Raw genomic sequence first — 71,148 nt, forward strand, 5'->3', positions numbered from 1 at the left:
GGTCATTCCCTTCAGGACAGTCTTCTGATTGGGTCAAGGATTGTCTCTGTTCTCTGCAGTTGCCAGCAGGAGGCCAGATGATATTGGTGTCTGCCTGGTGCCAGGATTCAGGAACCGATAAGAAGAGGGAGAGAGAATGGATGGTGCTGACTCTACCTGGGAAATGGCTTATTTTTAACATTAAGAATAGCTAAAATGATATATTCAGAAACATTATTAAAGCATGATCAATTTCATAAAAAAGCTGCAGACATCTTTTGAAACTCGCATTGAAATATGTGCAGCTAGGCCACAGTTGAGGACGGGCTGTAATGGGTGAATGGCCTATTCCTAGTCTTGTGAAATTGGCTCTGACTACGTCGAAAAAGAATCGGAGTTGTAGAGCACAGAAGGAAGGCCTTTGGTCTGGGCTGACCAGATGTCCTAAATTCATGTCGTCTCATTTGCTAGCACATTGCCCATATCCCTGTAAACCTTCCTGTTCATGTCCCCATCCATATAAATGTCGTAATTGTACCATTTCCTCTGGCAGCTCATTCAATACACGCACCACTCTCAGCATGAAACAAGTTGCCCCATAGGACACTTTTACGTTTTCCCCTCTCACCCTAAAACTAATGTCTTCTACTTCTGGACCTTGCCACCCCAGGGGAAATACCTTGTCTATTTACATTATCTATGCACCTCATGATTTTATAAACCTCTATAAGGTTACCCGCTCAGCCTCCAATACTCCAGGGAAAACAGGCCCAGCCTATTCAGCCTCTCCCTGGAGCTCCACCCCTAACAACATCCTTATAAGTCGTTTCTCAACCCTTTCAAGTTTCACAACAGTCTTCCCACTGAGTGATCAATAGGCTGTGAACAATCTATTTTTGTTGGGGTGTAAGAGAGGGCATTTCTTGAGGCCAATGAACTTTCACACTGTTTTTATTTCTAATCCGAGGTCCCTCCAAATCTTTCCCCATTTACCCTAAACCTTTGCCTTAAGCCTTAGGACCCCGACCCTGGGGAAAAGATATACAAAATTTGAGCAGCCAGACAAAATGCAGTAGGACTAAAAAGTCGAGCCACAGATGGGGAAAAGAAAGTGGCTCCAGCCTTTTTTTCTCCTCCTGGCATTTGGACACTTCAAACCTGTCAGTAATACCAGCTCCCAGGATCTCCAGCCTCTCTGTCAGCAAGCACTGCGCATGCTCCTCGGAGTCAGCAAAAAACTGCATCAGCTGCTCGGTGTCCGCGCACACGGCTCGCGTCCTTCTTTCGATGGACCAATAGGAAGCACTGGAGGACCGGAAAGAGACTGGTCCTCCTGCCAATCAGAGCGCCCTGTTGTCTGAATGCGGAAGTTGGAACATGAGCTTCGGAAGTTGCTGTTGTTGCTCCTCTCTCTGAATAAAGATTGAACTTCACTCTAGATTGCAACCTCCTTCCTCTGTCCAACATCTGTGAGTACGGCACTCTCTTTTCTCACCATATTTTTCGTTTCTTTTCTAAATTCTGAGCTTCAATTGTTGACTTGCAGCAACTGAAAGGAAATGGGGTGATTCGGGGGTTGGGGGAACAGACTCTGCAAACATTGGTCCAGGTCTGTCTCCATTGGCAAACGCATGAACACAATGTGATGATTTTGCCTTTGCTGTGGAAGAAAATGCCGAAAAAAGGTCATTGTTTAAATGGTTATATACTGGGATATGGAGAAAGTGAGGGCTGCACATGCTGGAGATTAGAGTCGAAAAGTGTGGTGCTGGAAAAGCACAGCAGGTCAGGCAGTATCCGAGGAGCAGGAATGTTGGTGATTTAGTCACGAGCCCTTCATCAGGAATGATGTGTGGATGTACAATGGGGTCTCAGCGTCCTTCCACACCAGTCACTGCCTGTTGTCAGACAGGGTGTAGCAAGCAATCAGCAAGGCAAGTGGTATATTAGCAAGAGTTCAGAAGTTGGGATGGCTTTCTGTGATCAGGCAGTCATTGAATATATTCAAGCCTGTGTTCATCTGATTTCTGAACAACAAAGAAGTGGATGGTGATGAGGGAAGGTAAAAATAATGGTTTTAAGACCAGTATAGAACAGTTACAGTCATACAGCACAGAAACAGACACTTCAGTCCAGCTAGTCCATGCTGCTATATTCATAAACTAAACTAGTCCTATGTAGTTTGGCTCATATCCCTTTGAACCTTTCCTACTCATGTACTGATCCAAATGTCTTTTAAATGTTATTACTGTACCTATATCCATCACTTCCTCAGGACATTGATTCCACACACAAACCACTGTCTTTCGAAAAAAAGGTGTTCCTCGTGTGTTTTTTAAAATCTTTCTCCTCTCCTTGAAAGTTTGCTCCCTAATCTTGAAATCCCCACCTGTAGGAAACAGCACCAGCCACTCACCTCATTGACACCCCTCTTGGTTTTATAAACTTTATAGGTAACCTCTCAACTTCCTGTGCTTCAGTGAAAAATGTCCCAGCCTATCCACCTAGATGTAGGTATATTCATATCCAGTTATGATCTGTTCGGTGCTGGTGCATGCTCAAAAGACCAAATGGCCTACTCCTGCTCCCAATTCTCTCTCACTCTGTGTCCAAGACAGCAAGAGACCATAAGACAGAGGATCAGAAAGTAGGCCATTCAGCCCATCAGGTCTGCTCATATCACACAATCGTGGTTGATGTGTTTCTCAACCCCATTCTCCCACTTCCTCCCCATAACCCTTGATACTCAAGAACTTATCTATCTCAGTCTTAAATATCCTCCGTGACCTGGCCTCCACAGCCTCATGTGGCAATGAATTCCATGGATTCACTACTCTCAGGCTGAAAAGTTTTCCCTGATCTCCCTTCTAAAAGGTCTTCCCTTTTCTAGTCTCTTTCAGGTCCTGGTCTCTCCCACTAATGGAAACATCTTCCCAACGCCCACTTTGTTTAGGTCTTTCAATGTTCTGTATATTTCCATTAAATCTCCCCTGAGTGAGAGTGTGGCCTGTGTCATGGTCTAAGCCAGACCACTCAAAACATTCTTAAGCAGGCAGCCCCAGACCATAACTTTGTAATTTGATTTGGTAAGTGTACAGTGAAAATTATCTGGAGTAAGTGAGCTCAGTTGACTAATGGATTTTAAAACAGACAAAAATTATTCTCAAAATTACACAATGCAACACAAAGATCAGAATAAAGAACGCCTACAGAACTCAGCCTATCCAACTAGACTTAGTTATGCTGTTCTGAATATACACAACAGTCCCAATAAGCCAACTCCCTTTGAAAACCATTATTAATGGAACACATGCTTATAGGTTGAAGTTGAGAGACAGAAAAGAACGAGAGAGAGAGTTTCCACACAGCTCCCTGTTGAACTTGCAACCAGTTCAAGACTGAACTAAAACTGCTTCGGTCACTCCCTTTTCTTGATACAGGTCACTTCTAAAACATGACCAATTTGGCCTGAAGTTGCATCTGTTTACATATAAACAAAAGGCCTCTCAAAATTCTTTTCATCTCTGTTCAAACCAGACTGATCAGAACCTGGCCGGTTTATTACCTCTCTGAAAAAAGTCACGGACAGTGTCTCCTTGAGCCAGGGAAAAGCTTTTAGTCCAAAAAAGGAACTAGCTTTGTGACACCTGTTAATCAGCATGAACCAGACCCTTCAGGATGAGATGCAGCAGAAATTAGGTTCAACAAAGTGAGAATGGAGGGAATGTGTGTGGGATGGAGATTTTCAGCTTCCAGGGAATAAGAGAGGAAAAAGAGTTTGCTGTAAATTAGAATTGATCGGATGGGCCAATGGGCTGAGGAGTGGCAAATGGAGTTTAATTTAGAGAAATGTGAAGTGTTGCATTTTGTTCAAGCAATCCAGGCAGGACTGACACAGTGAAGGGGAGTGTCACAGAACAGAGAGACCTTGGAGTGCAGGTTCATGGTTCCTTGAAAGTGAGTCTTAGGAGGTCATGGAGTGGCTGTACAGGACATTGGTTAGGCCACTTTTAGAATACTGTGTTCAGTTCTGGTCTCCCTACGCCAGGAAAGATGTTGTGAAACTTTGAAAGGGTTCAGAAAGGATTTTCAAGGCTGTTGCCAGAGTTGGAGTGTTTGAGACACAGGAAGAGACTAAATAGGCCAGGGATATTTTCCGTGGAGCATTGGAGGTTGAGGGGTGACCTTATAGATGTTTATAAGGGGCAGGATAGGGTGAGTACCCAGGTTAGGGGAGTCCAAAACTAGATGGCATATGTTTGCGGTGAGAGGGAATGATTTAAAAGGAACCTGAGGAGCAACTTTTTCACGGAAGGTGGTAGAGGCTGATACAATTACGACAAAATTTAAAAGGCATCTGGATGGGAATATGAAGAGGAAGGGTTTAGGGGGATATGGGCAAAATGCTGGCAAATGATTTAGATTAATTTAGGATTTCTTGTTGGCACAGATGAGTTGGGTTGAAGGGTCTGTTTCCGTGCTGTATGACTGTAATCGTCTTTGGTGAAAGCAGAAGTGTGGTTGTGAAGACTGGACTTTCAGAGCAGCTTTCAAAGATGTTTTGCCTTGACTGGGAACAGAAGAAGTTGCAATGAAATCTTTCATTTGTGAGACAGCAACTGAGTGAGTGAATACATCCTGGAAAGTGGAAATTCATTGAATTGTGGGGATGAAGCCCGACCCTATCCAGTCATTTCTGCTGGTAGATGAGACCAGGCTTCAAGATGAGGGGGAGTAGATTTAGGAGAGAGATGAGGAGGAACTGCTTTTCCTGGAGAGTAGTGAATCTATGGGCAATTTAGCCTGGCCAATCCAAATCAAGGCCAGTGAGCAATGTCGTGATCTGGAGAATTAACATCAGAGAATGATAGAAAGGGACAAGGAGAGTAAATATACCAGCAATCAAAACTGGATTCTAAAGATCACAAAAACTGAAACTAAAAACGGTGTGTCTGAATGTGCGCTGCATTGTAACAAAAGCGAATGAATTGACTGTACACATTGAAGAGAATAATTATGATCTGAGACTCCTGACAGAAACTTGGCTTCAGAATGACAAGGATTGGATTCTGAATATTGAGGGAAGAGTCAAATGGAAAGCAGGATAATGGGAGAGGTGCTAATGAAAGCACAGATCACAGGGGAATCTGGTGTCAGCTCGGATTTCAGGTCCTGGTTTCTCTGTCCTCTGTTGATTTTCCTGTTCCAACAGAGTAAGATGTGGATCTGCTCTCAGCCCTGCTGGATTTCTGCTGAAGATTTGACCCCATCCCCCCCACCCCCACCCCTTTATACCGTCTGGAACAATAAAACATTCAGTCAATTGAGACCCAACCCTAATCTTCCAATCTCTCAAACCAATCAGACACAAGAGTTAGTCATATCATGGAATCAAACAAGAAAAATGAAACAAAGTTAAAAATATATAGGTGCTTGTGCTTAATTAGATTAGATTCCTATTGTATAGATTCCACCCAAAACGTCCACACTGATCCTCCGAAGAGTAACCAACCCAGACCCATTCCTCTCCATTTACCCCTACCTAATGCACCTAACATTATGGGCATTGTGGGTGGCATGGTGGTTAGCAGTGCTGCCTGACAGCGCCAGAGACCCGGGTTCAATTCCCGCCTCAGGGAGTTTGCACATTCTCCTCGTGTCTGCGTGGGATTCCTCCGGGTGATCCGGTTTCCTCCCACAGTCACAAAAATGTGCAGGTCAGGTGAATTGGCCATGCTAAATTGCCCATAGTGTTAGGTGAAGGGGTAAATGTAGGGGAATGGGTCTGGGTGGGTTGCGCTTCGGCTGAAGGGCCTGTTTCTACACTGTAAGTTATCTCATCTAAATTTAGCATGACCAATTCACCTGACCTGTGCAACTTTGGACTGTGGGAGGAAACGGGAGTACCCAGTGGAAACCCACTCAGACCCGGGGAGAATGTGCAAACTCCACAGAGAATCAAACCCAGGTCCTTAGTGCTGAGAGTTAGCAGTACTAACCACTGAGCCACCATGCTGCCCCCAAATGTTTGTTCATTGGGAAGTAAACCAGAAATAGAGCTTTCCCAGGATTCTTATAGTACACTACTTGAGGAATACTCTCTCCCTTACATCTAACTATTAGTACCCAGCTATGATTTATAACAATATTTACACCAACGTAAATAAAACATCTGTATAGACATAGAGATATTCAGCATCTCCCTCATGCATGCATGCATGCACACACGTAATTGACAGGAAGTTTTACATATTTACATATGTAAGATTTACATATTATTGATATCTGCAACCCATTCTAAACGATGAAAGACTTAATCCCGGTCTGTTCAATATGTAATTTCAATGGCAGGACGCTGTAATGTTTTTCCATGTATTCTGTGCCTTGTGATCTTATTCTTCACTATCACCTGATGAAGGAGCAGCGCTGTTAACACCAGTCCTTCCAAATAAACCTGTTGGGTGTTTGATTTTTAACTTTGTCCAGGTTAGGTTGGATTGACCAAGCTAAATTACCCGTAGTGCCCAGGGATGTGCACGTTAGATGCATTATTCAGGGTGGTAGGGGGATGGGTGTAAGTGGGTTACCCGTCGGAGGGTCGGTATGGACTCCTTGGGCCGAGTGGCCTGCTTCCGCACTCTGGGAATTCTCTGAAAGGAAGGGATTACCCTGTTGCAAACTGCAGGGCTGCGCAGGCGCAGTGCGCGGAGCTGTTGTCGGCCTTTCCCCACCCCCTCGCTTCATCCATGACGTCACAACGCGGAAGTGGCCCTGTCAGTTTCAGAGTGAAACTCCCTCCCTCTGGGCAACTCTTCATCCCGGGAGGGAGTGGGGGTCAAGTCTGTTCACTTGAAGCAACTGGAGTGATTCCAGGGAGGGGGCAGACTCTGCAAACTCAGGTATGTGTCTGAATTACCCGGGTGAGGAGGGATGGGATGGGGCTGTTTTCCCCATCGCGCCAGAGTCTGAAGGGTAACATTACTGACTGTTTTAAATAAAAGCATGAGGGGCCTGGATAGGGTCAAATAGACAAGGTCTTTTCCTGGGGTGGGGAAGTACAGGACTAGGGGGTGATAGATTAAAGGCAGGGTTGGGGGGAAGACTTAAAAGGGACCAAAGGGGCAACTTTTTCATGCAGAGTATGATGCGTGTAAGGAATGAGCTGCCAGAGGAAATGGTGGATGCTGGTACAATTACGGCATTTAAAAGGCATCTGGATGGGTGTTTGAATAGGAAGGGTTCAGAGGGATATGGACCAAGTGCTGGCAAATGGGACTAGATTGATTTTGAGTATCTGGTTGGCGTGGAAGAGATTGACCGAAGGGTCTGTTTCTGTGCTGTTTATCTCTATGACTCTGGCTTTCTACTAACATTTGCCACGTCTGTATGTTCAGTTTCTCTCTGGTGTCGGTGTTAATGCTTTCCTCCCACTTCCCCGGGACGTTAATGTGAGAACAGAGGGGGAGAGGGAGGGAGGGAGGGAGAGAGTGCTTTCAATTTTGCGGAATAACGAAGGAAACGAATGTTCACCCAAAAGTAGAGTAGCTTGTTCTGAATTTCTACCCTGGACTGACGCTGATGACTTTTGTAATCTCTTTTTACAGAGTATTTGACGATCTGAGGACAAAAGTTTCAAAATTAACAGATGAAGGGCTTGTGCCTGAAACGTCAACTTTCCTGCTCTTCGGATGCTGCCTGACCAGCTGTGCTTTTCCAGCACCGCACGTTTCAGCACCGACAGTCCAGTAACTACAATCCTCACTTTGTCATCAATGTCTGACAGTCATTCAATCCATCGAGACTGTAATAATTTTTTACTGTGATTCTGTGAGAAGAAGCAAAGTTTTTTGGTTCCTGTTTAAGTACGTTTTCAGCATCAGTGGGACTGGATGAGAGACCCTACTGTTGCAGTGCATTGAGTGTGAAGCCAGAAACAGCTCTACGGCCTGGAAAGAGGAATTCACGGTGAGGAGGGGCTCTACACGCATTTGTGTACAGCTGAAGCTGCAGCCATGGAGAAACCTGAGGAATCCCACCCCGAGGAGGAATCGTGGAAGTGTGGTGACTGCGGGAAAGGCTTCCGTGCTCCATCTGCCCTGGAAATTCATCGGCGCAGTCACACCGGAGAGAGGCCATTCATCTGCCCCAAGTGTGGGAAGGCCTTCAGCAATTCCTCTGCCCTTATGAGGCACCGGTGGGTCCACACAGGGGAGAGGCCCTTCGGCTGCCCCGATTGTGGGAAGGACTTCAGCTATTCTTCTGACCTGCAGACCCATCGACGGGTCCACACGGGGGAGAGGCCGTTCTCCTGCACTGTGTGTGGGAAGGCCTTCAGCACCTCCTCCACCCTCCTGACCCATTGGTGGGTCCACACTGGGGAGAGGCCATTCACTTGTTCTGAGTGCAGGAAGGGATTCACTCAGGAGGGCAAGTTGCGGATGCACCAACGGGTCCACACTGGGAAGAAGCCTTTCAGCTGCCCCGAGTGTGGGAAGGCCTTCAACGATTCCTCTTCCCTTCAGACCCACAAGTGGATCCACACACAGGAGAGGCCGTTCCCCTGCACAGAGTGCGGCAAGCTCTTCAGCAATTCCTCCACCCTGCTGAAGCACCAGCGGGTCCACACAGGGGAGAGGCCCTTCAGCTGCCGCGAGTGTGGGAAGGGCTTTACCCAGATGTCCGTCCTGCTGATCCACCAGCGGATCCACATCGGTGAGAAGCCTTTCTGCTGCCCTGAGTGTGGGAAGGGATTCACTCAGAAGGGCAACTTGCGCACGCACCAGCGGGTCCACACAGGGGAGAAGCCCTTCAGCTGTCCCGAGTACGGAAATGCCTTCAGTGATTCCTCCACCCTACTGAAGCACCAACGGGTCCACACGGGGAAGAAGCCATTCCCCTGCCCCGAGTGTGGGAAGGCCTTTAGCAATTCCTCCGACCTGCTGAAGCACCAGCGTGTCCACACGGGGGAGAAGCCCTTCAGCTGTCCCGAGTGTGGGAAGGGCTTTACCTGGGCAGCCACCCTGCGGAGGCACCAAGGAGTTCACGTGCCATCACAGGGGGATTGAAGGAGTGACTGTCAAGTGCCATTATGGACTGGGCTATCAACCCAGTTCTGGAACTCCCAGGTTTGAATCCCACTGCGGCAGAGAGTGGATTTGGAATTCGGTCAGAAATCTGGAGGTCAGAATCGAACAATGAAACCGTTGGGCGGGGTGGGGGGAAGCCCCATTCTGATTCAGTCATGTTCTTTTTAGGGAGGGAAACTGGTGTTGTGGGAAAGGATTCACTCAGTCGTCCCAGCTGCATCATTTCCCTGGTCTGGCCTACACGTGACTGCAGACCCACAGCAGTGTAGTTGACTCCACCTGCTTCCACCCACTTCTTTCCCTCCCGGCAGATGGGTGGAGACAGACTTGGATACAGGGTATGGGTTGAAATCGCTGAGTGAGGCGATACTTCCTCTGGGTTAAGGCTGTACCAAGGATCCAATTACAAAGGGACAAGTCAGTGGTGACCAACAGTAAAGAAAGTGGAGGGTGGGGAGGGGTGCTTTGACCTTGAACTGTTTAAAAAGCAGCTACTTTTTCAACTGCTTTTTGCTGAGGTGATCTGGAGCTGTAACAAAGTTGGGTCGCAATAAAGGTAACCTGAACTTACTGCTGGGCTCAGACTTTGAAAGCTTTGAGCTCCAACACATCTTTGTTTTAAAGCTGCTCATTTCTTCCAGCCTCCTGCACTAAGTTTCCAAAATTTATGTATCAGATGGAGCAGTGAATGAGGAGCTGGTATCGTTAGAAATTATAAATTTTTCAGGAGTGCAGTGCGTCGGTTCATCTGCATTGTAAAGTTTACTGGCAGTACTGGGAGGTGTGGGCTGTGTTCACGAGATATGATGTGGAGATGCCAGCATTGGACTGGGGTGGATAAAGTTAAAAATCACGCAACACCAGGTTATATCCAACTGGTTTCTTTGGAAGCACTAACTTTCAGAGCACTGCTCCTTCATCAGGTAGCTGTGCAGCAGGATCATAAGACGCATGCTTGATAGCAAAAATCACAGTGAGGTGCAACTAATAGGATATATTGAACAAACTTAGTGCTACTAAGCCATTCATTGTTTAGAATGGGTTGCAGGTTTAATTTTGTTAATACGTAAATCCCAGAACTACTTTTAAGTCATAATCTTGAGATGCTTAAGGGTTTATTTTAAAAAAAGGTAATTAAAAAGAAACCCACCCTTCAGGAGGCTGGGGGCGGGGAAAACCAACCCCCATTGTCCCCTATTGGTTGGATGGCTCCCCAACCACGCCCCCTCAGTTGGTGACGACGTTGTCTGGACCACGCCCCCTGCGTGTTCGCGCATGTGCAGTGTAGGTCCCGCGGCCGGACGAAGACAGTGTGACTGAGTGTGGGAGAGGAATGGCGCCGGCGGCTGAAGGAACAAGAACAGAAACCGCTGGAAAAGCTGAGCAGGTCCGGCAGCTCGTGTTGAGAGAAATGTGAGGACGTGTTTCGGGTCCGGGGATCCTTCTTCAGAACAGGACCAGGTTTCAGAAACATCCCGGGGAGGTCGCCAGGCCCGAGCGCCAAGACCTGGCTCCTGCCCCCGGGGAGAGGAGACAGTGAGACAGGGTAGGATTGGGAACCGCGGGAGGAGGGAGACTGGGGAGTTTATAAACTCCTAGGGGGAGGCCGCAGGCCGCGAATAAAAGCCCCACAGGCCCAGTGTTTACTTCACCGGCGAGTTGCCTGGCAACCGGGCGCCATCTTTGTGAGGGTCAGGCACATGTTGTCTTGGGGCGGGGAGCGCGGGCGACCATCTTGGTGAGGGCACCATCAACTGTCATTTCTGGGAGAGAATTCCAACCTCGTGGCAGCCCCGGCCTTGGCCGAGCTTCATTCCCCACACAGTGTAGTGATGTGCAGGTTAGGGGGGCTCAGCCATGCTAAATTACTGATTAATGCCCAAGGATGGTCTGGTTAGTGTATGTTGGCCATGCTAATTTACCCGCAGTGTCCAGAGATGTGCAGGTTAGAGTGGATTGGCCGAGGTAAGTGTATCCATAGTGTTCGGGGTTCTGCAGGTTAGGGTGAAGGTCTGGACCCCCGAGATCGGTCAAAAGAATCACTGGGAGCTGAATGAAATAAGGCAGCCCGCACAGATTTGTCCAGCAACACAGGTTAAAAACTTTATGTTCCGTGGCAAAATTACACAATTCCTTTTGAAAATTACTCATTATTTATTTTTGAGACAGCACAGCCTTAATGACAAGAAAAGACCAATAAAATGTAATAAGGTGACATGATTGACAGCAGGTTAGTCCAATGATATTTCCTGGGAAACAGATTGTTTTACGTGCAAAATCATCCCATGCTTGCTAGTTCAAGATTAGTTCGAATACCAAATTACTTATAATTCACATTATGCAAACTCCATTGTTCTCTTTTATTTCTAAATCCAACCAACTCAGCAAAGCAGCAATTCAAGTTCAATGTCAAATCATAACCTGAAGCCATTTTGTTATATTATTTAAAATTGAAATGTCATTTTGTGGTTAATAAAAACCTACATACACCTGTTGCTCCTAACAGCCTAAATTCAAATTTTAAATCCTGATCTCAATAAAGCAGCAGTTGTCTCATTACCCAAAAGGGTGAGACCACAAATAATATCAATACGGTTTTGATGGCTAATAACTCCTGAAAATCCTTCTACAAAAAAAAGTCACTGAGAGCTGCATATCCCAAAGTGTGATATTCCTGTTTTGTAGAGCTTTTGGATGCTTCCATTCTGTGCAAAATTCAGGGGAGACTATGTTCCTACAGTTACAGCACGAGGAGTACTTAATTTATTCAAAATAATAACCAAGTTTAGTGTAGGTAAGGGAGGGACCTTGCAAATAAGAGGCCTGCCTATCTTTGTGACTTCCTTGAGGCTGTTCAATAGATGGGTCTTTCAGTAAGAGATGCGGTTATTGTCCCAGAACAGTTCCACCCATCCCATAATTGGGAAGACATTGGTGCCATTAGGGGTCAAAAAGTCTTTTGCTGAAGTCAGCACATAACAGACCACTTCATCCCTGCCAAATATTCTATTGTGACTTTGAAGAAACAAATTGTAACCGAAAGATAACATTTCCCTATCTTCTCTTTTGCAGTGTGACCTATTTGGATAGGGCAAGGCTTACCAGGGTAGCACACAGCACAACTGGTATCAAACTGGCACACAACACCTTTACAGGGTAAAGACCGTTTAGACTTGTTCTGTAAATGAACTGTTCAAGCTCTGACCACTGCAATAGTCATTCTTGGTAATGTTCAATCCCCCAGCAATTGGATGGGTATATGAATAGGAATGGTTTGGAGGGATATGGGCTGAGTGCTGGCTGGTGGGACTAGATTGGGTTGGGTTATCTGGTCAGCATGGCCGGGTTGGACCGAAGGATCCGTTTCTATGTTGTACATCTCTATGACTCTATAAATGGGTGATCTAATTGTTCGTTCACAACAGTAAGTAAACATCCTTCAACATCCATCTTTTGAAGACCATTCAGGCTCATAGAAACTTCAATCAAATCACCCCTTGCTATTCCAAACTCTGGTTGAAAGTCAGACCTGCCTGACTAATGATTTCCCATAAGACAGTCTGTTCATTGTGGGTGTCAATCCAGTTTACCTTCTGTGAATTGCCTTTAAGGCATTTTCATTCTTCCTTAGGTAAGGATATCAAAACTGAGCATCGTGTTCAAGATGTAGTCCCACCAATGCTCTGTAACTGAGGCATAATCTCCTTACATTTATGTCATTGGCCTTTCTAATCACTTGCTGCGCTTGCATTCTAACTTGTGACTTTGCAAGGCCCCTGGATCCCTCTGCATCTCAGAATTATGCGGTTGTTCTCCAAATAGGTAATAAATTGCATTTTACCATATTGTACACCACTTGCAAGAGTTCTGCTTATTTATTTAACCAATCTAACAATCTGCATCCTTGATATGTCATCCCCACAATGTACTTCTCAATCTATTTTTGTGTTTCCTGCAAATGTAACCACATACCTTTGATCCCCTCCTGTAAGTCATCTATATAATTGTAGAAAGTTGAGGAGCCAGCAGAGATGCCTGTTGGAACCCCACCATACTTTCAAATATACATCCAATTTGACAAAAGAACCATTCTTGCATATCCTGTTTTCTGCCAGTCAGTTGATGTTCTATAACTATACTTTACACCATGAGCCCCTCTGTGCAATTTGCTTTTCGTGAAAACATGTCAAACACCTTTAGGATATTCAAGTTCAGTATATCCACAGGCTTCAATTTACATACTCTTTCAAAGAATTCCTTTAGGACGGCATGGTAGCACAGTGGCTCCCTCTCACGGCCAGAGACACCTGTTTGATTTCAGCCTTGAGTCGACTATCTGTTTGGAGTTTGTATGTTCTGTCTATGTCTTTGTGAGTTTCCACTGGGGGCTCCACAGTCCAAAGATGTGTAGGTTGGGTGAATTAGCCATGCTGGATTGTGTAATGTCCTTGGATGTACAAGCTAGGTGAGTTAGCCATGCTAAATGCAGGGTTACCGGAGTAGGGTGGCAGTCTGGATCCGGGTGGGATGCACTTGAGGGTTGGTGCAGGACTTGATCGGCCAAATGGTCTCTTTCCGCACTCTCGGAATTCTATGAATAAATTGGTGAAACAGCATTTTGTTTTCATATTAGCATGCTGATTCTTTTCAATTACCACGAGTTTTTTGACATGGTGGTTATAATCTCCTTAATTGATTCAAAAACAAACGTTTAATTGCCATTGACTCAAGGGACTCATTTTCCATGATGTATCTTTCCCTTCTAGATCAGAAGTATTAAATATGTTACTCTCCAGTCTGAGGAAAATTTGCCTGATCTAATAAATCTTGGAAGATTAACATTAATGCAAATATGAACTCATTAGCCACCTTTTAAAATTCTATGATGAAGTCCACCTGTACCCAGAGATTTGCCAGCCCATAGCACTATCAGTTCGCTCAATAGCATTTATCTAATGATTCTCATTTCACCAAACTCCTTTGTTTGTTCAACCTATGGGGTTAAAGGCAGGATTCTTGACAGTGTGGTGGAACAGAGGGATCTTGGAGTCCAAGTCCATAGATCGCTCAAAGTTGCCACCCAGGTTGATAAGGTTGTTACAGAGGTGTACAGTATGTTGGCTTTCATTAGCAGGGAGATTGAGCTTAAGAGCTGCAAGGTTATGTTGCAGCTGCATGGAGTACTGGTTAGATCACACTTGGAATATTGTGTTCACTTTTAGTCACCTAATTTTAGGGAAGATGTGTAGGGAAAATTTCCAGAGGAAATATCACAGAAGCGCTTCACAGGAGGCTCCCAAGCACTGAGGATGTCACCTAGACAGGGGACGAAACGTCTGCAACACCCATTCCCAGCTCGGCGAACAGAACCACAACAGGAAGATGTGTAAGCTGAGAGAGGGTACAGAGGAGATTTACCTCGATGCTGCCTGGAATGGAGGGTATGTCTTTGGTTGAGGGAGCTAGGGCCTTTCTCATTGGAACAAAGAAGGATGAGAGGTGACTTTATAGAGGTATACAAGATGTTGAGAGGCACAGATAGAATGAATAGCTAGAGACTTTTTCCCCACGTCAGAAATGTCTGTCATGACGGGGAATAATTTTAAGGTAATTGGAAGAAGGTTTAGGGGAGATGTCAGAGGTAGGTTTTTTACTCAGAATGATGAGTGCATGGAATGCACTTCCAGGGTTGGAATGAGAGTCAGATACATTTAAGGACATTTAAGCGACTGCTGAACAAGCACATGGACGGCAGTAAATTGAGGGGTGTGCAGGCTCTTCTCATCTTCAAGTTGGATAAAAGGCTGGTACAACATCGAGGGCTGAAGGGTCTGAACTGTGCTGTATTGTTCTATGTTCTCGCTCCAGAACGATGCAGCAGCAGTATTGGAAGAACAAAATTGCATCAAACCCCTTGACACTTCCAGAGATGGGCACTGTCGATGGAAACTCAGTTAAATTCTGCAGGCAATCAGGTGATAGCCAGGGTGGCGGGGGAGGCAACAATCGGGGAAAAGGGTTTGAAACATTTTTTTATAAAACGCTTGGACAATGAAAGGATGGGTCTCCTTTTTGTTAACCCTGATTTGGTTTGAGTTTTAGCGAGCAGTCTGTCTGAAGCTACTGGGGGAAGAAAGGTTCCCTTATTCAACAAATGTTTCTGGCTGACTGTTTCTCACTTACAATTCCTGAAGAAGGGCTTATGCCCGAAACGTCGAATCTCCTGTTCCTTGGATGCTGCCTGACCTGCTGCGCTTTTTCAGCAACACATTTTCAGCTCTCTCACTAATGTCTCTCCTGTAAGAACCTGTGTTTGAACTGAGCGTTCTTTTTTGCTGTAGGGGTGTGTTTATGAGAATGCTTCAGGAAATCTGAACAGCTCCTTTTTAAGTTGCGGGGAGGTTGTGACGGTCGGGTTTATAAATGGATGCTATTCTAAATTCTGTTTTCTTTTGCTTGTGTTTTCATGCAGAGGGTGGTGTATGGATGTAGTGAGCTGCCAAAAGAAGTAGTGGATGCTGGGACAGTGGCAATATGCAAAACCCTTGGGCGGCATGGTGGCTCAGTGGTTAGCACTGCTGCCTCACAGCACTAGGGTTCCCACGTTCGATTCCAGCCTCTGGCAACTGTGTGTGGAGTTTGCACGTTCTCCCCATGTCTGCACGGGTTTCCTCCGACAGTCCAAAGATGTGCAGGTTCGGAGAAATTGGCCATGTTAAGTTGCCTGTGGTGTTAGGGTGGGTTACTCTTCGGAGGGTCGGTGAGAACTTGTTGGGCCGAAGGGCCTGTTTCCACGCTGTAGGGAATCTCATCAATAGGCACCTGGATGGGTGTATGAACAGGAAGGGTTTAGAGGGGTACAAGCCAAGTGCTGGCAAACCGGACGCGATTAATTTCGGATATCTGGTCAGCATGAATGAGTTGGACCAAAGGGTCAGTTTCCAGCACTTGGCCTATATCCCTCTCAACCATTCCTATTCATGTCCCCATCCAGATGCCAATTAAAAGCTGCCATTGTACCAGCCTCCACCACTTCTGACAGCTCATTCCATACATGCATCACCCTCTGTATGAAAAGGTTGCCCTTTAGATCCCATTTAATTCTTTCCCCTCTCACCATAAACCCTCTGGTTCTGGACTGTGCAACCTCCAGGGAGATTATTTACCCTATCCATACCCCTCATGATTTTATAAGCCCATATAAGGTCACCCCTCAACCTCTGACACTCCAGGGAAAACAGCCCCAGTCTATTCAACCTCTCGGCAACATCCTCGTAAATCATTTCTGGTAGAGAAGTCAGTGATTTGGGTTAATACCTGAAACACTGACTTCACTGCTGCTGCTGCCTGGCTTGCTGTGTTCTCCCAGCCTCCTGCTTGCCTACTCTGGATTCCAGCATCTGCAGTTTATTTTTGTCTCTAACGAACGGCAGAGCAGACTCGATGGGCTGAATGGCCTAACTTCTGCTCCAATGGCCTTGCAGGCTTAGGTTTGTGCAGATTATTTCAGTGGGAATGCGCAGTCCCGGGCTCAACGAGCAGCAGCGTTCATAGAATCACAGAATCCCTACAGTGTGGACACAGGCCCTTCAGCCCAACAAGTTCAAACTGACCCTCTGAAGAGTAACCCACCCAGACCCATTTCCCTACCCTATTACTCGACATTTCCCCTGACTAATACACCACACCGACACATCCCTGAACACTGGGACAATTTAGCTTCGCCAATCCACCCTACCTGCACACCTTTGGACTGTGGGAGGAAACCGGAACACCCAGAGAAAACCCACACAGGCACAAGAGGAGAATGTACAAACGCCACACAGATAGTTGCCCCAATAGTGGAATCAAAGCCAGGTCCCTGGCACTGGGAGGCAATGCTACTCACCACTGAGCCACCGTGGGAGTGGGTGCTGTCCAGCAGAAAACAAAACAAGCCCACCAACTCTCCCACTGTCAGACTGGGCAGGAGGTTCAGTCCTGGGGGTGACCCACAGCAGCCTCACCGGCAGAATCCGATTGTTGGGAGCGCTGGTGCCCCCGCTGGTGCCTCTGCAAGTTGCAGGACTGGGTGAAGGCCTTCCCACACACAGGGCAGCTGAAGGGCCGCTCGCCGGTGTGAACCCGCTGGTGCTTCAGTAAGTCAGAGGAATTGCTGAAGGCCTTTCCGCACTCAGGACAAGTGAATGGCCTCTCCCCGGAGTGGACCCGCCGGTGGATCACCACGTGGGAGAAATTGCTGAAGGCCTTCCCACACTCGGGGCAACTGAAGGGCCTCTCCCTGGTATGGACCCACCGGTGGGTCAGCAGGTTGGAGGCATGTGTGAAGGCCTTCCCACACTCAGGGCAGCTGAAAGGCCTCTCCCCTGTGTGGACCCGCCGGTGGGTCAGCAGGGCAGAGGAATCGCTGAACCCCTTCCCGCACTCTGGGCAGGCGAATGGTCTCTCCCCGGTGTGGACACTCTGGTGCCTCAGCAGGGAAAAGGCCTGGGTGAAGGCCTTCCCACACTTGGGGCAGCTGAAGGGCTTCTCCCCCGTGTGGACCCGCCGGTGGGTCAGCAAGGCGGAGGAACTGCTGAACTCCTTCCCGCACTCTGGGCAGCTGAAGGGCCTCTCCCCTGTGTGGACCCGTCTGTGCCTCAGCAGGGTGTAGGAACTGCTGAATCCCTTCCCACACTCAGGGCAGGAGAATGGCCTGACCCCAGTGTGACTGCGCCGATGAGCATCCAGGACAGACAGGACATGGAAGCCTTTCCCACAGTCGCCACACTTCCAAGATTTCTCCACGGGGAGGGATTCCTCGGGTTTCTCCATGGCTGAAGCTTCAGCGGTACACAAACACGTGTACAGTCCCTCCCCACCGTGAATTCCTCTTTCCAGGCTGGATAACTGTTTTAGGTTCCACACTCAGTGTGCAGTAACAGTCGGGTCTCTCATTCAGTCCCACTGATGCTGAAAACGTACTGAAACAGGGACCAAAAAACTTTGCTCTTTCTCACAGAATCTTAGTCAAAACTCGTTACAGGCCCAAAGGACTGAACGACTGTCAGACATTGACTTGAAATTGAGGACAGCAGACGCTTGGGAGTCCGAGTCAAAAAGTGTGGAAAAGCACAGCAGGTCAGGCAGCATCTGAGGAGCAGGAGAGTCAGTGTTTTGGGCATAAGCCCTTCATCTGTTGATTTTTAAACTTCAGTTTTCAGATCAAATACTCTGTAAAAAGAGATTACAAAAGTCATCATTGTCACTGAGAAGGTCTATAGCCTTAAAACTTGTCTTTAAACATTTAGACTAAATGTAATGCTGAATTATAGAACACATTTACTGCACTAGAAAATAGACAGCAAGGCTCAGAAAAGGGGGGATCTGAAAGAATGCAAAAGATAGGGACACCTGGGCTTACCAAGTGATAACAGGATGCTGTAAGACAATTAAGAACGTTTGCCTTAGCATCAGTGAATCTGTATGAACAGGACACCAAGTGATAACATTCACGGTCATTCCCTTGTGAAATTAATGACCGTGTTTGATTCTGACCCTGAAACGAAACTCGGTACTATTAAAAACTTTGTAATTAACGGTCAGTTGCTGTCAATTATAATGGATTCTTATACCCCTTGCAAGCAGGGCAGTCCCAGAGAAAATAAATCTTTGCTGTTACAAAACCCTGACCTGACTGTTCAAAAGGACACCATTTTAGTGCTGAGGCTGTTGAATCCAGTAGAAAATTAACTCTTATTGCTTAGCTGCTATGGATTAAATTTAATTGCGCTTCGAGACTTTTTGGTGCTTTTGAGTAGCCAATTCTGGTTATGAAATGCAAACTCTGTAAAAGGAAATATTGATAAAACTTTAACTTACTTGCTGTTTTTACAGACCTTACAGACTGCCCCACTATCAATTCTAACTAATCAGATCTTATGTCTTATTCGAATTTCAATCACAAACTTGAAAAGAAGGCATGTTTCATTCGAAGACGAATGAATCAGTTTAAATGAAACCTCACGGTAATATCTCCACCTCAGGGACAGAATGATTTAGGGCTTAAAAAGCAGGGGTCTGCTCCCAGCTTAGAAATTTATTCTAAGTCGAATATTGAAGAGATTCTTGCACAATGTGTCGGGAAGCCATTTTATGATTGAACGTTTGCCCTCCTTACTAAGAAGCCGTTTTATAAAACAACTGTATCTGACATGTGAGCTGTGCGAGGTTATCTTGTGAACTCTGCAATTAGCTGAGACCGGTACCACTTTGAGAGGAGTTTATCTCGCTCGCAAGCGCCTAACTCAGCTGTTTTTCCCACCTGACGAATGGCTTCGGGCCTGTAGGAGTGATTAGTCAAGTTTCACAGATCTGTCAATGAGCTTTTCTTCCTTATGAATTATTGTCTTTCACTGTTATCTGTCTAATTAAGAACATGCAATTCCTTTTTCAAACTTTTGTACAAAGGAAGCCACTTTGTATCAATACATTGGAGTCACCTGCTGGGCATCTGGACAGCTGGTAACCTACCAGCGGCACGGTGGCACAGTGGTTAGCACTGCTGCCTCACAGCGCCTGTAGACCCGGGTTCAATTCCCGACTCAGGCGACTGACTGTGTGGAGTTTGCACGTTCTCCCTGTGTCTGCGTGGGTTTCCTCGGGTGCTCCGGTTTCCTCCCACAGTCACAAAGATGTGCGGGTCAGGTGAATTGGCCATGCTAAATTGCCCGTAGTGTTAGGTAAGGGGTAAATGTAGGGGTATGGGTGGGTTGCGCTTCGGCGGGTCGGTGTGGACTTGTTGGGCCGAAGGGCCTGTTTCCACACTGTAAGTCTAATCTAATCTACTCTCTTAGATTATTAGAACCTAGTTAGTGTAGTTTATAGGTATCAATGTTATGTTGTCACAGTGATGCTATTAGTGAATAAAGGAGATAACTAAAATTATACTAAACTGTCCATAACAGGTTTTTATTCCAGACTTCCAAACAGTACGATTTCCGGGACGAACCAAGAGAGAGGCTTTACAGGTCTGAGTCCACAAGGGATTCCCTGGGCCGTCTCAAATCTCCACTTTCACATCAGTCCAGGGTAGAAATTCACAACAAACAATTCTTTTTCTGCAGAACAATCTTTTCGTTTGGTATTCTACAAAATTGAAAGCACCATCCCACCCTCTTCTTCTTCCCCCCCCCCCCCCCCCCCCCCCATTCTCACTCCACTCTAATTCTCCTGAAGGGTGCTAATTCAGGATTTTACAGGGCCAAAAAAGGAAAAACATCTCTTTTGAATAACTCTACCTGAAAGTTAACATCTTTCACAACATTGGGATACTGCTCAGTGTGAGCAGATCTGATTTTGGGAAGCAAAGAAAAACTGTCTAAATTCAGGATAAACCTGCAATACAGCGTCTTTAGAAACGACCAGACCCGGGGTCAAGGCATTGACACCAACACCAGAGAGAAACTCAACATACAGACGTGGCAAACCATCAGTCTTTAATCTTTCAGAATGGGTTGTAGGGATCATTAATATGTAAATCTCAGAACTTCTAACAAATCACCTTCTCGAGATAACTTAAGGTTTGTAACAAAAGGTGACACCTCAGCTCAGACAATGCATTAAAGGTACGAGGTCACAGTCAGTGTGTATCCCAATTTTGAATCTGACAGGTTCGGTTTCCAAAGTGAAATTTACAAACTATTATATGCATTCACTGCCTGCATTGACTGCCAGCATTTTGCGCATTTTTTGAACAAATCAAAGTTTTGCATTAGAAATTGGCTAGCTGAAAGACGACAGAGGGTGGTGGTTAATGGGAAATATTCATCCTGGAGTTCAGTTACTAGTGAGGTACCACAAGGTTCTGTTTTGGGTCCACTGCTCTTCATCACTTTATAAATGACCTGGATGAGGGCATTGAAGGTGGGTTCGTAAATTCGCAGATGATACTAAAGTCGGTAGAGTTGTGGATACTGACTAAGGATGTTGGCAGTTACAGAGGGACATAGATAAGCTGCAGAGCTGGACTGAGAGGTGGAAAATGGAGTTTAATGTGGAAAAGTGTGAGGTGATTCACTTTGGAAAGAGCAACAGGAATGAGAGTACTGGGCTAATGGTCAGATTCTTGGTCGTGTAGATGAGCAGAGAGATCTCTGTTTCCAAGTACGTAGATCCTTGAAAGTTACCCAGGTTGATAGGGCTGTTAAGAAGGCATACGGTGTGTTAGCTTTTGTTGGTAGAGGGATTGAGTTTCAGAACCATGAGATCATGCTGCAGCTGTACAAAACTCTGGTGCGGCCAGATTTGGAGTATTGCGTACAGTTCTGGTCACCGCATTATAGAAAGGATGTGGAAGCTTTGGGAAAGGTTCAGAGGAGATTTACTCGGATGTTACCTGGTATGGAGGGAAGGTCTTAGGAGGAAAGGCTGACGGGCGTGCGGCTGTTTTCTTTAGGGAGCAGGTTGAATGATGACTTAAGTGAGACAGAAGATAATCAGAGAGTTAGATAGGCTGGACAGTGAATGCCTTTTTCCTTGGATGGTAATGGCTCGCACGAGGGGATATAACTTTAAATTGAGGGGTGATAGATATAGGACAGATGGTCAGAGGTAGTTTCTTTACTCAGTAGTAGAGGTGTGGAACATACTGCCTCCAATAGTAGTAGACTCGCCAACTTTAAGGGCATTTAAATGGTCATTGGATAGGCATCTGAACGAGAATGGAATAGTGTTGGTTAGATGAGCTTCAGATTGGTTCCACAGGTCGATGCAATATTGAGGGCTGAAGGGTCTGCACTGCGCTGTAATGTTCTATATGTGTAAAAATATAATTCTGCAAATACAAATTCACCCTTTGCACGCACACATGCATATAAGTGTATGAGAGAAAGCAAATGTTGATGTCTATGCTGTTTGTCTCTATGTCTATTTTGATAACAAATGCTTTATTTCTGTAAATGTTGTTATAAATCAGAGTTGGGTACTAATAGTTAGATGTAAGGGAGAGAGAATTCCTCAAGTTTGGTACCATAAGAATCCAATCCATCTGAAACTGCTGATGTTTGGACTGTGGGAGGAAACCGGAGCACCCAGAGGTAACCTGCGCAGACAGAAGGGGGAGAACATACCAAAGTTCACACAGACAGTCACGAGAAGGTGGCATCAAATCGCTTCTAACAATTCTCCCACACCCGCAAAACCCTGAACACTGTGGGTAATTTAGCAGGGCCAATCCACCCTAACCTGGGCAAAGATAAAAATCACATGACACCTGTCCAACAGGTTTATTTGGAAGCACTAGCTTTCGGAGCGCTGCTCCTTCTTCAGGTGGTTGTGGAGTATAAGATCATAATACACGGAGTTTACAGCAAAACATTACAGAGTCATGCCACTGAAATGATACATTGAAGAACCCTGGATTGTAAAGTCTTTCATCTTTTAGAATGAGTTGCTGGTGTCATTAACATGTAAATCCCAGAACTTCTAATAAGACACCTACTCGAGATAACTTAAGGTTTTATTAGAAAAGATGACAACTCAACTCAGGCAATGCATTAAAGGTGTGAAGCCAGAGTCTGTCTGTATCCCAGTTTTTGAGTCAGACTGGTTCTATTTCCAAAGTGGAATTTATAAAATATTTCATGTATTGTCTGCCTGCAGATTGTGCATTTTGCTCAAAAAATGCACAATGTATCTGCAAATACAAATACACCCCATAGACGTGTGTGGGTGTGTGTGTGTCGCGTACATGAGAGAGAGAAAAAGTCTAGTTCCATACTGTATTGCATAACAGATGCTTTATTTCTGTTGATGTAAATATTGTTATAAATCATAGCTGGGTACAAATACTTAGATGTAAGGGAGAGAGAATTCTTCAATTAGGGCACTATAAGAATCCTGGGAGACCCCTATTTCTAGTTTACTTGCCAATGAACAAACACAAACACCTATTTAATTCTAATTTTTCGCTTTTCTGTTATATTTTCTGGTATTATGATTCTGTGTCTGGATGGTTTACAGGCTGGGAGATTGTAGGTTGGACTTTAATTGACTGAATGTTTTATTGTTCCAGAAGGTGTCAAAGGAGGTTAAAGTTTCAGCAGAAATGAAGCACAGCTGAGAACAGACAACAACTGTGTGGGAACAGGAAGATCAACCAAGGACAAAGAAACCAGGACTGAAATCCGAGCTGACACCAGACCGCCCTGTGGTCAGTGCTTTGATTAGCAGTGTCAACCCTCTACCTTTACCTAGCTTCCCATTCGACTTGAATGCCACATCTCCCCTCAATATTTAGGATCCAATCCTTGTCATCCTGAAGCTATGTCTCTGTAAGGAGTCTCAGATCATAATTATTCTCTTCAATGTGAGCAGTCAATTCATTCACTTTTGTAACGTTGCAGCGCTATTACGACACGGGTAACCCCCTCTGCTAAATTAAACCAGCAGTATAGAGATGATTCACCCCATGCAGTAATATGTAAAAGTTCGAGAGGCAAAGAACTATCCCAAAGGTAAATATTTAAAAGTAAACATTTAACAACTTTACTCTTTACGTCCAACAGAGAATTTTAAAACTCACAGAAATGCCCGGTTTTATAGTCCAAACATCGAATCATTTTATTGGTGTTAATATTATCAAAATACTTAATTCAAACTTGATTGGACTTTGGTATTTTGGGGCAAAATTTAAACGGATTGGCCAAATTTAAATTTGTTTGTGCCTCATGGCAACCCAGTTGCTCTATTTGTGTTGACCAAATATTACATTCTCATCTTGTTTAGAACACTTTGTTCTGCTCGATTTTTTAACTCTCTTCAAGGTACAGTACCTCTACCCCTTCATAACAAGCACACAGTCAGATACTGACCTTTTAGTTTTATTGTGTGTAATCTTTTGAATCCAGTTTTAATTGCTGGTACGTTTATTCTCCTTGTTCCTTTCTATTGTTCTCTGATGTCCATTTTCCACATCCCTACATTGCTTATCTACCTTGATTTGGATTGGCCTTACTAAATTGCCCATAGTGCCCAGGGATGTACAGGTCAGGTGGCTTAGCCAATGGGAAATGCTGGGTTATAGTTTCGTCTTAATAGAAGCAGGAGTACGCCATTGGGCCTGTTAAGCTGCTTCACCATTTATTAAGATCGTGACTGATCTATCCATCATCTCAGCTCTTCTTACTTGCATTATCCCGACTACCCTTGATTCCCTGAGGGGTGGGGGCGGGAGCAGGATGCTCTCTGGAGGGGTCAGAATGGACTTGATGGGCTGATTGGCCTGCTTCCACACTGTAGGACTTCTATGATTTACCGCAGTTGTGTTTGCCTCAGATCACAGCTCCCAGAATCTCCCACCTTCTGCAAATCAAAAGACAAGTCCCCCCCTCCAGCCCTCTTGTATGTATGTTATCTAAATGCTTAATCATTTCTAGTGAATACAGCCCACGCCTCCCGCTGCTGCCTGTAACCTTTACAAAGCTGATGAAACAATGCTATTCCTGCAGTACTGTAAACCGTAAGGCTTCTAACAATACCAGTTACTCATTCACCGCTCCTGATGGACAGCATTGGAAACAAAACATCGAAGGCTGACAGAAATGAGCAGTTTAACTCAAAATTCCACCTAGCCCTTCACTGGGCACCCCAATCAGCACACTGTCCTTACTGCTCACCCCCACAGCGCAATGAATTCCCACATTCCACCAAAATCCTAGACGTATTCATGTACTCAGTTGCTGTCTCACCAATTAAATATTTCATTGTAACTTCTTCTGCTTCCAGTAAAGGCAAAACATCTTTGAAAGCTGCTCTGAAAGTCCACTCTTCACAACAACACTTCTGCTTTCACGCAAGATGATTAAAGTCATACAGCACAGAAACACAGCCTTCAGTCCAACTCATCCTTGCTGACCAGATATCCGAAACTCATCTAATCCCATTTGCCAGCATTTGGCCTGTATCCCTCTAAATCCTTCTTATTCACATACAACGTTTAAAAGGCATCTGGATGGGTAATTGTAGCAGCCTCCCCACTTCCTCTGGCAGCTCATTCCAAACATGCACTATTCCCTGTGTGAAAATGTTGTCCCTCAGGTCCGTTTTAGATCTTTCCCCTTTCACGTGAAACCTATGCCCTCTAGGTTTGGAGTCACCTACCATGGGGAAAAGAGTTTGGCTATCCAACCTATCCATACCCCTTATAAACTTCTTTAAGGCCACCCATCAGCCTCCAATGCTCCAGGGAAATTATCCCTGGCGTATTCAGCATCTTCCTATCGCTCAAATCCTCCAACTCTGCCTACATCTTTGTAAAGCTTTTCTGAACCCTTTTAAGTTTCACAACATTCTTCCAGAGGGCGGCAACTGGAATTGCACACAGTATTCCAAAAGTGGCCTAACATGACCTCCCAACCCCTGTACTCAATGCTCTGACCAATAAAGGAAAATGTACCAAATGCCTTCTTCACTATCCTGTCTCCCTGCAATTCCACTTTCAAGGAATTATGAACCTGCAAGGACACTTCGTTTAGCAACACTCCCCTTTAACTATGTAGGTCGTGCCCTGATTTGCCTTACAAAATGAAACACCTCACATTTATCTAAATTAAACTCATTCTGCCACTCCTTGGCCCATCAGCCCATCCGATCAATTCTAATTTATATTGAACTTCGTTTCCTCTCTCATCCCCTAAAAGCTGAGAATCTCCATCCCACAATCACTTCCTCCATTCTGACTTTGCTGAACCTAATTCCTGATGTAACTCATCCTGAAGGGTGTGGTTCATCCTGATTAACAGACTCTCACTCGGGGAAGGTGGAGATCAAATTGAAACAGACAGAATTCTGACTGGCCTGGACAGAGTTCAGGGGAAGATGTTCCTATTTATAGGAGAGTCTAGGACCTGAGGGCACAGCATCAGAGTAAAAGGAATATCTTTTAGAACAAAGATAAGGTGAAACATTTTCAGCCGGTGAGTGGTGAATATGTGGAATTCATTGCTACAGAAGGCTGTGGAGGCCAGGTCACGGAGTAGATTTAAGATGGAGATAGATGGTTCTTGAGTATCAAGGGGATCGAGGGTTACAGCGAGAAAGTGGGAGAATGGGATTGAGAAACTGATCAGCCAGAACTTAATAGTGGAGCAGCCCTGATGGGCTGAGAGGCCTAATTTCTGCTCCTGTGTTTTATGGTCTCTTGCTGTCCTGGACTAGGAGTGTGCAAATTGGGAGCAGGAATAGGTCATTTAGCCTGTCGGGTTTGCACCAGCATTGAACAGATCATAAGTAGATATGATCTAAAGGGTAAAAACAAGGACTGCAGATGCTGGAAACCAGAGTCTAGATTAGAGTGGTGCTGGAAAAGCACGGCAGGTCAGGCAGCTCCTCAGATGCTGCCTGACCTGCCATGAATATACCTACATTCAGGTTAATAGGCTGGAATTTTTTCCACTGGAGCAGAGGAGGATTATAAAATCGTGAGGGGTATAGATGAGGTGAATGTCCAAAATCCTTTCTCTAGGCTGGGGCTTCAAGACTACGGAGCAAATTTTGAAAGAAAGAGAGGAGAAAGATTATAAAAGGACATGAGGGTCTCCATTTATTCCGCCCCCAAGAGAGTGGTTTGTGTGTGGAATGAATTTCCAGACAAAGGGGTGGATGCAGATACAGTTAGAACATTTAAAAGACATTTGGATTAGTACATGAATGATGAAGTTGATTTTAAATAAATGTGAAGCACTGGATTTTGGAAAAGCAAATCAGAGCAGGACATATACAATTTATGGTAAGGTCCTGGGGCGTGTTGCTGAACAAAGCGGCCTTGGAGTGCAGGTTCACAGTTCCTTGAAGGTATGCTTTCCTTTATCGATTACAGCACTGAGTAAAGGAGTTGGGAGGTAGGTGAACCTCTAAGGGGAGCCTTTTCACACAGTAGTGTATATATGAAATGACCAGCCAGAGGAAGTGGTGGAGACTGGTATAATTACAGAATTTAAAAAGGCATTTGGATTGGTCTATAATAGAAGGGATATGGGCCCGGGGCTGGCAAATAGACTACATTAGAATAACTGGTAGGCATGGACAAATTGAACCGAAGGGTCTGTTTCTGTGCTGTACATCTCTATGACTCCAATATAAAAGATTCAGAGGGATATAGGTTAAACACAGGCAGGTGGGTCCAGTTTAGTTTGAGAACATAGTCAGCGTGGATTAGTTGGACGGAAGGGTCTGTTTGTGTAACTGATCTGTACTGGTCTTGCCTCCCCCATAACCATCACTTCTTTGTTGTTCGAAAATCAGATGAACTCAGCCTTGGATATATTCAGTTACTCCCAAACTGCAGGAAGGCGTCCCCACTTCTCAACTCAATTCTTCTTGCTAATATCCCACTTGCCTTGCTCACTACTTCCTGCACTTGTCTGACAACTTGCACTGACTGGATCAGAAGGACGCAGAGACTCCTTTGTACATCCACACATCATTTCTGATGCAAGGCTCGAGCCTGAAATGTCAATTCTCCTGTATTTTCCATTGAAAAGAGACCTGGACTAACTTTCCCAGAGTCTCTCCCCTCCCTGGATTCACTCCGTTTCCCTTCAGTTCCTGAATGGAAAAGGGGTTGAGAAAAGAGCGTGCTGTACTCACAGATGTTGGACAGAGGAAGGAAGTTGCAGTCTGGGGTGAAGCTCAATCTTCATTCAGAGAGAGAGGAGCAGCAGCAGCAGCAACTTCAGAAGTTCATGGTCCTACTTCCGCATCCAGACAGTGGGTTTGCCGTGATTGGCAGGAGGACCAGTCGCCATCCGGTCCTCCAGAGCTTCTCATTGGTCCATCAAAACAAGATCACGGAGTGTTTCCGCCTTTTGCGTGAGTATGCGTAATGTTTTGCTGACACCGTGGAACATGCGCACTGGGTTGCTGACACCGAGTAGCATGCGCAGTACGGAGATATTGGCATTACTGACAGATTTTCAAAGTTAAAATTCACACAATGCCAGGTTTTAGTCCAACAGGTTTATTTGGAATCACTAGTTTTCTAAGCGCTGCATCTTCATCGGTTGGTTGTGGAGCAGAATCATAACACACAGACTTTATAGCAACAGGATTGCAGTGTCATGGGATGTAATATTAAACAACTTCAGCTGACCTTTACCACTTTTTAGAATGACCATGCTAGTTTTGATTCCTACATCTGTAAATCCCAGAACTTTTCAAAAGTTACGTTCTCAAGATAGCTTTTAACAATAGGTGTCATCTCAATCAGATAATGCATTGAAGGTGTTAAGTTAAAGTTTGTCTGTGTCCCAATGTTAGGTCAGGCGGATTCTATTTCTATCGTGGTATTACAGAATCTTACGTGTATGCGTTTTTGTGCAAAATAAAATGCGATTCTGCAAGTACAAATTCAACCCACAAACTTGTGTGTGTGTGTGTGTGTGTGTGTGTGCGCGCGCGCAGGAGAAACCGAGTGATCATGTGTGTGAGAGAGAGTATAATGGGGTATAAGTCTGTGAGAGGGTGTGTGTGTGTGAGTGAGTGAGTGAGTGAGTGAGTGAGAGAGAGAGAGAGAGTAGTGGCGTCACCTGTAGTGTGACATGAACCCACAGTCCTGGTTGAGGCCACCTCCATGGGTATTGAACTTGGCTATCAGTCTCTGCTCAGCCACTTTCCTTTTTTGCCTATCCTGAAGTCTACCTTGAAGGATGGTCACCCGAAGGTCCAAGGTTCAACTGGGAGGGAACACTCCTGGCTGGTGATTGTTGTGCAGTGTCCATTCATTTGTTGCTGTAGCCTCTGCTCGGTCTCACCAATATACCAAGACTCAGGGCATCGTTGCCTGCAACGTATGAGGTAAACAATGCTGGCTGAGTCACATGAGTACCTGCTGCACTCATGGTGGGTGGTGTCCCCATGTGTAATGGTGGTAAGCGTGTCAACACTCTGATACGTCTTTCATCATCCGCCGTGACAGAGTTGTATCGTGTTGTCCTGAAGGCTAGGTGGTTTTCTGCGAACAATTATCTGTTTAAAGTTTGGTGGTTGTTTGAAGGCGAGAAGTGGAGGCATGGGGAAGGTCTTGGCGAGGTGCTCATCCTCATCAATAATGTGTTGCAGGCTGCGAAGAACGTGGCGTAGGGTTTCGGCTCCTGAGAAGTACTGGACAACAAAGGGTACCATTTTGGTTGCAGCTCATGTCTGTCTCCTAAAGGAAGTCATTACAGTTTCTTGCTGTGACACAATGGAACTGGCAGTTGATGAGTTGAGCAGTGTACTCCGTTCTAATGAGAGCACGCTTGTGTAAAGTGTCTGTCATGTTCCTCCTCACCTGAACAGATCCTGTGTATGTGAAGGGCTTGTCCAGAGGGAATGGCTGTTTTAATATGTTTCACTAGAGAAGTGTAGCACTGTCAGGTTATCCGTGGGTTTGCGGTATAGAGAAGTGCTGAGATACCCATCCTTGATAGAGCTGCATGTGTTCAAAAATGAGACAGATACTAAATAGTGTGACGAGTGTGATGGTGGGATGAAACTTGTTAATACCACAGTATTGTTGTTTCAGTGACTCCTCACCATGGGTCCAGAGGAAGAAATGTCATTCATATATCTAGTGCATAGTGTTGGTTGGAGGTCCTGTGCAGAAAAGAAGCCTTGTTCGAACCTGTGCATGAAAGCGTTGGCATACTGGAGTGCAAATTTGGTCCCCATGGCTGTTCCATGTGTCTGGATGAAGAACTGGTTGTTAAAGGTGAAAATGTTGTGGTTGAGAATGAAGCAGATGAGTTGTTGGTATTGAGTACTGAGGCTGTTACCATGATGCCATGATTGTGAGGAATGCTGTTGTAGAATACGGACATGTTCACGGATTCAACTCGTCTGTGGATGCTGAGCTTCTGGAAGGATTGCATCAGAAGTCTTGATGAATGCTGTCAGTTCACGGTTGTGCTCTTTGGTCAGATCTTCTGGTAGTTGCCTGTCGTGTTCGTGTTCAGTTGTTTGTACACTTCCTTGCAGAACTGAAAATGTGCTGCTGGAAAAGCGCAGCAGGTCAGGCAGCATCCAAAAAGCAGGGGAATCGACATTTCTGGCATGAGCCCTTCTTCAGGAATGAGGAAAGTGTGTCCAGCAGGTTAAGATAAAAGGTAGGGAGGAGGGACTTGGGGGAGGGGCATTGGAAATGCGATAGGTGGAAGGAGGTCAAGGTGAGGGTGATAGGCCGGAGAGGGGGTGGGGACGGAGATGTCAGGAAGAAGATTGCAGGTTAGGAAGGCGGTGCCGAGTTTGAGGGATTTGACTGAGACAAGGTGGGGGGAGGGGAAATGAGGAAACTGGAGAAATCTAGGTTCATCCCTTGTGGTTGGAGGGTTCCTAGGCGGAAGATGAGGTGCTCTTCTTCCAGCCGTCGTGTTGCTATGGTCTGACGATGGAGTCCCAGGACCTGCATGTCCTTGGTGGAGTGGGAGGAGGAGTTGAAATGTTGAGCCACGGGTGGTTGGGTTGGTTAGTCCACGTGTAGTTGGTGGGGTGGTAGGTGAGGACCAGTGGGGTTCTGTCCAGGTGGCGATTGGAGGGGCGGGGCTCAAGGGCGGAGGAGCGGGAAGTGGAGGAGATGCGGTGGAGGGCATCATCGATCACGTCTGGGGGGAAATTGCGATTCTTTGAAGAAGGTGGCCATTTGGGTTTTACTGTATTGGAACTGGTCCTCCTGGGAGCAGATGCGGCGGAGACGAAGAAATTAGGAGTATGGGATGGCGTTTTAAAAAGACATGAGGGGCACCTTTTTATTTTAAGACAGAGAATAGTTCTCATGTGGTATCAATGTCCAGAGGAGGTGGTGGATGCAGGTACAGTTACAGTGTTTAAAAGACATTTGGATAAGTACATAGAGTCATAGAGATGTACAGCATGGAAACAGACCCTTCAGTCCAACCCGTCCATGCCGACCAGATATCCCAACACAATCTAGTCCCACCTGCCAGCATCCGGCCGATATCCCTCCAAACCCTTCCTATTCATATACCCATCCAAATGCCTCTTAAATGTTGCAATTGTAATAGGAAAGGTTCAGAGAGTCTGGACCAAACACTGGCAGGTGGGACTAGTTTAGTTTCAGAACACAGTCAGCATGGACTAGTTGGACTTAATGGTCTGTTTCTGTGCTGTATGACTCTGTAACTGTTCTATACTGGTCTTAAAACCAGTTTCTTACCTTCCCCAATACCCATCCACTTCTTTGGTCTTCAAAGTCAAATGAACTCAGCGTTGAATACATTCAATGACTGACCTAACTGCAGGAAGACATCGCCACTTGTGACCCCAACTTCTCTTGCTAATATATCACTTGCCTTGCTGATTACTTGCTGCTCCTGTCTGACAACAGACAGTGACTGGTGTAGAAGGACGCTGAGGCCCCTCTGTCCATCCACACATCATTCCTGATGAAGGGCTCGTGCCCAAAACATTGACTCTCCTCCTCAGTTGCTGACTGACCTCCTGTGCTTTTCCAGCGCCACACCTTTCAACTCTGATCTCCATCATCTCACTTTCGCCACATCTCAACAAATCACCATTTAAACAATGCACCTCTTCTCTGCGTTTTTCAATATCAAAAGCTTTAGATTGTGTCAATTCATTTGCCATGTGTTTGCATATGAGACACAGACCTGGATCAACTTTTCCAGAGTCTGTCCCCTCCCCCACGCCTCAATTCACTCTATCCTTTCAGTTGCTGCATGTTAACAATTGAACCCCAGAATGAAACAAAAAATGGAAAAAGTGGTCATAAACAGACTGTTGTACTTACAAAAGTGAGACAGAGGAAGGAAGTTACAGTCTGGGGTGAAGTTCACAGAGGAAGGAGCAGCACCAGCTTCAGAGCTCACGGTCCAATCTCCACATTCCGACAATGGCCGGCTCTGATTGGCAGGAGGACCAGTCTCTTTCCGGTCCTCCAAGGTTCTTCATTGGTGAATGGAAAGGAGCTGACGCGCAGTTTCTGCGGGCACCAAGGAATGTACGCAGTGTTTTGCTGACACTGGCGGTCATGCGCAGTGCTTGCTGACACCGCGGAGCATGCTCAGTATGCAGGAAGTTGTTACAAATTTTAAAGTTAAAAATCACAAAACACCTGGTTATAGTCCAACAGACTGATTTGGAAGCACTAGCTTTCAGAGCGCTGCTCCTTCACCGGGTGATTGTGGAGTGTAAGATCGTAAGACACAGAATTTATGATCTTATACTCCATCACCGCCTGGTGAAGGAGCGGCGCTCCGAAAGCTAGTGCTTCCAAACAAGCCGATTGGATTGTAACCTGCTGTTGTGTGATTTTTAACTTGGTACACCCCAGTCCATCACGGGCACCTCCACATCATGACAAATTTTAAGTGTCCAACTGCGAATACGAGAGAAAAATGCCAAAGCAATTTTTTGTCGAAATGTTTTTTTCCCTGCGCCTTGATATGTTATTCCTTTTGCATTTTGTCTGGCTGCTCAATGTTTCTGTCCTGTCCCCAGGGTAGAGGTATTCCAAAACTACAGGGTATAGGTTTAGGGTGAGGGGAAAAGATTTTAAAAGATTTAAAAGACTAAGAATATAACATACATCCCTTACAGTGCGAAGGTGAGGACTGCAGATGCTGGAGATTAGGGTCGAGACTGTGTGCTGGAAAAGCACAGCAGATCAGGCAGCATCTGAGGAGCAGGATATTCGATGTTTTCGGAAAAAACCCTTCATCAGAAAATAGCCATGGGGAACTGCAGGGCTGTAGCGTAATCGAGTGGGTCTGGGTGGGATGCTGTTGGGAAGGTCGGTGTGAATGGCCTGCAGGGATGATATGCCTTAGCCATGCTTATATTGAAAAAGGATTGCCTTAAATCTGCTATGGGACGAGTGGGTTCCAGTTCGTGGGACACTGACACCAGTCCTGGGGAAGGTGGGATTTGTGCTGTCTCTCGCTTCACATTCTGCCCCTTGTCCATTTTCTCCCCACCCACTGCCCCCTGCCCTTTCTCCCCTTTTCACACTGCACCCCGATTCTCTCCCCAACCCTCTGAACCCCAGTCATTCTCTACTCCCCAACCTCTGTCCCCTCTCCATTTCTCTCCCTTCTCCACCACCACCAGTGCCCCCGCCCATCCTTTCTCGTGCCTCAGCCCTCTTTGATCTAGTGGCCGAGCAGAGGCTGATAGCCAAGTTTAGAACACATGAGGATGGCCTCAGCCGAGACCCTGGGTTCATGTCACACTACAGGAGACCCACCTACACAATACACTCTCACACACACAAGCACACTCTCTTACATACTCACACGCTCGTGCAGACTCTCACTGACATGCTCTCTCTCAGACACACAGTAATACATCCCCACACTCAAACCCACGCACACACCATCTCACACGCTTATACTCCATCTCTCACACACACACACACACACACACACATCATACCCAGCATGCACACGCAAACTCACCCACTCTCTCTCATGCAAGCACTCACATATAGAAGTCTTTGGGGTGAATCTGCGTTTTCAGGGTTATATATTTGGAAATAGAACCAGTCTCACTCAAGATTAGGATACAGATAGACCCTACCCTCACAGCTTTCATGCATTGCCAGACCTGAGGTGTCACCTTCTTTTATAAACCTTAGGTTACCTGGAGAATGTGACTTTTAAAAAGTTCTGGGATTTACAGATTAATGAACCGAAATCTACAACCCGTTTTAAAAGATGAAAGACTCAACAGCAATCTAGGTTTCTTCAATATATCATTTATGTTGCATAACACTATAATCTTTTATTCTATATTCTGTGTCTTATGATCCTCCTCCACAGAACCACAGGTCCAGGGAGATCTGTCCCAACTTTCCAATCTACCTTCACTGTTGACACTCCTCAGGCACGGCACCATTCACGTCAACCTGTTCATACCCTGGGACCAACGAGCTACATGCCATGGGCGCAGCCAGCTCCAGAAGCAGCTGAGACTTGCTCAGCACGAAATACATTGTACATTCCTCCCAGAATTTCAAGCAGCAACGAGTTTCAAGAACATCTGCTTCTCAATCTGTCTCCCTGTTCCCAGAACACTGCTGTTTGTCCCGTCCCCAGGGACCGGGCTCTCTCCACTAGCGGATAATTGATCCATTTTGTTTCTACTTACAAGCTGTGCTGGTGGAAGGCAGAGCCCATTCGCTCTTCTGCTCTCTCTCACTATCACATGGGGGAGGAGACGTCATTGACACGAATGCATCAAATGACAACTTTGAACTTGTTCCAAAGGTCTGTTATGGGAGAAATGGAAAGGTGATGTGCTATCGGGACAGACAGAAATGGACACCGGAGAGTCCTCCCTCAGGTAAACTGGTACGAGTGCCATCTTGTGCAGCCTGTTTGGTGTTCAGAATTTGCCTTGACACAGCAATCCTGCAGAAAGTATTTTGTTACACGGGCGTCTGTTACTTTACCGCAGGAAATGGACAAAAACAGCAAGTCATGTGTTTCAACTTCACCAGTTCATTACCATCTGAGAGAAGAGGTTTCACTTGAGGTCAGACCAAACCGACAGAAGAGCACGAAACAACTCAGAGCTCCACAAGGGAGCCAGCGCAACTGTGTAAATCTGACCCGAACCACTCTCTGCACGAAAACGTCCTTTATAATGTCATTTTATCTTCCTTTTTCTCGGTCCCACATGACTTGGAAAACTTCGGTTCTCCGAGGAGAGCTGACCCAATTTTGCAAACTACCTTCATTGCTGACATTCCTCAAACACCGCACTGCTCACGTCAACCTGTTCAACACTATCTCCAACCATTTCACTTCCGTGTTTTCAGCCTCGTTCGTACTCCAGACAGCCCAACCTCGTTTCATCAAGGTGCTTTTTGAGAGCCCCAAGTGTCCCAGATGAAGAGAATCGGAGTGAAACCTTCATTCACTGAGAGTCCTCCCCACGGCCCTGAGCTGAGGGACTGCAGGCAGTCCAACACGGAAGGGACGGTTAAAAATGAACCAGTTTTTCTCCCTCAGCCTCTCTGAACCAGAGACAGGCAGTGGGACGGCATAAACACGTAGCACCATTCTCGCGTAGACATAAGCCGTTGAGCCCATCGAGTCCACACCGACTGCCTGTGTCTCTCTCTGAGGTTATTCACAATCGGTGGTATCCGTCCTAATAGTGGGGGAACTGTGTCTGAGTCGTGATGAGGTTTTTGACATGCTTGTCATTCACGCCTGAACCAGGGTAGCGAATTACTGCAGGGAATGGACGAAACCGCAAGACATTTGTTTCAACTTGACCAGCTGATTGGCATCGCAGAGAACTGGTTTTGCGATCCAGTTCAGAATAAAAACCGCCGAACAACAGAATGCCACTGAGACCTCTAAAACCACGCACCTTGCATGGAGTGGATTTGGCGAGTGCATCGATATGCTCCATGCCATTCGCGTGTGCAGCTGGCAGAAGAGAGCACCGATCCAAAGGAAATCAGCTCGAGGTGACAACGAATAATAGCAGAGGATGGTTTCGATCCATCGACCTCTGGGTTATGGGCCCAGCACGCTCCCGCTGCGCCACTCTGCTGCCACGCTCTGAGCCCTGTCCACAGAGCGATTCAGCTTTTCATCTGGCACGCGGCATGCACGTTCGAGACTGATGTCAAAGACTTCCGCTGCTGTCGTGTGATATGCTGTTTCGCAGACGTACGGAGGCTGTGTAAATAGAAACGTTTTTACTAAATTCCCACATTCTGTTGGTCGAACTGTGATTTCACACTGAATCACAACATGTGTCGCAGCGCAGACGGAGGCCATGCGGCCCACCTTCGCTCTGCTGGTTCTATACTTAAGTCAACGTGTGTCTATTCGTTTCATTCTCTCGCATTCCCAGCGTAAATCTGCACATCTGAACGTGACCACCGAATTCCCTTTTGTGTTCATTGAATCTTCCTCTTTGTCAATGTCCGACAGGGACTTACTGACACTAACCACTCCCTGTACGAAAACGTTCTTCCTCCTGTCACTTTTACTTGTTTTCCTGGTGACCTTAAAATTCTGCCGAATCGTTGTGGACCTTTCAGGTGTGGGAACATTTTCACAACATTATTTCCTGTTTCTAGGTCCCTCATGACTTGGAAAACTTCGGTTCTCCGAGGAGAGCTGTCCCAATTTTCCAATCTACCTTCATTGCTGACATTCCCCAAACACCGCACAGCTCACGTCAACCTGTTCGACACGACATCCAACCATTTCACTTCCCTGTTTTCTGCCTTGTCCGTACTCCAGACAGCCCAAGCTCGTTTCACCAAGGTGCTTTTTGAGAAAATTAATCAGGCAGTTTTGCACAAGTCAAGTTTTAGAAAAACCTCGGGCTCGTCCGGGATTTGAACCCGGGACCTCTCGCAACTCATCACAGTAAGGCACCCTAAGCGAGGATCATACGCCTAGACCAACGAGCCAGAGAGCCGGCGCGCGATGAATGCCCCACACCGCTTGAGTGACCTGAGACGTGCTCACTATGAAATACATTTGAGATTGCTCTAAGAATTGCTAGCGGCAAAGAGTTTCTCGAACAGCTGCTTCTCATTCAGTCTCCCTGCTGCTGTTTGTCACGTCCCCAGGAACCGGGCTCTCTCCACTGGCAGACAATTCAACCATTTTGTTTTGAAATTTTTCTATGACACCCGAGCGGCCAGTGACAAGCATTACCCTCCTCACCATGGGATACAGAGAACAGGAGAAGACCACGCAGATCTCCACGAGTGCATCAACTCGACTGTGCACATTGGGCCAGTATATCACTGTGAAATATTTATGTCCAAGCTTTTTTTCGGAAGCAGATGAGAAGGCGAGGTGCAGAACAGAGCGCAGTTATAAGGGAAAGCTGCTAAAGACGACATTGAGTGAATAGGAGAGAGTGGGTTATGGTCCCAACACGCACCCGTTGTGCCAGGGGTTACACTTCGGGTCCACTCTTCCTTCACTCGCAACACCCCACACCCACCTCCCATAGTGCCAAGTCGCTTTCGCCTGCAACCGCCGAATGTGTAACACCTGCCCATTGACCTGCTCCCTCCTGAATATCCAAGGGCTCAAACATACCTGCCAGGTGAAGCAGCACTTTTGCCACAACCTAGTCCACTGCATTCGCTGCTCACAGTGTCGTTTCCCCAATGTAGCATGAAGCATAAACTGGGTGACTGCTTCGCAGAACATCCCGGTTCTGCCCGCAGGAAAAAGGCCCTGACCTTGCGGTTGTCTGCTACTTTAACACATCACCCTGTTCCCTGACCAACATCTCTGTCTCAGGCTTGCAGCAGTGTTCTAGCTCCAGATGAAAGAACAACACCTCATTTTCCACTTGGAGACCATACAGCCCTCCAGTCTTCAATATCGAGTTCCATAACTTTAGGGCCTGAACTCCCCCATGTCCTTGACCCCTACCACACAAACGACTCCTTGTTATCACCTCGTCTGCTATGACACACTACGTATTGTTAGCCACTAACAGTCTCCATGAACAGCTATTCGCCCTCTCACGCGGATCGTTATTCACTCCTACGTCCTTCCTATTGTTCTCTCCCTGAGCTGGCGGCAAACACAGCAATGTACATTGGAGACTCTGAGCCAGCTGAAACTTGCTCAGTGTGAAGTAAATTCCACATTGCTCCAAGAATTGCAAGCAGCAAAGCGTTTCCAGAACTTCTGCTTGTCATTTTGTCCCCGGGGCGATGATGTTTGTCTCATCCCCAGGAACTGGACTATCTCCACTGCTCGATAATTAAACCAATTTATTTCTACTTGCACGTTGTTCTGGGGGGGTGGGGCAGGGTGTAGGGTGGGGGCGGGTAGAGTCTCTCTCTCGCTCTCTCTCACTCACTCTCTGAAACCGTTGGGGTGAGAGGTGTCAGTTGCATTAATGCGGTGAACATGAACAACTTTGATTGTGAACTTTCTCCAAAAGTCTGTTATCGGAGAGATAGAAAGATGCTGTGCTGGCAGGACAGAGAGAAATGGACACCGAGGACTCTTCACCCAGGTCAATTCACATTGTTGGTGTTCAGAAATCGTCTTCACGCAGCAATCTTACGGAAAGTCTATTGCAAAGTGGGCATCGCTTTCTTTGTTGCTACCGCGCAGCAGTTAACATCTGAGCCCCAAGTGTCCCAGATGAAGAGAATCCGAGTGAAACCTTCACTCATTGAGAGTCCTCCCCACGGCCCTGAGCTGAGGGACTGCAGGCAGTCCAACACGGAAGGGACGGGTAAAAATGAACCAGTTTTGCTCCCTCAGCCTCTCTGTCCCAGAGACAGGCAGTGGGACGCCATAAACACGTAGCACCATTCTCGCGTAGACACAAGCCGTTCAACCCATCGAATCCACGCCGATTGCCTGTCTCTCTCTCTCTCTCTCTCTCTCTGTCTGAGGTTATTCACAATCGGTGGGATCCGTCCTAATCGTGGGGGAACTGTGTCTGAGTCGTGATGAGGTTTTTGACATGCTTGTCATTCACGTCTGAACCAGGGTAGCGAATTACTGCAGGGAATGGACGAAACCGCAAGACATTTGTTTCAACTTGACCAGCTGATTGGCATCGCAGAGAACTGGTTTTGCGATCCAGTTCAGAATAAAAACCGCCGAACAACAGAATGCCACTGAGACCTCTAAAACCACGCACCTTGCGTGGAGTGGATTTGGCGAGTGCATCGATATGCTCCATGCCATTCGCGTGTGCAGCTGGCAGAAGAGAGCACCGATCCAAAGGAAATCAGCTCGAGGTGACATCGAATAATAGCAGAGGATGGTTTCGATCCATCGACCTCTGGGTTATGGGCCCAGCACGCTCCCGCTGCGACACTCTGCTGCCACGCTCTGACCGCTGTACACAGAGCACTTCAGCTTTTCATCTGGCACGCGGCATGCACGTTCGAGACTGATGTCAAAGACTTCCGCTGCTGTCGTGTGATATGCTGTTTCGCAGACGTATGGAGGCTGTGTAAATAGAAACGTTTTTACTAAATTCCCACATTCTGTTGGTCGAACTGTGATTTCACACTGAATCACAACATGTGTCGCAGCGCAGACGGAGGCCATGCGACCCACCTTCGCTCTGCTGGTTCTATACTTAAGTCAACGTGTGTCTATTCGTTTCATTCTCTCGCATTCTCAGCGTAAATCTGCACATCTGAACGTGACCACCGAATTCCCTTTTGTGTTCATTGAATCTTCCTCTTTGTCAATGTCCGACAGGGACTTACGGACACTAACCACTCCCTGTACGAAAACCTTCTTCCTCCTGTCACTTTTACTTGTTTTCCTGGTGACCTTAAAATTCTGCCGAATCGTTGTGGACCTTTCAGGTGTGGGAACATTTTCACAACATTATTTCCTGTTTCTAGGTCCCTCATGACTTGGAAAACTTCGGTTCTCCGAGGAGAGCTGTCCCAATTTTCCAATCTACCTTCATTGCTGACATTCCCCAAACACCGCACAGCTCACGTCAACCTGTTCGACACGACATCCAACCATTTCACTTCCCTGTTTTCTGCCTTGTCCGTACTCCAGACAGCCCAAGCTCGTTTCACCAAGGTGCTTTTTGAGAAAATTAATCAGGCAGTTTTGCACAAGTCAAGTTTTAGAAAAACCTCGGGCTCGTCCGGGATTTGAACCCGGGACTTCTCGCAACTCATCACAGTAAGGCACCCTAAGCGAAAATCATACGCCTAGACCAACGAGCCAGAGAGCCGGCGCGCGATGAATGCCCCACACCGCTTGAGTGACCTGAGACGTGCTCACTATGAAATACATTTGAGATTGCTCTAAGAATTGCCAGCGGCAAAGAGTTTCTCGAACAGCTGCTTCTCATTCAGTCTCCCTGCTGCTGTTTGTCACGTCCCCAGGAACCGGGCTCTCTCCACTGGCAGACAATTCAACCATTTTGTTTTGAAATTTTTCTATGACACCCGAGCGGCCAGTGACAAGCATTACCCTCCTCACCATGGGATACAGAGAACAGGAGAAGACCACGCAGATCTCCACGAGTGTATCAACTCGACTGTGCACATTGGGCCAGTATATCACTGTGAAATATTTATGTCCAAGCTTTTTTCGGAAGCTGATGAGAAGGCGAGGTGCAGAACAGAGCGCAGTTATAAGGGAAAGCTGCTAAAGACGACATTGAGTGAATAGGAGAGAGTGGGTTATGGTCCCAACACGCACCCGTTGTGCCAGGGGTTACACTTCGGGTCCACTCTTCCTTCACTCGCAACACCCCACACCCACCTCCCATAGTGCCAAGTCGCTTTCGCCTGCAACCGCCGAATGTGTAACACCTGCCCATTGACCTGCTCCCTCCTGAATATCCAAGGGCTCAAACATACCTGCCCAGGTGAAGCAGCACTTTTGCCACAACCTAGTCCACTGCATTCGCTGCTCACAGTGTCGTTTCCCCAATGTAGCATGAAGCATAAACTGGGTGACTGCTTCGCAGAACATCCCGGTTCTGCCCGCAGGAAAAAGGCCCTGACCTTGCGGTTGTCTGCCACTTTAACACATCGTCCTGTTCCTTGGCCAACATCTCTGTCTCAGGCTTGCAGCAGTGTTCTAGCTCCATGCTAAACTTTCCCTTTGATTCTTCTCCTACGCAGACTTGTGAGAGGTCTTGCGTTCAAATCTCAGACGAGCCACCGTTTCTTATCTCGTCCAAAACTGAATGGTCAATTTTCTCAAAAAGCACCTTGGTCAAACGAGGTCGGGCTGCCTGGAGTACGAATGGGGCTGAAACCAGGGAAGTGACATCATTGGCGGTCACGTTGAACAGTTTGACGTGAGTGGTGCAGTGTTTGAAAAATGTCAGCAATGAAGTTACATTGGAAATTTGGGACAGCTCTCCTCGGAGAACGAAAGTTTTCCTAGTCATGTAGGATCTAGACTCCGGAAATAATGTTGTGAAAATGCTCCCACGCCTGTGTCAGAGGTCCCGGCTGCCAATCCCAGGCAAACTTTGAGCACTAATGCCCGGACAATTTTCTCAAAAAGCCGCTTCGTTAAATAAGATCGGACTGCCTGAATTAGGGATGGGGCAGAGCTCCGTTTGCAGTGAATACGCGAAGGGAAACATTTGTTCAAAGTGAACACAAGGATTGCAGATTTTCCGCCTGCGCAATCCGACTCTGAGTGAATCCTGCAGCTGCATTCCTGCTTAATTCTGAGGGTGATACTTCAGGAAGCGGGGAAGTGAAGGGATTGGAGACAGCACTGAACAGGTTAAAGTGAACGAGGAATGTCAGCAATGAAGGGAGACTGGAAAGTTGGGGCAGTTCTCCTTGGAGAACAGAAGGCTGAAAGCCGGCCTGATTGAAGTTTTCCACGTCATGGAGGGGTCTAGACAGATGAAATAATGTAATGAAAATGCTCCCAGACCTGAAAGGAACGAGAACGATTTGGCAGAGATTTAAAGTCATCAGGAAAAGAAGTAGAAGTGACATTAGGACAACCGTTTTCGCACAGGGAGTGGGGTCAGTAAATCCTTGTCTGACAGTGACAAAGAGGCAGATTCAATGGACACAAAAGGGAATTCGGTGGGCATGTTCAATGTAACAATATGCAGATTTACAGGGAGAAGGTGACGGAATGATACAAATAGGGACACTTATTTATTATGGTGTCGAACCAGAAGATCTAAGGTGGGTTGCATGGCCTCAGTTTGCGCTGTCACACATTTTGTGATTCTGAGTGAAATCGGAGTTGGACCAACAGAACGTGGGAAGTTTGACAACGGGTATATTCTGCCCAACAGGCTACTCCATCACAGCAATGAAGGTGTTTTGACATCATTCTCGAAGGTACATGACACAATGCAGATTCAAAACCGAGTATTCCTTTGAATCACTGAATAATTTGTTTACAGTTATTCAGTTGAGGTGAGTGGAGTTGCGCATTGGGAGCCACTCCAGTTGATAGGTCGAAGCCGTTTTCTCCTGTGTGATAGTCCCACCAGCACTCCAATTTGCTGTGCTTCCAGTCAGTAGATGCAGATTACTATCCCATATTGATCCACGGGCCACGATGACCCAGCTGTGGTGACAGGCTTGTGAAGGTCTGAGTGCTCTTCTCATGTTCTCTGTCGGCCTCCTATGATCCGAATAATCAAACCTCTCTTCTCTGAGATGGGAATAAACTGGTGAAGGTGAAACACATCTGTTGTGGTGTGTTCTATGCGCAGGAGGCCCTGCAGTAATTCCCCACGCTGTTTCACTCAGCAGCATCCTCCCGCTCAACTACGCTTGGCTAAAAGCTGATTGAACCAAATAGATATCCGCCATTGGGTTTTACTGACATAGTTTATAAACTTCAGGCTAACCGAAAATGTGGAGAGGGGCCGTCAGACTGTGGTTTCCGCTCCTGCTGTTGAATAAAGATCACTTTAACTGTGTCCAGTGAGAGGAAATGATTCGTTGTTGTTGGAAAACATTTCTATCTGAACTCGCTGTCACTCTGCTATAACAGGAGGAGCTGGGATCTCCTGATACATTGAAACATCAAGCTGGGAGTCTCTAGATTATGTTGTAAAGGTATCGGTATAATGTTATTCACACCACGCTGTCACCAACTGAATGAAGGGGCTGCGTGTTTAAATCCCGTGATGAACAGTTTGTGTTTGACTTCTCACACTGGGGGAGCTGAGCATTTACCCAAACACTGGGCACACCACCTCCCTGACACAGTGTTCACAAATAAGCTGACAGCAAAGCTTCACGTGTGATCGAAAGTTTCTGGGAAAAAAAAAATGACTCAACAGATATACAGAGTGAACGTACTCCTTTCCTGATTTGAAGTGCAAGAAGATGACTTGAGTGAGCCTGACGTGATTTGAACACGCAACCTTCCGTTCTGGAGTCACACGCGCTACCGTTGCGCCACCAGCTCACCGAAAGTGCCCAGCCTCTAGTTCATGATTAAGGGAAATGGTCGCACTACAATGATTTTATGTTATGAGTAACAACGGAGATCAACAGTTCATGTCTGTTCTGTTTCTCCCCCATCTCCCGAAACAATTTCCAACTCTCTTTCAATAAAAAGATGACAAGAAACAGAGTCATCATTAACTTTTGTACTGGAGAAGGTTTCTTGTGAAATTAGCTTGAGGTTTGAGGTATGCAAGGTCAAGAGAACTTAGGTAAAACACGGAAACGCTATCCTCATTAGCAGACAGTGAAAGGATTACAAGACGCAAATTAAGCATTTTCGACAAGTGATACAGGGGACTGGGAAGATAAGCATTATAAACTGTGAACGACAGTGTTCTGAAGCACAACACACACATTCAAAGACTGAAAACATTCAGGTCCTGATTAATCAGATTGCATTGTGGTGCTATTCTGCAAAACATCTACTTGCAATGTCCTACAAAAGATTAAACAAAGCCCTTCAACAACCAAAGATAATCAGCGTCACTGATTCCCTTCCACAGTCCCAACTTTGTGAAGCAGTATCTTTCACTGGCAAAGGAAGCATCCTTGTCCTCAGGCGCCTGCTTCATTTCGATCACGATTTCCAGCCCCTCACTGTTCTAGTCTCATTTCCAAACACTTGGCTCATTGCCTCAAAAGGCGCTTTGCGGTTATCTGCTTCATTCCACGCGAACAGGCAGTAGATTAGATTAGACTAGACTAGATGGAAACAGGCCCTTCGGCCCAACAAGTCCACACCGACCCGCCGAAGCGCAACCCACCCATACCCCTACATTTACCCCTTACCTAACACTACGGGCAATTTAGCTTGGCCAATTCACCTGACCCGCGCAGCTTTGTGACAGTGGGAGGAAACCCACGCAGACACGGGGAGAACGTGCAAACTCCATACAGTCAGTCGCCTGAGTCGGGAATTCAACCCGGGTCTCAGGTGCTATGAGGCAGCAGTGCTAACCACTGTGCCAACGTGCCGCCCAGGTTGCACATCCCCACCAGTCCCAATGTGAGTGAAATAGTTTTCCCACTCCACTGACTTGAATCTTAAAGAAGAAGCCGGGGAGCAAGCTCCCTTTCTTTTCGACGACATTTCTCATTTTGTAGTCGACAGGGGTCACACCTGCGTGGGGAAACCGCAATGGGTTTCAAGTCCATCGCATTAACCACTCAGCCCACGAATACAGAACTACACTGACAGCTTCACTTCCCAGATCTGTCTGCCTGCGGAGCTGAGAAAGAATGAATCATCGCAGAGTTTGTTTGAATCCATTCACTTCAGTGATTCGAAAGGGTTAAATATCTGCATACGGCGAGTCTAGGTGTTTCATCGCAAAAGATGAAATGAACTTTCAGTTAAAAACAAATCTAGAAATTTCAGGAGGAACGGAGAAGGTCAGGCAACATCTATGGAAAGAGAGTCAGACACAGCATTTCAGAATTCCGTTTTCTCCGACAGGTGCTGTCAAACCTGCCGAGTTTCTCTTTTTTGTCTCGGGTCCTTAGCATCCGCAGTCCCTTACGTTAGGCAATAACACAATTCAGAAACCCCATTGTGGAGAAGGTTTCCGCTTGGATAACATTTTCCTGACCCCATTAAAGTGCACACAGTCGCGAAGCCAAGGAAGAGGAAAAAATTAAGCGTCCCTGGGTGGGTTCGAACCACCAACCTTTCAGTTAACAGCCGAACGCGCTGACCAATTGCGCCACAGAGACAGGCGACGTCGGGCACTGCGCCATCGCTTAGGGGAGGCTATTAGTGAATTCATAATTCAGCCGGCCCCGCCGAGAGTTACAATTGTCGTCTATCACTTTTACTTTTCCTGAATAATGCCTGGGACATTCATTGTGGAGACACCGGGGACAGTCTGATCCCACCCTCTGCAGACATATCCATGTCACGAGGAACTAGTTATCTTCCTCCGGGACCGTCGCCCTTCGAGCCTTTCAGTGTTTTGCCTGTTCCCGAGTTCCCTCATTGGCTCGGAGGCGAGAAAGTGTTTGAATTCCTGATGTGCACGAACGACAATTCTTTCAATGTCTCAGATCAGTTCATGTCCCGAGAACATCAGAGTCAATCTCCCTGCCTCTTCAACAAGGGGACGGTGTCTGGGCTGTCTCTGCTCAGTCGGACGGTTCATCTTTCATTCTCATCTAAATCCGCTTCCCAAAGAGTTTCTAAAGGTTCACAAAGCTGAAGACTGGGAATTCTGTTTTGCTTCATGAACAGTTTTCCATTTCCTAACTGACAATATTTTGACAAAATCTCTTCCCAAGTGTACGCCATGCTTCATTTCCAGGGATGAGGAATTTCCATTGTGGGGAGACATTCCCAAGGTTTGGAATGTTCGCTTTGGAGCAAAGAAGGTTAACTGGAGATTTCCTGGGGCTGTTGGTAATGATGGGAGAAGAAACGGTGGGAATGGGCAGATTAATGATCAGAAGAACCAATTGCCACTGACCAGAGTCAGTTACCAGAGGACAGGAATTGAAGTTCTTGATTGAAAAGCAGCACTTGTGCCAAATAAACACAGAGAATACTGCAGAAAGCCAACAGGTCGTGCATCATCTGTGGAAAGGTAAACAGAGCTGACGTTTTGAGTCTGGTACGTTGTTTGTTCCGAACTCGAGTTTCCTGCATGGAAATCAATTCCCAGACATGAGAAAACGGGACTTTATTGAGACGGGTTTTGTGAAGTTTGAGCGATAATGCAAACAACAGGAAGTCATCTAAAATCGCCAGCGAAGAAAGCATAGTCAGCAGGTTACCACCCTGGGCGGGGGAGCCCCAAAGGATCTCCACGCCAGCACTTTAAATGTTCGGCCACAACTACACTCCCAAAGTTGTGGTCAAAAATTTCTCATGAAATTGCTCTAACAGGAAAGGTGAGTACTGGACTTGTCCTGTTAGCGCCATAGCCCCAACGTATCCTGTTTCCCTGGATTTGATCAGGACAGAGGAGGCTGATGGGAGATTGAATTGAATTACACACATTGATGAGGGGCAGAGCGGGTGGGAAGGATCCATTTCCGTGCGTAGAGAGATGAATAATCAGGGCCGAAAATAAGGAGCCACTTCAAGAAATTTGGGGTTCATTCAGTAAAGCTAATGTAGAACTGTTCACAGAAAATGGTGCTGAAAGTCTCTCGAGTTATTTTGATGAGAAATGTTGAAGATGCTAATACAATCGATAGAATGAACGTAGATTGGTAAATGTATTTGGTGACAGTTCTGTTCATGCCCTGTGAGCGAAACCTGGATCTGAAGGAATAAAAGGGACATTAACAACAACGATCTGAAATTGGATACGGTACAAGAAAAGAAGCCATCACTAACACTTGGCTTTTGAACTGGAGAAGGTTTCTCGTGAAATTAGCTTGAGGCTTGAGGTATGCAAGGTCAAGATAACTTAGGTAAAACACTAATTAGCAAACAGTGAAAGGATTACAAGACGCAAATTAAACATTTTCGACAAGTGGTACAGGGGACTGGGAAGATTAATATTATAAACTGTGAACAACAAAGTTCTGGAGCACAACACTCACATTCAAAGACCGAAAACATCCAGGTCCTGATTAATCAGATTGCATTGTGGTGCTTTTCTGCAAAACATCCACTTGCAATGTCCGACAAAAGAGTGACAAAACCCATCCCTGTCAGCCCAGGATAGAAAATCCGAAGGGATGAAGGTTTGCTTATTTTCTGAAGATTCACAAAACGAAGACTGGGTTTTGGTGATTGTTTCCTTTCCACGCCCAGGAGCCACAGTGGTTGAGGCGTTGAGTTGGGGAAAGTAAAATGTGCCCGTGAGCAGCGTGTGGCGTTATTTCAGCTTCCCCTTCATCTGACAGCGCTGTGTCTTGACTCCGACGTTCTCAGAGATATTTATTGACGGGAGACAGTGGATACAATTTGCATTGTGGAAAAAGATTGCTACTTTCCTCATGTTCAGAATTAAAAGTGTAATTACTCATGGGATGGAGCAGAATCTAACGGATTGGCCCGTTGATTTAAATGTAGACATATGTTGCTTCATATGGTGTATATTTGATATTATTCACTGTTATAAAAGCTTTGTGGCTATTGTTTTTCACATTCTAATCTAGCACTGAAGTTATATTCTGTATTTCTTGTCATTCTTTTTTAATCGAATAGGACAGCAGAAAGTCATTCAGCAACTTTACTGGTTTGTTTTTCTCATGTAGCCTTGACATTTCATTTCCATTGTCCTTGATTCCTCCCACCATTTCTCCTGCATATAAACTGACATTTTCCCAAACCATCAGTTCTGTGGAAGGGTCACCGGCAACTCCTGTTTTTTGTTTCTGATATACAGCATCCGCAATTCTTTCAGATTTTCATTGAGAGAGAGTTGGAAATTGTTTCGAGAGACAGAAAGAGAGGGGGAGAAACAGAACAGACATGAACTGTTGATCTCCGTTGTTACTCATAACGGAAAATCATTGCAGTGTGATCACTTTCCTTAAGTATGAATAGAAGTGATCAATACCCCGTGAGCTTGTGGCGCAACGGTAGCGCGTCTGACTCCAGATCAGAAGGTTGCGTGTTCAAATCACGTCAGGCTCACTGAAACTCGGCTTCTTACATTTCACCTTCAAAGAAGGATTGTGTTCCCTCCGTACATTTGCTGAGCTAAGTCTCCTTTGTGGAAGCTTTCGATCACACATGAAGCTTTGCTGTCAGTTTGATTTGTGAACGCTGTGTCAGGGAGGTGGTGTGCCCAGTGTTTGGGTGAATGCTCAGCTCCCCCCAATGTGAGAAATAAAACACGGGATTTAAACGCAGCCTCTTGGTCAGTTGGTGACAGCGCGGTGTGAATAACATTATACCGACAGTTTTACAGTATAATCCATAACCTCCCATCTTTATATTCCAATCTATCAGGAGGTCCCAGCTCCTCCTGTTGCAGCAGAGTGACAGCGAGTTTAGATAGAAATGTTTCCCACCAACAGCAAATTCTTTCCTCTCACTGGACACTGTTAAAATTATCTTTATTCAACAGAAGGAGCGGAAACTACAGTCTGACGGCCCCTCTCCACATTAACGGTGAGCCTGAATTTTATACACAGTGTCAGTAAAATCCAGTGGCGGACACTGATTTGGTTCAATCGATTTTTTTGCCAAGCGTAATTCACCGAGAGGATGCTGCTGTGTGAAACAGCGTGGGGAATTACTGCAGGGCCTCCTGCTAATGGGACACACCGCAATTGATGTGTTTCACGTTCACCAGTTTATTCCCATCTCGGAGAAGAGAGGTTTGATGATTAGGATCATAGGAGGCCGACAGAGAACAGGAGAAGAGCACTCAGCCCTTCACAAGCTTGTCACCACAGCTGGGTCATCGTGGCCCGTGTATCAGTATGGGATAGTAATCTGCATCTACTGACTGGAAGCACAGCAAATTGGAGTGCTGGTGGAACTATCACACAGGAGAAAACGGCTTCGACCTATCAACTGGAGTGGCTCCCAATGCGCAACTCCGCTCACCTCAACTGAATAACTGTAAACAAATTACTCAGTGATTCAAATGAATCCTCAGTTTTGAATCTGCATTGTGTCATGCACCTTCGAGAATGATGTCAAAACACCTTCATTGCTGTGATGGAATATCCTGTTGGGCAGAATATATCCGTTGTCAAATTTCCTCCATTCTGTTGGTCCAACTCCGACTTCACTCAGAATCACGAAATGTGTGACAGCGCAGACTGAGGCCATGCAGCCCACCTTAGCTCTGCTGGTTCAACACAATATGTAAATAAGTGTCTCATTCTGTCGCCTTCTCCCTGTAAATCTGCACATTGTTACATTGAACATGTCCACCGAATTTCCTTTTGTGTCCATTGAATCTGCCTCTTTGTCACTGTCAGACAGCGACTTACTGACCCCACTCCCTGTGCGAAAACGGTCTTCCTAATGTCACTTTTACTTATTTTCCTGATGACTTTAAATCTCTGCCAAATCGTTCTCGATCTTTTCAGGCCTGGGATCATTTTCACTGCATTATTGCCTCTGTCTAAAACCCTCATGATGTGGAAAACCTCAATCAGGCCAGCTTTCAGCCCTCTGTTCTCCAAAGAGAGCTGTCCCAAACTTTCCAATCTCCCTTCATTGCTGACATTCCTCAGGACGGCACCATTCACTTCAACCTGGTCAGTGCTGTCTGCAATCACTTCACTTCCCCGCTTCCTGAAGTACCACCCTCAGAATTGAGCGTAATGCAGGTGGAGGATTCATTCAGACTCGGATTGCGCGGGCGAAAAATCTGCAATACTTGTTTTCACTTTCAACACGTGTTTCCCTTCGCCATGTTTACTGCAATGGCGGCTCCGCGCCGTCCCTAATTCAGGCAGTCCGATCTTATTTAAGAAGCGGCTTTTTGAGAAAATTGATCAGGCATTTTTGCTCATGTCAATTTAAGAAATGAGAGTTCGCCTGGTATTGGAACCCGGGAACTCTCACACGGCTGCATATACTAGAAGACCCAAAGCTAGAATCATATCCCAGACTAACGAGCCCCCAGCCATGGTTGCAGCCAGCTCCTGAAGCAGCTGAGACTTGTTCAGTACGAAATACATTGTACATTGCTCCCAGAATTGCAAGCAGGGACGAGTTTCAAGAACATGTGCTTCTCAATCTGCCTCCCTGCTCCCTGGACGCTGCTGTTTCTCTCGTCCCTAGGAACCGGGCTCTCTCCACTGGTGGATAATTGAACCATTTCGTTTCTACTTGCAAGCTGTGCTGGTGGAAGCCAGAGCCCATTCGCTCTTCTGCTCTCTCTCTCTCTCTCTCTCTCTCACTATTAAGTGAGGCAGGAGAAGTCAGTTACAGTCATGCGGAGGAAATGGGCAACTTTGAACGTGTTCCAAAGGTCCTGTTAACGGAGAGATAGAAAGATGCTGTGCTGTCCGGACAGAGAGAAATGGACACCGGAGACTCTTCCCTCAGGGAAATTGTGATGAGTGCATTTTTGTGCAGCCTGCTTGGGGTTCAGAATTTGTCTTGACACAGCAATCCTACAGAGAGTCTTTTCTTACACGGGCGTTGGTTTCTTTACTGCAGCAAATGCACAAAAGCAGCAAATCATGTGTTTCAACTTCACCGGTTCATTGCCATCTGAGAGAAGAGGTTTCACACGAGATCAGAAGACAGCGACAGAGAACAGGACAAGACAACTCAGAGCTCCGCCAGGGTGCCAGCGCAACTGTATAAATTTGACTTGCGGATCGATGTGACATATTTAACTCAGATACCCGAAGTTTTGGGAAGCAAGGTAAGGGAGAGAGCAGAGCGCCGTGATACGGGAAAGCTGCTAAAGATGGCATTGAGTGAATAGGAGGAAATGGTTTCGCTTCTGGGTTGTGATCCCAGCATGCACCCGCTGTGCCATTCTCCTGCATTTACACGGCAGCTTTTCCAGAGAAGTATTCAGCTTTTCATCTGGTGTGTGACTTGCAAGATCGAGAATGACGTTAAAAGATCTTCACTGCTGTAGTGTCATGTGCTGTTGTGCAGACATGTCATCAATGTGCAAATATAAACTCAGAGAGCAATGTACACTAGAGACTCTGAGCCAGCCGAAACTTGCTCAGTATGAAGTAGATTCCACATTGCTCCAAGTATTGCAAGTAGCAAAGAGTTTCCAGAACTTCTGCTTGTCATTCTGTCCCCGGGGCGCTGATGTTTGTCTCATCCCCAGGAAGTGGACGATCTCCACTGGCGGATAACTAAACCAATTTGTTTCTACTTGCACGTTGTTCTGGGGCGCGGGGGTTGGAGGGCAAGGGTCCATTCGCTCTTCTGCTCTCTATCTCTCAATTCCTTGGGGTGAGAGGTATCTGTTACACTAATGCGTGGGAAGTGAGCAACTTTGATTGCGAACTTGCTCCAAAGGTCTGTTATCGGGGAGATAGAAAGATGCTGTGCTGGCAGGACAGAGAGAAATGGACACCGAGGACTCTTCGCCCAGGTAAATTCACATTGTTGTGCAGCCTTCTTGGTGTTCAGAAATCGTCTTCACGCAGCAATCTTACGGAAAGTCTATTGCAAAGTGGGCATCGCCTTCTTTGCTGCGACTGCACAGCCGTTAACATCTGAGCCCCAAGTGTCCCAGATGAAGAGAATCCGAGTGAAACCTTCACTCACTGCGAGTCCTCCCCACGGCCCTGAGCTGAGGGACTGCAGGCAGTCCAACACGGAAGGGACGGTTAAAAATGAACCAGTTTTGCTCCCGCAGCCTCTCTGTCCCAGAGACAGGCAGTGGGACGGCATAAACACGTAGCATGATTCACGCGCAGGCACAAGCCGTTCAGCAGATCGAGTCCATGGTGACTCTCTGTCACTTGTCTCTCTTTGAGGTTATTCACAACCCGTGAAATGCGTACTAATAGTGAGGGACTATGTCTGAATGGTGATACCCTTTGTGACAGACTGATCGGCTTGTCATTCACGTCTGAACAGGCGTGGCGAATTACTGCAGGGAATGGACGAAACTGCAAGGCATGTGTTTCAACTTTATCAACTCATTGGCATTTCACAGAAGTGGTTTTGCGATTTAGTTCATAGGAAACCTACGAAGAATAGGGGAAATCCACTCAGACCTCCAAAAAGCATGTTACTTGAACCGCGTGAGTTTCGGAATGATACATGGCATTCAGACCCTCAGGAAGTAGATGCAAAGGCAAGATACAAAACAAAGTTCCATGACAAAGGGCAGCTTCGATTCATTGACCTGTGGCTTAAGGGGCCAGCACACTCTCGCTGTGCCACTCTGCACCTACTCTGTCTGCTGCTTTCCACAGGGTCCCTTCAGCCTTTCGTCTGGCACGCGGCATGCACGTTCGAGACTGATGTCAAACACCTCCATTGCTGTCGTGTAATATGCTGGTGCGCAGACGTATGGAGACTGTGTAAATAGGGCTCCGAGTTGTAGGCCTCAGTCTCTCGGAAGACTTCGCGACGGCTGGTGGGTAAGTTTGGTCGTTTATTTAATAGTTAAAAATTTAAAGTTTTCCTTTAAAAAAGCGGTAGCAGACCCGGAAGGCGCGCTAGGTTACCTGGGTAAGGTTTTTTTTTCTCTCCCCTTATTTAAACGCGGGCTCCGAGTTGTAGGCCTCAGTCTCTCGGAAGACTTCGCGACGGCTGGTGGGTAAGTTTGGTCGTTTATTTAATAGTTAAAAATTTAAAGTTTTCCTTTAAAAAAGCGGTAGCAGACCCGGAAGGCGCGCTAGGTTACCTGGGTAAGGTTTTTTTTTCTCTCCCCTTATTTAAACGCGGGCTCCGAGTTGTAGGCCTCAGTCTCTCGGAAGACTTCGCGACGGCTGGTGGGTAAGTTTGGTCGTTTATTTAATAGTTAAAAATTTAAAGTTTTCCTTTAAAAAAGCGGTAGCAGACCCGGAAGGCGCGCTAGGTTACCTGGGTAAGGTTTTTTTTTCTCTCCCCTTATTTAAACGCGGGCTCCGAGTTGTAGGCCTCAGTCTCTCGGAAGACTTCGCGACGGCTGGTGGGTAAGTTTGGTCGTTTATTTAATAGTTAAAAATTTAAAGTTTTCCTTTAAAAAAGCGGTAGCAGACCCGGAAGGCGCGCTAGGTTACCTGGGTAAGGTTTTTTTTTCTCTCCCCTTATTTAAACGCGGGCTCCGAGTTGTAGGCCTCAGTCTCTCGGAAGACTTCGCGACGGCTGGTGGGTAAGTTTGGTCGTTTATTTAATAGTTAAAAATTTAAAGTTTTCCTTTAAAAAAGCGGTAGCAGACCCGGAAGGCGCGCTAGGTTACCTGGGTAAGGTTTTTTTTTCTCTCCCCTTATTTAAACGCGGGCTCCGAGTTGTAGGCCTCAGTCTCTCGGAAGACTTCGCGACGGCTGGTGGGTAAGTTTGGTCGTTTATTTAATAGTTAAAAATTTAAAGTTTTCCTTTAAAAAAGCGGTAGCAGACCCGGAAGGCGCGCTAGGTTACCTGGGTAAGGTTTTTTTTTCTCTCCCCTTATTTAAACGCGGGCTCCGAGTTGTAGGCCTCAGTCTCTCGGAAGACTTCGCGACGGCTGGTGGGTAAGTTTGGTCGTTTATTTAATAGTTAAAAATTTAAAGTTTTCCTTTAAAAAAGCGGTAGCAGACCCGGAAGGCGCGCTAGGTTACCTGGGTAAGGTTTTTTTTTCTCTCCCCTTATTTAAACGCGGGCTCCGAGTTGTAGGCCTCAGTCTCTCGGAAGACTTCGCGACGGCTGGTGGGTAAGTTTGGTCGTTTATTTAATAGTTAAAAATTTAAAGTTTTCCTTTAAAAAAGCGGTAGCAGACCCGGAAGGCGCGCTAGGTTACCTGGGTAAGGTTTTTTTTTCTCTCCCCTTATTTAAACGCGGGCTCCGAGTTGTAGGCCTCAGTCTCTCGGAAGACTTCGCGACGGCTGGTGGGTAAGTTTGGTCGTTTATTTAATAGTTAAAAATTTAAAGTTTTCCTTTAAAAAAGCGGTAGCAGACCCGGAAGGCGCGCTAGGTTACCTGGGTAAGGTTTTTTTTTCTCTCCCCTTATTTAAACGCGGGCTCCGAGTTGTAGGCCTCAGTCTCTCGGAAGACTTCGCGACGGCTGGTGGGTAAGTTTGGTCGTTTATTTAATAGTTAAAAATTTAAAGTTTTCCTTTAAAAAAGCGGTAGCAGACCCGGAAGGCGCGCTAGGTTACCTGGGTAAGGTTTTTTTTTCTCTCCCCTTATTTAAACGCGGGCTCCGAGTTGTAGGCCTCAGTCTCTCGGAAGACTTCGCGACGGCTGGTGGGTAAGTTTGGTCGTTTATTTAATAGTTAAAAATTTAAAGTTTTCCTTTAAAAAAGCGGTAGCAGACCCGGAAGGCGCGCTAGGTTACCTGGGTAAGGTTTTTTTTTCTCTCCCCTTATTTAAACGCGGGCTCCGAGTTGTAGGCCTCAGTCTCTCGGAAGACTTCGCGACGGCTGGTGGGTAAGTTTGGTCGTTTATTTAATAGTTAAAAATTTAAAGTTTTCCTTTAAAAAAGCGGTAGCAGACCCGGAAGGCGCGCTAGGTTACCTGGGTAAGGTTTTTTTTTCTCTCCCCTTATTTAAACGCGGGCTCCGAGTTGTAGGCCTCAGTCTCTCGGAAGACTTCGCGACGGCTGGTGGGTAAGTTTGGTCGTTTATTTAATAGTTAAAAATTTAAAGTTTTCCTTTAAAAAAGCGGTAGCAGACCCGGAAGGCGCGCTAGGTTACCTGGGTAAGGTTTTTTTTTCTCTCCCCTTATTTAAACGCGGGCTCCGAGTTGTAGGCCTCAGTCTCTCGGAAGACTTCGCGACGGCTGGTGGGTAAGTTTGGTCGTTTATTTAATAGTTAAAAATTTAAAGTTTTCCTTTAAAAAAGCGGTAGCAGACCCGGAAGGCGCGCTAGGTTACCTGGGTAAGGTTTTTTTTTCTCTCCCCTTATTTAAACGCGGGCTCCGAGTTGTAGGCCTCAGTCTCTCGGAAGACTTCGCGACGGCTGGTGGGTAAGTTTGGTCGTTTATTTAATAGTTAAAAATTTAAAGTTTTCCTTTAAAAAAGCGGTAGCAGACCCGGAAGGCGCGCTAGGTTACCTGGGTAAGGTTTTTTTTTCTCTCCCCTTATTTAAACGCGGGCTCCGAGTTGTAGGCCTCAGTCTCTCGGAAGACTTCGCGACGGCTGGTGGGTAAGTTTGGTCGTTTATTTAATAGTTAAAAATTTAAAGTTTTCCTTTAAAAAAGCGGTAGCAGACCCGGAAGGCGCGCTAGGTTACCTGGGTAAGGTTTTTTTTTCTCTCCCCTTATTTAAACGCGGGCTCCGAGTTGTAGGCCTCAGTCTCTCGGAAGACTTCGCGACGGCTGGTGGGTAAGTTTGGTCGTTTATTTAATAGTTAAAAATTTAAAGTTTTCCTTTAAAAAAGCGGTAGCAGACCCGGAAGGCGCGCTAGGTTACCTGGGTAAGGTTTTTTTTTCTCTCCCCTTATTTAAACGCGGGCTCCGAGTTGTAGGCCTCAGTCTCTCGGAAGACTTCGCGACGGCTGGTGGGTAAGTTTGGTCGTTTATTTAATAGTTAAAAATTTAAAGTTTTCCTTTAAAAAAGCGGTAGCAGACCCGAAGGCGCGCTAGGTTACCTGGGTAAGGTTTTTTTTTCTCTCCCCTTATTTAAACGCGCAGGCGAGTCACCCGAGGCACTACACGAGTAGTGCCTCCCACCCTTCCACCTCCTCTAACCTAATAATAAGACCAATTGTGACTAGCGGGTAAGTGCTGCATTTTCCTTGTTTGTTTCTTTAGATTTAGTTGGTTTTTGTTTCTTTTTTTAAGGAAAGCTTACTTTTAGAGGGATGGCAGTGCAGAGAGGGCAATGTTCCTCTTGCAACATGTATGAGGTGAGGGAAGCCATTAGCGTCCCTGCTGATTACACTTGCAAGAAGTGCACCCATCTCCAGCTCCTCCAAACCCGTGTTAGGGAACTGGAGCTGGAGTTGGATGAACTGCGGATCATTCGGGAGGCAGAGGAGGTCATAGATCGGAGCTATAGGCAAGTAGTTACTCCGAAAGTTCAAGATAGATGGGTGACAGTGAGGGGGAGTGGGAGGAGGAAGACAGTGCAGGGACCCCCTGCGGTCATTCCCCTCAAGAACAAGTATACCGTTTTGGATACTTGTGGGGGGGATGACTTACCAGGGGTAAGCAACGAGGTTCAGGCCTCTGGCACGGAGCCTGGCCCCGTTGCTCAGAAGGGTAGGGTGGAGAAAGGTAGAGCAATTGTTCTTGGGGACTCGATAGTGAGGGGTACAGACAGACGGTTTTGTGGGGGCGACAGGGACTCACGTTTGGTATGTTGCCTCTCAGGTGCAAGGGTACGTGATGTCGCTGATCGTGTTTTCCGGGTCCTTAAGGGGGAGGGGGAGCAGCCCCAGATCGTGGTCCACGTTGGCACCAACGATATAGGTAGGAAGAAGGGTGAGGATGTAAGGCAGGCTTTCAGGGAGCTAGGTTGGAAGCTCAGTTAGAACAAACAGAGTTGTAGTCTCTGGTTTGTTACCCGTGCCACGTGATAGAGAGTCGAGGAACAGGGAGAGAGAGCAGTTAAATGTGTGGCTACAGGGATGGTGCAGGAGGGAGGGATTCCGGTTTCTGGATAACTGGGGTCCTTTCTGGGGAAGGTGGGACCTCTATAAAAAGGATGGTCTACACTTGAACCTGAGGGGCACCAGTATCCTTGGGGGGAGGTTTGCTAGTGCTCTTTGGGAGGGTTTAAACTAACTCCGCGGGGGCATGGGAACCAGGACTGTAGCTTTAGGGTACAGGACCTTGAGTGTAGGGAGGTTAGGAATAATGCAGCGATCTCTAAGGAGGGTGCCTGTAACCAGAAAGGTGGATTGAAGTGTGTATACTTCAATGCCAGAAGTATAAGGAATAAGGTAGGTGAACTTGCAGCGTGGGTTGGTACCTGGGACTTCGATGTTGTGGCCATTACAGAGACGTGGGTAGAACAGGGACCAGAATGGCTGTTGCACGTTCCAGGGTTCAAATGTTTTAGTAGGATCAGACATGGGGGTAAAAAAGGGGGAGGCGTGGCATTACTTGTCAAAGACAGTATCACAGCAGTGGAATGGACGATGGAAGAGGACTTGCCATCTGAGGTAGTTTGGGCTGAGGTTAGAAATAGGAAAGGTGAGGTCACCCTGTTAGGTGTTTTCTACAGGCCTCCTAATAGTCCTAGAGAAGTAGAGGATAATATTGCGAGGATGATTCAGGAAAAGAGTGAAGGTAGCAGGGTGGTTGTTATGGGGGACTTTAACTTCCCAGATATTGACTGGGAGAGCTATAGCTCGAGTTCATTAGATGGGTCGGTGTTTGTACAATGTGTGCAGGAGGGTTTCCTGACACAATATGTCGACAGGCCAACAAGAGGGGAGGCTATATTGGATTTGGTTCTAGGTAATGAACCAGGCCAGGTGTTAGACTTGGAGGTAGGTGAGCACTTCGGGGACAGTGACCACAACTCGGTGACTTTTACTTTAGTGATGGAGAGGGATAATCGTGTGCCGCAGGGCAAGAGCTATAGCTGGGGGCAAGGAAATTATGATGCAGTGAGGCATGACTTAGGATGTGTGGATTGGAAAAACAGGCTTCAAGGGAAGAACACTAATGAGATGTGGGGAGTGTTCAAGGAGCAGCTACTGCGTGTCCTCGATAGGTATGTACCAGTCAGGCATGGTGTAAAGGGCCTTGTGAGGCAGCCGTGGTTTAGTAAGGAATTGGAGTCCCTTGTGAAAGGGAAGAAGGCGGCATATGTAAAGATGAGGCGTGAAGGTTCAGTAGGGGCGATTGAGAGTTATAAGGTAGCCAGGAAGGAGCTAAAGAGGGAGCTGCGAGAAGGGGACATGAAAAGTCTTTAGCTGGTAGGATTAGGGAAAACCCAAAGGCTTTCTATAGGTATGTCAAGAATAAAAGGATGACTAGGGTAGGTATCGGTCCAGTCAAGGATAGTAGTGGGAAGTTGTGTGTGGAGGCGGAGGAGATTGGAGAGACATTAAATCAGTACTTTTCCTCAGTATTCACTCAGGAACAGGACACTGTTGCTGATGTGAATATGGAATCACAAATAATTAGAATGGATGCCCTGGAAATATGCAGGGAAGAGGTTTTGGGAATATTGGAAAGGATGAATATAGATAAGTCTCCTGGGCCTGATGGCATTTAGCCCAGGATCCTATGGGAAGCTAGGGAGGAGATAGCAGAGCCATTGGCCTGGATTTTTATGTCGTCGTTGTCAACAGGAATAGTACCAGAGGACTGGAGGATAGCGAATGTGGTCCCATTGTTCAAGAAAGGGAGTAGGGATAGCCCTAGCAACTATAGGCCAGTGAGTCTGACTTCAGTGGTGGGCAAAGTCTTAGAGAGAATGGTAAGGGATAAGATTTATGAACATCTGGGTAGGAATAACGTGATCAGGGATAGCCAGCATGGTTTTGTGAAGGGCAGGTCGTGCCTCACAAACCTTATTGAGTTCTTTGAGAAGGTGACCAAGGAAGTGGATGAGGGTAAAGCAGTAGATGTTGTGTATATGGATTTTAGTAAGGCGTTCGATAAGGTTCCCCATGGTAGGCTAATGCTAAAACTTCGGAGGTATGGCATTGAGGATACATTAGAGGTTTGGATTAGGAATTGGCTGGCTGGAAGGAGACAGAGGGTAGTAGTTGATGGATTATGTTCATCTTGGAGCGCAGTTACTAGCGGTGTACCACAAGGATCTGTTTTGGGACCATTGCTTTTTGTTATCTTTATAAATGATCTAGAGGAAGGACTTGAAAGCTGGGTAAGCAAGTTTGCGGATGACACAAAAGTCGGTGGAGTTGTGGATAGTGAGGAAGGAAGTGGTAGGTTACAGCGGGATATAGATAAGTTGCAGAGCTGGGCGGAAATGTGGCAAATGGAATTCAATGTAGCTAAGTGCGAAGTCGTTCACTTTGGTAGGAATAACAAGATGATGGATTACTGGGCTAATGGTAGGCTACTTGGTAGTGTGGATGAGCAGAGGGATCTTGGTGTCCATGTACACAGATCTCTGAAAGTTGCCACCCAGGTAAATAGTGCTGTGAGGAAGGCATATGGTGTACTGGGCTTTATTGGCAGAGGAATTGAGTTCCGGAGTCCTGAGGTCATGTTGCAGTTGTATAAGACTCTGGTGCGGCCTCATCTGGAGTATTGTGTGCAGTTTTGGTCGCCATACTATAGGAAGGATGTGGAAGCTTTAGAACGAGTGCAGAGGAGGTTTACCAGGATGTTGCCTGGAATGGTAGGAAAATCTTATGAGGAAAGGCTGAGGCACTTGGGGCTGTTCTCATTGGAGAAGAGAAGGTTTAGGGGAGATCTGATAGAAGTGTATAAGATGATTAGGGGTTTAGATAGGGTAGATACTAAGAACCTTTTACCGCTAATGGAGTCAGGTGTTACTAGGGGACATAGCTTTAAATTAAGGGGTGGTAGGTATAGGACAGATGTTAGGGGTAGATTCTTCACACAGCGGGTTGTGAGTTCATGGAATGCCCTGCCCGTATCAGTGGTGAACTCTCCTTCTTTATGGTCATTTAAGCGGGCATTGGATAGGCATTTGGAAGTTATTGGGCTAGTATAGGTTAGGTAGGATTCGGTCGGCGCAACATCGAGGGCCGAAGGGCCTGTACTGTGCTGTATCCTTCTATGTTCTATGTTCTAGAAACGTCTTTGCTAAATTCCCACATTCTGTTGGTCGAACTGTGATTTCACACTGAATCACAGCATGTGTCACAGCGCAGACGGAGGCCATGCGGCCCACCTTTGCTCTGCTGGTTCGAAACAGTAAGTAAATGTGCCTGTCTATTCGTATCATTCTCTTGCCTTCTCCATGTAATTCTACCCATTGTTACTTTAAACATGACCATCAATTTCCCTTTTGCGTCTATGCCTCTGTGTAAATGTCAGATCGAGATTTTCTGACCCCAACCACTCCCTGTACGAAAGCATTCTTCCTAATGTCACTTTTAGTTCTTTTCCTCAAGACTTTAAAACCCAGCCGATCCTTTCAGGCGTGGGAGCATTTTGACTACATTACTTTCTCTGTCCAGACCCCGCATGATTTGGTAAAGTTCCTTCAGGCCAGATTTCAAACTTCCGTTCTCCGAGGAGAGCTGTTCACATTTTCTAATCTAGCTTTATCACTGACATTCCTCAAACATCGCACCACTCACGTCAACCTGTTTAACGCTATCTCCAATCATTTCACTTCCTTGCTTTCTGCACCACCCGTACTCCAAGGAGCCCAATCTCGTTTAACGAAGGTACTTTTTGTGAAATTTTTGAAAGCACTTTGGTACAAGCCATGAAACGCGGGCTCGTCCTGGATCTCGCAAATCTGTGTAGAAAAAGACCCAAAGGGAGAATCATATCCCGAGACCAACGAGCGACACATCGAACCCCCATCCATCCCCGCCCTACCTCTTGAACCAGCTGAGTCTTGCTCAGTGTGAAATACATTTGACATTGCTCTCAGAATTGCAAGCGGCAAAGAATTTCCCGAACAGTTGCTTCTCATTCAGTCTCTGTGCTGCTGTTTGCCCGTCCCCAGGAACCGGGCCCTCTCTACCGGCAGAAAATTAAACCATTTTGTTTCTAAACTTTTCTCTGACACCGGAGTGACCAGTGACAAGCATTGCCCTCCTCAACATAGGATACACAGAAAAGGAGAAGACCCCGCAGACCTCCACGAGTGTGCCATCTCACCTGTGCACATTGGGCCAGTATATCAATGTGAAATAATTATGTCGAAGATCTTTGGAAAGCAGATCAGAAGACGAGGTGCTGAACAGTGCGCCGTCATACGGGAAAGCTGCTAAAGATGACATTGAGTGAATGGGACAGATAGTTTCCCTCCTGGGTTATGCTCCCATCACGCACCCGCAGACATATCTCCGACGTGCAAATCGTATAAATTCTGTCGAAGTTCCCACATTCCGTTTTTCGAACTGTGATTTCGCTCAGAATCACACAATTTCAACACTCGCAATGTTCAAACTTTAACAAAATGCTTTTAGATATACCGCTGCCCAGATTCGATTTCCGGGCAGGGAAGAAATTTATAGTATTGCTGTCAGCCAGCTCTTGCATCTCCCTGGTGGTCTAGTGGTTAGGATTCGGCGCTTTCACCGCCGCGGCCCCCCGGGTTCGATTCCCGGTCAGGGAAGCAGTTTTCAATTGATCTTTTGGCTACCCATTCTCCTTAAATGTGCTGTACAGTAACTTGTTGGTCTTCGTAGTAACTGGCTGCTGCAGTGCGTATGGCTCGTTGAAATAGTGTCCTGATTCAGGCTTGTTTGTATGTTTAGGGATGATTGCTCCTGTAGCTAAGTTCTTGGTTCGCGTGTGTTGTCTTCCTGTAGACGCTGTTTTGAATATTACCATTGACTGTTCGCTCTACTGTGATACCTAGAAATGGCACTTTGCTGTTGTTCTCCTATTTTGTGAATTTTATGCCAGTAAGGAGATTGTTGATGGTGTTGTAGGTTTCCTCTAATTTGTTTCAGTTTTTGATGACTGTGTCATCGCTGTAGCTGATGTGTTGCTGGTCAAAGCACAGCAGGCCAGGCAGCATCTCAGGAATAGAGAATTCGACGTTTCGAGCATAAACCCTTCATCAGGAAGGGCTTATGCTCGAAACGTCGAATTCTCTATTCCTGAGATGCTGCCTGGCCTGCTGTGCTTTGACCAGCAACACATTTGCAGCTGTGACCTCCAGCATCTGCAGACCTCATTTTTTAATCGCTGTAGCTGACCCAAAGTTTGGGTTGGGTCGTTGGAAGAGTTGTTTGTTCGAGTCTCTGCATTGTTGCTTCTGCTAGGAATCCTGATACTGGTGGTTTCATGGGTGTTTCATTGATTTGTTCGTAGGGCTTGTTACTGAATATGAAGTGTTTGGTTAAGGCACAGTTCCATGCGCTTGACAGTGCTATCTTTGCTGATGAAGTTGGTGCTGTGTTTGTGTCTTTGGTTCTTCGAATAGTTTCTTCAGTTTTCTTTGGCCACGTTGATGTTAATGGATGTGAACCGGGCTGCTTTGTCAACCGACATCATTATTCCATCCTTTTCTATCTTCGGGTCATTGATGTTCAGGAATTCTTGGGTGGAGTAAATGGAGTGGCGTGAATCTTCGACTTGGTGTTTTAGTCTTCAGTGGAGGCCTTTGGTCTGTATATTGGTGTTCCAAGTAGTGAGACTATGGCCTGAGGGGGGCTCCTGGTTTGAAGAGGAGGAGAACAACAACGAAGTGCCATTCTTAGATGTCACAGTAGAGCGAACAATCAATGGGGAACTTCAACTAGCATCTACAGAAAAACAACACACACAAACCAAATACTTATCCACAGAAGCAATCATCCCAACACCCACAAACGAAGCTGCGTCAGGACATTATTTCAACGAGCCATGACACACTGCCGCACAGAGAAATTAGGAAGAGCACAAGAGAAATACGTATATAGTGTATTTAAGGAGAATGGGTACCCAATAAACCCAGTCCGCCGATTTCTCAGTGATGCTTCCAAGCTGACTCTCAAAAATTCGGTTTGTCCTCCATTCTTTCCTGTTTGTTTTTTGTGCGTTTTGAAAGCTTTTGGAATCCTCTGACTGAGTATTGGAGTTGGGAAGTTATGTTGTGGTTGTAGAGGACATTGGTTAGACCACTTTGGGTTAATATTGAGTGCAATTCTGGTCTCCCTCCTATCAGAAGGATATTGTGAAATTTGAAAGGGTTCTGAACACCAATGGGTCCACAGAGGGGAAAAAGCCCTTCTGCTGCCCTCAGTGTGGGAAGGCCTTCAGCAATTCCTCAGCCCTGTCGAGGCACCAGTCCATCCACACCGGGGATAAGCTGTTCTCCTGCCCCGAATGTGGGAAGGGCTTTACCCGCTCCTCCACACAGCTGATGCACCAGCTGGTCCATACGGGGATGGGGGTGGGGTGGAGGGAGGAGGCTATTTTGCTGCCCTGAGGGCGGGAAGGCCTTCAGCAATTCCTCCTCCCTGCTGAAGCATCACTGTGTCCACACTGGGGAGATGCCCTTCAGTTGGTCCGAGTGTGGGAAGAGATTCATGTTTTCCTGCAACTTGCAGAAGCGCCTGAGCGGGCACCAGTACTCCCAGCAATCAGATCCCACCGGTGACGCTGCCTTGGGTCACCTCCCAGGACTGAACCTTCTGGCAGTTCTGACACTGGGTGCAGTGGGAGAGTAGGTGGGCTGTTTTTTGTTTTCTGCTGGACTGCAATTGCCTCCCCTGCACCCAACAACCACTAGGACTAGGTTAATTTAGGATATCAGGTCAGCATGGACAAGTTGGACCGAAAGGTCTGTTTCAGTGCTGTACGTGTCTCTGCCTACTGGTCCTGATGTAAGTTTAAAATAGAGTCCAAGTAACTTGGAATTTTTCAATCTTGTTGAGCTCACCTCCTGAAAAGTTTCAGATGAATGCCTCTGAGCGATACTGTTTAAACATGCTAAGTTAGACAAAATATCCCATCAAGTTCAACACAAACGCAGAGTTGAAGAAGTCAGAAGTCAGAACACCAAAACTGATCACAATATTCCAGGTGCAGCTTCATCCACGTCCTGTATAATTACAACATAACTTGCCAACATCTGTACTCAATTCCCTAACTGATGAAGGCCAGTGTGCTGAAACCTTTCTTCACTGCCTTGTGTACCGATGTTGTCCGAGATATAGGATCTACTTTAAACTGATCCACAATCCAGCTGCTGGGAGCACAGAAGCAGAGTAGTGCTGCATGAGTGTGCTGGGCACATAACCTTGAGGTCGATGGCTAAAAATCATGTGATGTCTCTGTAAGCTGCTTTCATTTGCAAAGGTGCTCCGTTCTGTATCTTGCCTTTGCATCTGTTTCCTCAGACTTCTTCAATGGAGGAGTGGCAGCTGGAGCCCAGGGGTTCAACAACCCCCCGGAACTGGAGGAAGGTCCAAGCTCCAAGAAGCGGGGGGTAAGGCTGGAAGCTGGATTTGCTAAAGGCTTGCATTTTTTACTCATTTAAATGGTACCTACTGTATGGGGCTATGGTTTACATTAAAACCGGAGGATCATATCAGAGTGTTTATATTTAGCTGTGGTAGTTGGTAAAATACACTCCCTGGAGGAGCACCTTCTATGATGCTGCATTTCTTGCCTTCTGCCCTTCCCCCATTTTTTTATCTCCCATCTTGATTATATATTGTTTTTGGTCAAATTTAATTTCATATTTATCAGACTTGGTATTCACTGTGTGCTATTAATTTGTTTGTTCGAATATTGTACGTCAAAATTGATGGTGTAATTTCATTTCTGATGTCAGAGTTTGACATTGAATGTGCAGGTGTGAATACCAGTAAGTTGTGAAAATAAATCAAGAACTTGCGGTTTTTAACAAAAACAGCAGTTCGCTGATATTCATGGCATTATCTCATTTGGGTGTGATGATTCAAATCTGACCAACAAATCGTTTCATGCAGTCACACAATTTAATTAAATTTTTCTTTAATTTAATGAAAGAAAATAACTCTGGCAGGCTAAGATTTGTGCGATGTATTCATAAGTTAATGGCCATTGCTCACAATATGGTCTCATCCACATTGGGGACACTGGATGCCAACAAGCGTAACGTTTCAGGGAACAGATCTGGGTCACTGACACTAAACGACCAACGGCCCTGTGGCTGAACACTTAAACTCCCCCTCCCATTCCACCAAGGACATTCAAGTCCTGGGCCTCCTCCACTGCCAAACTCTTTATCCCCGACGCTTGTAGGAAAAACACCTCATCTTCTGCCTTCGGAACCTCCAACCACATGGGATCAATGTAGATTTCGTCACTTTCCTCATTTCCTCTCTCGTACCTTGTCTCAGATCCAACCTTCCAATTCGACACCAATCTCTTGACCTGTCAAACCTGTCCATCTTGCTTCTCACCTATTTGCTCCACCCTCATCTCTGACTTATCACCATCAATTGCTGCCTCCATCTATCTATTGCACTCCCAGCTACCTTCCCTCCAGCCCCACTTCCTTCCCATTTATCTCTCAGTCCCCTTGGGCCACCCTTTATTCCTGATCAAGAGCTTATGCTCGAAACCAAGACTGTGATGAAGCAACATCCTCAATAAATAGGAAATAGCTCCCATGTCAGATTTCATCCCCTCTTCTGTTTCCCAGTTCTTTCAGAAATAAGAAAATTCTTTTTCTTCCACTAGAAAATGATCTTCCACTTTGCGCTGTCTGAAGTGTTATGCCACACCATTACTTCAGCCACCTTTTAAGAATCCTTTCAACCTGTTTTTCTAACAATTGTCGAGGTGACCAAAAGCAAGCATTTCACTCCTCCTCAATGCCCCGTTTCTCCTCCTATGAGCCGTTGTGTCATGTTGTCTATGTTACATGCAGCCGAGTGCACTTGGTTTCTGAATTGAAATTGGCCATTGAAGTGAACAGGATTAATGTTTATCGATGGCTAACTGTGTTTGCACTAACTGTTATTATCCACCAATACCATGTCTTTTATTCCACCAAAACTGGAAATAATGATCTGTATTTATATTGCAGTCGGATGTAGAAAATCATTCCAGCGATCTTCCCGTTATTATAGTTTACTGAGGCCATAACAGCATTGCGCGGCAGTTTGATGTGACTAAAACTTGGATGGAAAGAATGTAGATTGATGAGATGTCAAAATGGCCGAGTCTCTGGCCACAATCGATCTGTCTGGCTTGGTTATATGAGTGGCGGCTCTTCAAGAGCAATTTCCACTCCATCACTTCAACCAGCAAGAGGAGATAAGTGTGAACACAACATTCCAACTGTGACATATGCGCATTGCTTCGATGTTATTGATCAAAATCCTGGAACTCGATCCTGAACCTTCATTATAGACCACATCATATTTGTGAAGCAATTTAAGAGGCAGCTCATCACCACTTTTTCAAGGACAGTTTGGGAAGACTTGCTGGCAGAGCCAATGATATTCACATGATATTGGAGACAGTCTAACCGTATGGATACATGATTGGCTAGCCAATGATGCAGCACGGATAAGAGGCATGTTCAGGATCGCAATTTGTAACTAGCAATGTGGCACAGGGATCAGGGCTGGGGCCAAAATTATTTACAATATGTATATGGATTACTTGGAAAAGTGAAGTGAATGTACTATTGCCAAGACTGCAGTAGAGACAGTTGATGGGAATGCAGATGCTGAGGATGACATGGAGAGGGATATCGACAGGTTAAGCAAAAGGTCTGGGCCTTTTAGCTGAGGGACGATATACTGATATTGGAGGCAGACTAGAGAAGGTTGACCAGGACGATATCAGGAATGGAAATAATGTCTTATAAGGAGAAGTGAATAGGTTGGGCCTGTGGTTATTAGAAGTTAGAAGATTTCGAGGTAACATTATTGTCACAAACAAGACTCTGAGGAGACGTGACAGGCTACATGTTGGAAAGGTTACCCGTGTGGGTGAGTTTAGAACCTGAGGGAATAACTTGCAAATAAGGGATTGCATATTCAGGACAGCTGTTGAGCCTGGATTGTTAAGTGCATTCAAAACTAACTTTTTTTTAATCAGAAAGGGAATTGAGATTATGGGGAAACAGCAGGAAAGTGAAGTTGATGTTTCCCAGAATAATAATGGGAGACAAAGTGCGACATCCCATGAATAAATAAAGAAAAATATTCAGGAGAACACTTTCATTGAAGGGAAGACTGGGATCTAGTGATAATGATTGAGCAACCCAGAGATAAAGGTCTTCTGAGAACACAAATTGAAATCCTATCATGGCTTCTGGTAGAATTTATGTTCAACTAATTAAAAGATCTGAAAGTGAGAGTTTCTCTCGGTCTTGGCAAACAGGAAACAGTTATTCACTAAAATAATGAATTGCAGATGTTGGAGATCAGCAACAAAAGGCAAAATTGCTGGGGAAACTCAGCAGGTTTGGCAGAATCTTTCGAGAGATGTTTTGAATCCAGTCAAGTTTTGAAGGACCACTGGACTCAAAGCAGTAACACTGTTGTCTCTTCATAGATGCTACCAGAACTGTTGTGTTTCTCCAGAAACTTTCTTTTTTAAGGCAGGAAACCTACCATTCATGAACCCTGCATGCATGTATGCACGTGCGTGCGCACGCGCGCACACACACACACACACACACACACCTTGTGACTCCAGACCGACTATAATGTGGTTGACTCTCAACTGCCTTCTAGCATGTAGTCACAATTACTCTGTCCAAGGGCCATGAGGGTTAATGAGCAAATGTTGGATGTGCTCACAATTATCACATCCCACAGTATATTTTCTCATAACTGAAGAAAAACATAGATTAATGAAGGACAGCCAAAACAAACTGCTATGTGAAAGTCATGCCCAACTAACCTGATTTGCTTGTAGTTATATTTTTTTAAATCGTCTTCAGAGAGGACATTGATTACACCACTGTTGGAATACTGCATGCAATTCTGGGCTCTCTGCTACAGGAAGGACGTTGTGAAACTTGAAAGGATTCAGAAAACATTTACAAGGATGCTGACAGGGTTGGAGGGTTTGAGCTACAGGAAGAGGCTGAATCGACTGGGGTCATTTTCCCAGAAGTTTTGAAGGATGAGGGGTGACTTTATAGATGTTTATAAAATCATGAGGGCATGGATAGGGTAAATTGAAAAGGTCTTTTCCCTGGGGAGGGCGAGTCCAGAACTAGATTGCATAAGTTTAAAGTTATTGGCAAATGGAGTTTAATATAGCTAAGTATGAGGTCTTACATTTTGTATAGTCAAACCAAGGTCGGATTTACATGGTGAATGGTATGACCTTGAGTGTCGTTGAACAGAGAGATTTTGAAGTTCAGGTTTTGGCACACTGTACTTCATCAGTGATGGCATTCAGTATAAGATACCAAATTAGAGGAGAGACATGCACCAAATATTAACGCCTACCAACAAGCACCAAATCTGTTTCATATGCAACATTTTGAATCAAGAGATCTCGGGTTACGGGTTTTTAGTTCCTAGAAAATGGAGTCGTGGGTAGACAGGGTGGTGTAGAAGGCTTTTGGCATGCTTGCTTTCATTGGTCAGAACATTGAGCACAGGAGTTGGGACGTCTTGTTGCAGCTGTCACACATGCCGCACAACAACGAATCGCATGGCCCTGTCCCCCCTCTGACTGGTTGTCACTTTGAATATCTGGGGGAAGATTAGACCCACACTCCTGTGTTTGGCTCATATATACTTATCCAAATAATTTTAAACATTTTAACATTAGCTGCATCCACCACTTCCTCTGACAGTTCATTCCATACCTTCAATGTAAAAGAGGTTCCCCCGCCCTCGTCCATTTTAAATCTTCTCCCTCTCATCTTAAAAATATACTCCCAAATTTTGAACTCCCTGGTTATTCAACTTATCTTTGTCCCTTATGATGTAACAAACCTCCATAACCTCCACCCACAACCTTCTACACTCCAGTGAAAAAAGTCCCAGCCTATGCCATCTATAAATCATTCTGGCAACATCATAGTTAAAAAAGGTGAGCTTTAAGAATTGACTGAAAGGGCAGTGAAGATTCAACCAGCTGACAGCGGATCTGAGATCACATGTAGATCAGATCAGATCAGGTTTGGACAGCAGGAAACCAGATAAGATTTTTACAACAAACCACAACGGTTTCATCATTAGACTTTTAATTCCAGATTTCTATTGAATTCAGATTCCACCATCTGCCGTGGCAGGTTATGAACCCAGGTCCCCAGAACATTACTTGGGTGAATAGTCTGCTGACAATAAAGGCGGCCATTGCCTCCCCTGAACACATTGGCATATTGTGTTATTGTGTTTAGAGGTAACAGAGGAGCAAGAGGTTTCAGCAGCTGCTACGTTGTTGATATTACACAAGGGAACATCAGCGCTCTCAGTAATGGCACATACTGAAGCCAGGACACTGTATCAGAGTTGAGGGCTCGGGAACCATAAGCAATAGGAATAGGAAAATGCCATTCAACCCCTTGAGCCGACTTCTCCATTCAATAGAATTGTGGCTGATCTGACATTCCCCACATGCACTCTCCTGCTCTTTTCCTGTAACTATTCATCCCCCAACTGATCATGAATCTATCGATCCTAGTTTTAAATGTAACATGAAGGCTGTCAACAGAGTTACTGGGATGGAGGAAGGGTGGCCTCAGGTCGAACTTGGGGACGAACACAATGCCTTCACACTTCACAATATATAACTAAGGGAATTTTTAGAGTTTATAGTTAAAAATTCCTGAAGAAGGGCTCATGCCCGAAACGTCGATTCTCCTGCTCCTTGGATGCTGCCTGACGTGCTGCGCTTTTCCAGCAACACATTTTCAGCTCTGATCTCCAACACCTGCAGTCCTCACTTTCTCCTCGTAAATTACAAAAGAAACCTAGCACAAAATACCAAAATGTGGAGCAAAAGCTTCCATCAACACCCTCTGTCTTCTACCTTCTAGCAAGTTCTGTATCCAAATGGCTAGTTGTCCCTGCATTCCATGCGATTAAACCTTGCTCACCAGTCTCCCATGAGGACCCTTGATGAACGCCTTCCTGAAGTCCATATAGATCACGTCCATCGCTCTGCCCTCATTAGTCCACATTGTACTTCTTCAAAAACTCAATCATGTTCGTGAGACATGATTTCCCAAGCATAAAGTCATGCTGGCTATCCCTAATCAATTTTTGCCTTTCCAAATAGATGTAAACCCTATCTCTCATATTTCTCTCCAAAACCTTGCCCTTCACGGATGTCTGGCTCACTGGTCTATAGTTCCCTGGCTTTTCCTTACCACCTTTCTTAAATAGTGGCACCATGTTAGCCAACCTCTAGCCTTCTGGCACCTCACCTGTGACTATTGATGATACAAATGTCTCAGTGAGAGGCCCAGCAATCACTTCCCCAGTTTCCCACCGAGTTTTAGTGTACTCCTGATCAGGTCCTTAGGATTTATCCACTTCTATGCTTTTCAAGATATGCAGCAATTTCTCATCTGTAATATGGACATTTTTTCAACATGTCACCATCTACTTACTCACATTCTATATCTTCCATGCCCTTGTCCATAGCAAACACTGATGCACAATATCCGTTCAGCATCCACCGCCTCCCCCCCATCTCCTGCAGCTCCACACAAAGGCCGTGTGTGGAGGGGCCCTATTCTCTCTCTTGTTATCCTTTTGTCCTCAACGTATATATTTTAAAAACCCTTTGGGTTACCCTTAACTCTATTTTCCAAAGCTATCTCATGTCCCCTTTTTGCCCTCATGATTTCCCTCTTATGTATGCTCGTACTGCCTTCATACTCTAAGGATTCACTCGATCGCTCTGTCGATACCTGACGTATGCATCCTTCTTTATCTTAACCAAAATCTCAATTTCTCTAGTCATCCAGCATTCCCTACACCTAACAGCCTTTCCTTTCACCCTAACAGGAACATACTGTGTCTGGACTCTTGTTATCTCATATTTGAAGGCTTCCCATTTTCCAGCAGTCCTTTAACCTGCGAACAACTGCCCCCAATCAGCTTTTGAAAGATCTTGTCTAATACCTGAGTCTTCATCCAATTTAGAACTTCAACTTTTAGATCGGATATATTATTTTCAATCACGATTCTAACGTTAATAGAATTATGGTTGCTGACACTTAGGTTTTGCACCCTCGCCAGTCTGTACATCCACATTTAGAATTAGAAAATTTCCTTGTACAGGCTCAACAAATTCCTCTATTTGGCGGATAATTAAATGGACAGGAGTTATACCTGGGGTCAACTCTTCCTTCATTCCCATCAACCCAACCCCATTCCCACCCCAATAGTCCAACAGCACTTTCCCCTGCAAGCGCCGAATGTGTGACACCAGCCCATTTACCTGCACCCTCCTCACTCTCCAAAGGCCCAAACTTACCTTCCAGGTGAAGCGGCACTTTACCTGCACTTACCACAACCCAGTCTACTGCATTTGCTGCTCACCTTGTGGTCTCATCTACAATGGGGAAAACGAAGCATAGGTGACTGCTGCACAGAACATCTACGTTCTGCCCGCAAAAAGGACCCTGAGATTCCAGTTGCCTGCTAATTCCACACCCCACCCTGTTCCCTGGCCGACATCTCTGTCTCAGGTTTTCTGTAGTGTCCCAGCGAAGCTCAGCACCAGCAGAACGAAGAGCACCGAATATTACACTTGGAGACAATCCATCCCTCCGGTCCCAATATCGAATTCAGTAATTCTAGGGCCTGAACTCCATAGTGTCCTCGTCCCTTCCATACAAACCAAGCCTTGTTATCACATGGTCTGTCATTACACACTACTTATTTCTAGCCACAAACAGTCTCCATTCACCCTCCCACGCGGATCGTTATCAACTCCCTTTCCTGTTCAACAGTTCTTCCCTCGCTTTAGGGTCTGTCCTAATTTATGATTTACTGCATCCGCCTTCCTCCCACAATATCTCCTGCATATAAACTAACGTTTTCCCAATCACCATCAATTCTATGGAAGGGTCATCTGCAAATACTGTTTTTTTTTGTTTCTGATCTACAGCATCCACAGTTCTTTCA

General features: G+C 46.0%; 2 protein-coding genes, 1 long non-coding RNA gene and 4 other non-coding genes across 9 annotated transcripts; 4 read left to right on the top strand and 3 right to left on the bottom strand.

The window, feature by feature from the left end:
• Positions 1–1,357: 1,357 nt before the first annotated feature.
• On the top strand, positions 1,358–9,636 carry LOC132808557 (zinc finger protein 239-like). 2 transcript variants are annotated; one of them, XM_060822174.1, is made up of 2 exons: positions 1,358–1,448; positions 7,584–9,636. In XM_060822174.1, the coding sequence occupies exon 2, from the start codon at positions 7,992–7,994 to the stop codon at positions 9,042–9,044; it is 1,053 nt and encodes a 350-aa protein (XP_060678157.1). In that variant the 5' UTR covers positions 1,358–1,448; positions 7,584–7,991; the 3' UTR covers positions 9,045–9,636. The 2 variants fall into 2 exon arrangements, with proteins under 2 accessions (XP_060678157.1, XP_060678158.1); XM_060822175.1 differs by lacking the exon at positions 1,358–1,448 and adding an exon at positions 6,749–6,878.
• Positions 9,637–10,358: 722 nt separating this feature from the next.
• Positions 10,359–23,763, top strand: LOC132808551 (uncharacterized). 2 transcript variants are annotated; one of them, XR_009642114.1, is made up of 3 exons: positions 10,359–10,478; positions 12,138–12,221; positions 23,119–23,763. It is a non-coding gene; the product is annotated as an uncharacterized LOC132808551 (long non-coding RNA). The 2 variants fall into 2 exon arrangements; XR_009642115.1 differs by having other exon boundaries at positions 23,122–23,763.
• On the bottom strand, positions 16,716–18,162 carry LOC132808559 (gastrula zinc finger protein XlCGF8.2DB-like). The gene has a single exon (XM_060822177.1). The coding sequence runs from the start codon at positions 17,877–17,879 to the stop codon at positions 17,040–17,042; it is 840 nt and encodes a 279-aa protein (XP_060678160.1). The 5' UTR covers positions 17,880–18,162; the 3' UTR covers positions 16,716–17,039.
• Positions 23,764–35,552: 11,789 nt separating the features above from the next.
• Positions 35,553–35,624, bottom strand: trnam-cau (transfer RNA methionine (anticodon CAU)). Its single transcript has one exon. It is a non-coding gene; the product is annotated as a tRNA-Met (tRNA).
• Positions 35,625–44,647: 9,023 nt separating this feature from the next.
• trnan-guu (transfer RNA asparagine (anticodon GUU)) lies at positions 44,648–44,721 on the bottom strand. The gene has a single exon. It is a non-coding gene; the product is annotated as a tRNA-Asn (tRNA).
• A 2,800-nt stretch (positions 44,722–47,521) lies between these two features.
• On the top strand, positions 47,522–47,593 carry trnaw-cca (transfer RNA tryptophan (anticodon CCA)). The gene has a single exon. It is a non-coding gene; the product is annotated as a tRNA-Trp (tRNA).
• Positions 47,594–60,647: 13,054 nt separating this feature from the next.
• Positions 60,648–60,722, top strand: trnae-uuc (transfer RNA glutamic acid (anticodon UUC)). The gene has a single exon. It is a non-coding gene; the product is annotated as a tRNA-Glu (tRNA).
• Positions 60,723–71,148: the final 10,426 nt, after the last annotated feature.

Source organism: Hemiscyllium ocellatum (genome assembly GCF_020745735.1).
Source record: "Hemiscyllium ocellatum isolate sHemOce1 chromosome 27 unlocalized genomic scaffold, sHemOce1.pat.X.cur. SUPER_27_unloc_7, whole genome shotgun sequence".
Taxonomy (NCBI): Eukaryota; Metazoa; Chordata; class Chondrichthyes; order Orectolobiformes; family Hemiscylliidae; genus Hemiscyllium; species Hemiscyllium ocellatum.

Excerpts from the sequence above, each read along its gene's own strand:
- LOC132808557 (XM_060822174.1), top strand. The coding sequence starts at position 7,992 with ATGGAGAAACCTGAGGAATCCCACCCCGAGGAGGAATCGTGGAAGTGT.
- LOC132808559 (XM_060822177.1), bottom strand. The coding sequence starts at position 17,879 with ATGGAGAAACCCGAGGAATCCCTCCCCGTGGAGAAATCTTGGAAGTGT.